The sequence below is a fragment of the Nyctereutes procyonoides genome, unplaced genomic scaffold, assembly GCF_905146905.1.
Source record: "Nyctereutes procyonoides isolate TBG_1078 unplaced genomic scaffold, NYPRO_anot_genome, whole genome shotgun sequence".
NCBI classification, from domain to species: Eukaryota; Metazoa; Chordata; class Mammalia; order Carnivora; family Canidae; genus Nyctereutes; species Nyctereutes procyonoides.
Genome location: NW_026575043.1, coordinates 10,207,394 through 10,279,482, shown reverse-complemented (window position 1 = coordinate 10,279,482; position 72,089 = coordinate 10,207,394). Strand labels below are relative to the sequence as shown.

The following is a 72,089-nucleotide window of genomic DNA, read 5'->3' as shown; positions in this document are numbered from 1 at the left end:
GTTGGCTCTCTGAGGAATAGAATGACTCTGGAGGGAACACTGAAGTGCTGAATTAAAATGAGGACAGGGGTGCGTGGGTGGCTCAGTCAGTTGAGTGTCCAACTCTTGATCTCAGCTCAGGTCTTGATCTCAGGGTTGTGAGTTCAAGCCCTGCATGGGCTTCATGCTGGGCGTGGAGCCTACTTTAGAAAAAAATGGGGACAGAACACAGAGCCCACTTGATGGTAGGACCTGGTTAAACCAATGCAGGCAAGGAATCAGCTCCTGAGGAAAAAAATATGTGTAAAGGATCTAATGGACCCTAGTAACCCAGGTGGATGTGACAGCTGGCCTAAAGCATCCACTCAACTTTGAGGCAGCCTGGCTAGGTCCAGAATTTAAACAGTCACAGAGAAGAATACCAGCTACAAACCTGAGACATGGGAACTGAGTTCTGATCCCAGAATGGATGTTGATTGACTGACTCTCCATCCCCTTCAAATGCAGGTCGAAAGGGTGCATATAGGTGTGTGTGGCAGATCTGGGAGTAAAGGAGCCTGCCAGTACGACTTGCTTCTGTCTATGATGGAGCAGAGGGCTCGGCCTTCAGGGCCAGCCAGCTACCAAGGGCCTTCAAAACCGGAATTTGTTGGGTAGCCCCCTCCTTCCCATAGGGGTCCTGGTCCTTGAGACAAGTATTGAGTAAATAGTCACTTCCCTATTAGTGAGTAGCAGGTGGGAGTCAAAGCCAAGGACAGGGGAAGCTTTGCATTTTTCTGTGTTACACCAGGTTCAGACAATGCTGAGAACATCCACAATCGTGTTCCAGGGATCCCAGCAACAGCAGCAAATTTGGAAAAAGCACGACCAGTATGCCAGAGGTTGTACATGCACAGGTACTAGAATCAAAAAAGAGAGGTACTAGACTCAGGGCTCTGTTGAACTGTGTCGCCCACCAATGAAAGATATGTTGGGGTCCTAACCCCCCAATACCTCATACAAGGTGGCCTTATTTGGACATAAATGTCTTTATAGAGGTATTCAAGTTAAAGTAGGATCACTGGGGTGGGGCCTAATCCAATATGACCGGTGTCCTCATATATAGGGGAAATCTGGGCCCAGTCACATGCACACAGAGAGAACACCAAGTGAAGATGAAGGCAGATTGGGGCTGATGTTTCTACAAGCCAGGGAACACCAAAGATTGCCAGCAAACCACCAGAAGCTAGGAGAGGGGTATGGACAGATTCTCCCTCATGGTCCTCAGGAACCAGCCCTACTGACCCCTCATCATGGAATTCCAGCTTCCAACACAGCAAGACACTACATGTCTGCTGCTCAAGACCCCACTTGGGGCTCTTTGTCATGGCATTTGCAAACCGATATAGTTTGTACAAGAGTGCAAACACCAACTGGTCTGGTGTTCCCATAGGACGGAAGGGGAACTTATCCAGATGCCACTTCTTTACTTCCAGACAAGAACAAGGAGGTGCCTTCTCGGCCCTCTTCTCTTTCTCCTCACGGGTCCCCAGCCACCCCTACCAGCCCCCAAGATTTATACTGGATGGCCCTGAGGGTATGGTGCAGTTGAGCAGTGGTCGAGGGTAATTGAGGGTGGTGGAGGTTTTTGCACTTCCCTTTTGCCTACTACTGCCAGGAATTTGGAACAAAATGAAAGCAGACCAAACGCCATTGATCAAACTACCTCCACGTCAAAATGCCAGCTTCTAAGGCGAGGGGGAGCATCCACACTCAGGAGCTCAGAGTGTTTGTGACAAAGAGTTCTTCCCTCACCCATGGATTCTCATTAGCACCAACGCAGCCCCCTTTGGGTAATCAGAGGAGGCAAAAGCAGATCTGTGGAAGGCAAGGCAAGAAACTCCGTGATCGCTGCCTAAAAATAGATGGGAGGCCTCACCACCTAGGAGAATAAGGTGCCAGCCAGCCCCTGCTGCAAGCGTTTGCAGCATGCATTTGCTGGAGTGGGGATTTGCGGTGTACACCCAAATTGTTGTAGCCTCCAACGCTGCGCCCGGTCTTAAATGGAATTGCTGTCTGTGCTAACTTTTGACAAGAGCTGGCAAGCCGAGCTTTTCTTTGAAATGTAGACGGGGGCGTAGCATTTGCTCTCACAGGAGAGGCAGGGCTTTCCAGCCTGTGTGAGCTTACAGGGTTTGCCCATCCTCCGGAGGGAAGATTTGCCTGGGATAAATTACCCAGTGGGGGAGATGGGAGTCGAAATCTCCATTGCAGAATGCATTGCGAAGCTCCAAGATTTTGAGAGAAGAAACCATTTTGACATGTCATGTTGTGCAAGCTACAACATGTCTGCTAAACAAAAAAAGCTCAGATTTTAAATGATGAGAAAGCCGTGAAACGCAATTTGGAAATGATGTCACGCCCCGCTCTGCCTTCAACCCCAAGGCAAATAAAAGTCTTGAAATTAAAAAAAAAAAAAAAAAGTCTCCGCTTATTTTCAGATCTTTGCACGGGTTGCACCTTTAGTCATACATTGTCTGGAATATTACTCACGAGCCGTTTGCGTGAAAGTTATTAGCATGAATGAACACTCTTTCTTAATGGCTGGGCTCCAGGTGAAGTCGGTGACGAAGCCCCAACAGTCAGATGAAGAAAAGCAATTAATGGGATTCACCTTCATCGAAAAGAGACTCGGATCATCTGCGCCCTTGCATGTGGAGGGAAATGAGCACGGTGGTTGATTGGGGTTGGGGGGCGGGTTGGGCCGGGGGGAACCGAATCCTGCCTAGGGTAAATTCACAAATGCACTTCAAGTAGAAAACGCACAACCTCGAGGAATTGCACAAATGCATCACAAGACGGGCAACATTTGGCGCAGTGCCTAGAAGCTGATGAGGTCACAAAACTCATTACTCAGAAAAGAAGCTGTGAGCCCAGCTCTCCTCTGATTGCATTTCACTGAAGAGCGGAGATCCCTTCGTCGTCGTCGCCTCTCCTGCCCCCACCTCCCATCATTAGAAGTAAAATGTGACTCCCAGGTGCTTCGCTTTGGGGATCTTCCAGAGATTCAACATGTACTTTCATCGCACATCCTGATTTGAGCCGTGGCTCTCCTTGCTCTGTCTGGAGGCATCTCAGCAGTTAATGGGAGTGATTCAAATGATCCTACTCCAATTCCTGCTATTTTAAGATACTTCGCTTTTCTTAGCTATGGATTTCTTCTGTCTAAATCTGCCCGACTGAATTGGAAGCTGCCCAGAATCATCTTCTTTGGAAATTACATTTGTGCATCTCGGGTATATTTGTCTTTCCACCCACGCTCAAGCCACTTTTTGAGAAGTGCAGAGCAAGTCATGTGACAGTCATCAGTGTATTTGCACCCTTTTTTGTTTAAAAACATAATCTGCATTACAAATTGCATCAATTCCTGTATGTAGTAAGTCATCATTCAATAAAAAGCACAAATGTATGCCTGTCACATTCAACATAATAAACTGCAAGTAAATACATCTTTTCTTAGTCCAAATCAGTCAGTAAATGATGTCTTTATTTTCTCTGTTATGCACCAAGTTTGCAATCAGCTTTATTCTTGATTCTCTCAGGCCAAGCCCGCACAGCCTCCGAGCAGGGGAAGAGCGTCCTTTTGTCAGGAGCACTTGGACATCCGAGGACAGGACTGCAGCTGAAGCAATCTGTTGCTCCAGTTCACTCTGCTCTCCGTCACCATCATCGCTCTGGGGCCACCATCATAACGTCCACCTCAAGATGTATCGCCCAGGGCCTGCATCTGTAGGTCATACTCTAATACAGACGAGGTGTGGTTCCCTGCCTGCTTCGGATGAGTTTGCACTTGACAAAGGAGGGTGGAAGAAACACCTTGTGCTTTGAAGTAGGGCAAAACTGGGTTCGACCCACAGCTTGGGGCCATGAGGTCGTTGTCGTTGGTGGTGTCACCCTCTGAGAGCCCTAGTTTCTCATCAGCGAAGTGGGGATGGTAGGGACCTTCCAAGCCAGATGTGAGGACTTTGATTGCATGTGTGCTATGTGTGGTACGCAGTGTCTGCTCAGTGAAATATTAACTAGTGACATGGGCTGTTCTTGTGAGAAAAGGCAACAGAACCAGGCCCTGTTTACTGTGGACATGTTATTATTAGCCACGATTATAATAATGCTACCGTTTTAACTCTCTAACAAGTGGGTAAGGTCAGCTGTGTCATTTCCTTTTTATAGACAAAGAAATTGATACTCATATAGTAAGCCGGATTTTTCTGCTTCAAATTTGGATTCCTTGATCACAACTGTCATGACCACCCCACTGCTCCCTTTCTATCACTCAAACAATTCAAGTCATTTCTGCCTTTGGATCCTTGTCCTAGCTGATTTCTGGGCCTGGAAAATTCTACCTTCAGACTCTACATGTCTGACTACTTCTTATTACTTAGGTTTCTACTGAAGTGCCCTTTTCTCTGAGAAGTCTTCCTTGACTACCCTACTTAACACAGGCTTCTCATTCCAGCCTTAGTCCACCCAACACCTTCAACCCTTCTATGGACCTCTGCTGCTCTTAGCACTGCAGAATTCCATGTGACGAAATGCTTAAGTATGTAGGCTCAGACTTAGGTGATCTGTATTTATTTTTTTAAAGATCTTATTTATTTGTTTGACAGAGGGAGAAAACACAAGCAGGGGGAGCGGCAGGCAGAGGGAGAGGGAAAAGCAGGCTCTCCGCTGAGCAGGGAGCCCAACACTCAGCTCCATCCCAGGACCCTGGGATCATGACCCAAGCTGTAGGCAGATGCTTCACCGACTAAGCCACCCAGATGCCCCTAGATGGTCTGTATTTAAATTTTAGTTTTACCACTTACTGGCACTTGACCCTGGACAGTGACCTAACCTTCCATTCTGTGCCTTGGTCTTCTCATCTGTAAAATGGGGATAATATTGTCACTGGCAGCATAAAAGTGCTGAGGAGATTAAATCAACTAATACGACTGGAGCATGTAAATCAATGTCAGACACAGAGTAAATCCCCAATAAATGTGAATTAAACTTGTTGGTTATATGGCACACCTCACTCACTCTCTGACATTATCTTACATGTTCATGTTTGATAATTGTCATCCCCGCTTCAGTGAAGTCACAGAGCCTGCGTGTTGTGCTCCCCACTCTAACCCTAGCATCTAGAATGGCAAATAGTAGGCACCCATAAATACATGCTGTTGAATGAAAGAGCATTAGGTATGTGTATATTAGACATGTCGGTGGTGGCAGTGATTATAATAATGCTATCATATTAGACCAGTGGGCAAAGATATGATAAGAAAAGGGTGAGGGCATAATTGCTACATACTTAGACAAGATTGTTTCTGCTTCCACTTCACTGTATATGATGCATTTCTTCTCCCGGGGTCTTCCAGGGCCCTCTGTTCCCCTCCGGTTCTGTCTTTGTGAGTCAAGCAGAGAGCTCATCTCACCAGCACCTTCACATGTGTGCTCATGAACCACCGGTGTGACTTTATAAACTGTTATGACGCAGGAAGGAAAATTCACGCTGAATCCCCTAGAAATAATAGCAGATCTTATGCCAACTCAAGAAAGGCAAGCCATGGGTCAACCTCATAAAAAATTGGCATTATCATAAAAATAGAGCAATATCCAGAGAGTGAGCAAAAAAGGAGGGGCCTTGACAAAAGCCATTGCTGCCACAGTCCCTCACAGCCTCACACACTCTCACACCACAAAACAGAGACTCTCACATACCACCCACAGTCACAGCCTTGATGGGCCGGTGCTTTTCCATCAGTAATAGGAATCAAGCTCATCGAGGTTGTTCAGTCCAGTTGCTCATCCAATGCATGAAGCCCTGCCCAGTGATCATTGTACCTTGGCCCCCATGTGTCTGGCCATACGTGCATAGCCCCCTCTCTGCATTCTGGACACACCACCATTTCAATTACCTGTGACCCCCACACACCCTGATTGCTCTCCTCCATACATTTCCAGTTTGGTTATGACAAGGATGGCATATGTCCTTGTTGACCCCCATTTGTATACATTATCCTCAGGTAATTACCAGTGGCACTCATTTTAGAAAGTATCCCAGTTTGGACATTAAATAATATGGCCCCGGGTGGCTCAGTGGTTGAATGTCTGCCTTTAGCTCAGATCGTGATCCCAGGGTCCTGGAATTTAGTCCACCGTTGGGCTCACCACAGGGAGCCTGCTTCTCCCTCTGCCTATGTCTCTGCCTCTCTCTGTGTGTCTCTCATGAATAAAGAAATAAAATCTTTAAATGAATGAATGAATGAGTAAATGAATGAATGAGTGAGTGAGTGAATGATATGGCCCCCTAATTATGCCTGGCTTCAACCAAGAGGCTCAGAAATTGCAGAAATCCCCATGGGACTCATTGCTAGTGCTCCCCAAAAGGGTGCCTGCAAACAATCCACTGACTCTTCTAAATCAATAGTGAGCTAATAATCTTTGGCTGTTCCATTTCTAAAAGAACAGCCAAGAAAGGAATGTTAAGGTATCGGGGTGATGGGGAATAGTCACAAGGCAGATGAACTGTAATAAAATGTAATGAACTATAATGAAATCGAGAAATTGGAGTCTTACTCCAGCTTCTTTATGCTAAATACGTTAGTAGGTGTATTTTGCCATTTAAAAGAGGAGCAACTCTGAAAAGCTGCCTGTAAAATAAATTTCTGTTTCTGATAGCTTATGTTCCTGTTGAATTGTGATTTAAGATACGCAGTTGTTCGGTGCTTTTATATTCTCCTGGAACGAATGGGCTTAAAAGTCTAACAAACTTTCCTTTAAGTGTGGCTGCGGTGAATAACCACATAGTTTGGGATATAACAAATGTGCATCAATTCTCCCCTGAAGTGCTCATCTTTGCCCCATGGCACACTTATCGACATGCTCACCGTGCAAAGCAGAAGGTTCAGAAGATCAGTCTAGCATTCTTCAAGGCCTTTTCATTTGTGTTCTCATCTCCTGAATAAGATTCTAATTTTTTGAAGCAGGAAACAAGCTCTGTAGTTTTCTGACATTAAATTCAACATATCTTTTTACATCAGTAATACATGAATACATTCTCAATGTAAAATATTCAAGTAATACTTTGAACTTCTCTTGTGTACTTCAAAAGATCCTGAATATACTGGGCATAAAATAAGTGTTTAGGAAAATGTTAATTTAATAAATAATACAGTTATTCAGTGTATTTTAAAATGCTCTGGGTAGGGGATCCCTGGGTGGCTCAGCGGTTTAGCGCCTGCCTTTGGCCCAGGGCATGATCCTGGAGTCCCGGGATCGAGTCCTGCGTCGGGCTCCCGGCATGGAGCCTGCTTCTACCTCCTCCTGTGTCTCTGCCCCTCTCCCTCTCTCTCTCTCTCTCTCTCTCTCTCTCTCTCTCTCAAAAATAAATAAGTAAATCTTAAAAAAATAAAATAAAATGCTCTGGGTAATATGTAATTTAAAGGGTTTTTTTTATACCATGACCCAGATCATACATACAAGAGAATATAAAACATGTGTATTGAGTGTAAACTTTACTGATAATACTCATAGAGTTTAAACTATACTAATAGTATGAATGCTTAAATATTTATCATCCAGCTTAAGAAACAGGACATTACCAGTCCTTAGAACTCACTTTCTCAACAAATTTTACATAAAATCATATTGAAATTTTGTTGGCTCAATATCTACATACATTTTTGTTGTTAAACAATAGATATCAAAAACAACATAAGTGTGTAGCCAAGTGAATAATTATAAGGTAAAGGAATAGAATGTGGCCAGTCACCCTAAGATCTCCTCCATATACTGCATCCCAAGTACAACTTCCCTGTCACTCAGAAAGCAAGCACCATCTTATAGTTTATATTAATGATTTTCTTGATGTTCTTTATAATCCAAGTATAGTCTTGTCTATATTTTTAATTTGTATACTGTAAAATTAACTTTCTGAGTGTACAGCTCATTGAGGTTCAAACACATGCATCAGTGGAACTATTACTACCATTAGGGTCCAGAGCAGCTCCATCACTTCCAAAATCCCCTCGTTCAGCAACTTTGTAGTCAAACCCTCCCCCGTTCCTGACCCCTGTCAGCCACTGATCTCTTAGTTTTGCCTTTTCCAGAATGTGATATAAATGGAACAATATGGCGTGTAGCCCTGAGACTGGCTTCTTTTACTCAGCGTGATGCATTTGCGATTCATCCACGTAGTTGGTATCTTTTTATGGTGAATAGTATTCCACTGTATGGATCACATGTTTTGTGAATCCATTCACGCACTGAAGGACATTTAGGTTATTGCCTGGTTTGAGTGATTATGAAGAAAACTTCCATAAACACCCACTTACAGGCTTTGTGAGAACCTATGTTTTCATTTACCTAGGCTAAATACTTAGGAGGGGGATTGCTGGATCAGATTGTAAGGGTAGATTTTGCTTTATAAGGAACTGTCAAACAGTCATTCCCTAGAATGATTGGCCATTTCACATGCCTTAAAGTTCTAGTTGCATTTCTTCCTCACCATCGCTTGGAATTGCAAATTTCATATTTTTATTTTTGTTTTAGTCATTCTTATAGTCAAGCAGTTGTAGTTCATCATGGCTTTATTTTTGCATTTCCCTGATGAGTAATGGTGTTGAGCCTCTTTTCCTGTAATTATTTGACATCACTACACATTAGAGAAGTGTCTAGTCAGATCCCATCTTTACATTGGGTTATTTGTGGGGCGCCTGGATGGTTAAGTGTCTGACTCTTGGTTTCAGCTCAGATTGTGATCTCAGGGTCATGAGGTCAAGTCCCAAGGGGGCTCCGTGTTCAGTGCAAAGTCTGCTAAAGACTCTCCCTTTCCCTCTGCCTTTCTCCTCCAGTCTCTCTCTCTCTCTCTCTCTCAATAAAATAAATAGATATAAATCTTTAAAAAATAAATTGGGCTATTTGTCAAGTTTGGAGAGTTCTTCGTATATCCTAGATCTAAGTCCTTTGATGAATATGAGATTTGAAGATATTTTATCTGGATCGATGGCTTGTTTTTTATTCTCTTGCCATTGTCCTTCAGAGAGGAAAATGTTTTCATTTTGAAATCTTGACAATATCTTATGTTTTTTCTTTTATGGATTATGTTTTCTATTGTCATATCAAAGAACTCTGCCTGACCTAAGATCATGAAGACTTTTCTTCTGTTTTCTTCTAAAAGTTTGTAATTTTTTTAAAAAATTAGTCTAAAATATAAAGTCTAAGTGAAATTTTGTATAAGGTGTGACACATGTGGATGTCCAATTGCTTTAGGACCATATGTTGAGAAGATTATCCTTTCTCTGTTAAATTACCTTTGTACCCTTATTAAAAATAAGTTGACCATATTTGTAAGGGTCTATTTCTGGACTGCATTTTCTATTCCATTGAACATATATATCCTTATGAAAAAAATCACACTACCTTGATAACTCTAAAGCAAAATCTGGTAATGCGAGTTCTTTTTCTTTCACAAAATTGTTTTGGCTATTGTAGTTCCCTTGACATTTCATGCAAATTTGAGAATACATTTGTCTATTTCCACACACACAAAAATATTTGCTGGGACTTTTACTGGAATTACATTGAATCTATATATATCAATTTGAGAAGTATTGGCATCTTAATTATATTGAGTCTTCCAATACATTAACAAAGCAAGGCCATATATTTGGTGATACTTCCCTTCTGGACCTGTGATTGATCCCTGAAGGGAGGGGGTGGGGCAGGGCAGTCTTGTTTGCCGAGCCCTTAACCTGGGGCTCATTTTTTTTTTAAGATTTTATTTATTCATGAGAGATACAGAGAATGAGGTAGAGACACAGGAAAAGAGAGAAGCAGGCTCCATGCAGGAAGCCTGACGTGGGACTCGACCCCGGGTCTTCAGGATCACGCCCTGGGCTGAAGGCAGGCGCCAAACCTCTGAGCCACCCAGGCGTCCCAACCTGCAGCTTATTAATTTGAATTGTAGCCGGTATCCAAGAATTTCTTGGTGGTGTGGGGAACACCCCCAGTTTACCCCTTCCAAACACACACACACACACACACACACACACACACACACACTGGAAACAGTACTACAGTCATTTTAATTAACTATAATCCTTAGAAACTTTGAACAAAATCATCTTCATAGGTAAAACGTATTGCTTCTTTCCTTCAGATGGGACTGGTCCTGTTTGGATATAGTTGGAAACTGGAATCGATTATGTCTATATAAAATGTTGAACATTTTGTCAGCCTCATTCTATCTCTCTCACCAGATTGACTCGGTGTCTGAAATCTCCCTCATGACCTCGCCAAGGACAGCTCAGGTAGCAGGGACATAGTTGGGATTTGAACCCGAATCTTTCTCCCTCTGATGACAAAATCCTCAGCATTCCGCTCTTCTCAGTTGCATTCACAGAGTTGTAGGCACACATCAGCATGGTAGTATCTTGATGGGGCATGTTTTTCCAGCTTGTCTTGGAGAAAAACCATACATTTGTTCCAAGCACTTTGCCTTTGGTGTCCATTGCCAATCTTAACAGGCAGTTCTAGTGGTGCTTGACTTTGCAACAGCATGTACTCTCTTAGATTGAGCTATATTAAACCTGTAGGAATCAATCCCACAGATGCCAGCAAGCTTTTGCCTGCCTTACCACTTTTGCCTTAGTCCTATCCCACTGCTTTGCTCTAACACAAAGAGCTCTCTTGAATGTTTTCCCTGCCAGGTTGGCTGGGCTGCAAAGAATGCGACCCAGCATTCGGTAGTCAGGCAGCATTGTTTGGTGCTACACTCAAGTGTTTACTTAGAACAAAGGTGGGGACATTTCTCTGTAAAAGGTCACTGACCATGGGAAAAAGGTGTTTGAAGGCTATGTAAGTAAAAAACAGATAAATATCAAATACAAGGCTCAGCCACTCTGCATATAAAAAATCGTTAACAGGAAAACAAATTAGAAGAAAACAAATAAAGATGATTAAATCTTGGGGCGCCTGGCTGGCTCAGTTGGTAGAGCACGCAGCTCTTGATCTCAGGGTCATGAGTTCAAGCACCACGTTGGGTGTGGAGTCTACTGAAAAAAAAAGATTAAGTCTCATATTATGGCTCTATTTAAAGGAGAGATTAGGAGACAGGTGGAAGCAAGAAAGAAAATAGTGTTGAAAATTTTTAAAAAAGAGATAATGATGGATGGAGTGAAACCTAAAGATTCAAAGAGAGCAATTGAATATATACAGATATATATACATGCACACATATGTATTCAATTGAATAATGTGATGGTTAATTTTTTTTCTATTATGTGTTTATAAGAAACATTCAAAACATAAGGATCCAGAAATATTGAAAGAACTGAAGGCTTTAATATTGAAAAAAACATATTCTGTAGAATTATTGACTGTATTGGTTTCTATGGGGGGTATAAGAAATTACCACGAACTAAAAGGTTTACAGAATTTCAAGATTTCTTTGGGTCAGGAGTCCAGGGACAGCTTAGCTGGGACCACTAAGGCTGCATTTGAGATACTGGTCAGGGCTGCCATCTGGAGGCTGGACTGGGCAAGGAACCTTCTTCCAAGCTTCCTAGGTGGGTGACAGAATTTATTTCCTTACAACTGTCAGATTCATGGCAGCTTGCTTCTTCAGAAGCCAGGAAGAGAGAGAGAAAGATAGATGAGACAGACTAGAGCGAGTCTGCTAGGAACATGCAATCTTATATAATGTAACAAAACCACAGGAGTAATAGCACATGTGATTGTTAATTCTCTGTGTCAACCTGACCGGGCTAAGGGACACCCAGATAGCTGATAAAACATTATTTCTGGGTGTGTCTGAGAGGGTATCTGTAGGAGATATTAACATTTGAATCAGTAGACTGATTAAAGAAGATCACCCTCATCAATGCAGGTGGGCATCATGCCATCAGTTGAGAATAGAACAGATGGAAGAAGGGAGAATTTGCTCTCTCTGCTTGAGCTGAGACATTCATCTTCTCCTGCCCTGGGACATCTGTGTCCCTGGTTCTTGGGCATTCAGACTCGGACAGGGATTACACCATTGCCCCCAGATTCTCAGGCTTTCAGAGTCAGACTGAATTACACCACTGGCTTTCCTCGTTCTCCAGTTTGCTGATGGCAGATTGTAGGAGTTTGGGCCTGCACAACTGCATGAGCCAATTCCTGTAAAAGATCTATCTATCTATCTATCTATCTATCTATCTATCTATCTAATCTATCTATCTATCTTTCTATCATCTATCTATCTGATTTTGTTGGTTCTGTTTCTCTGGAGAACTCTAATATAAAGGCATATATTCAGTTGTGTATGTTCACTACATATATTCAAATATACCCAATTGACTATAATATTCAATATGTATATACATACTATATAGTTATATATGGGTGTGTGTAATATATGACTATATAGTATGTATATATATATTGAATATTACATATATATATATACACACATATATGGGTATGTGTCATATAGATAGATGGAGGTGGAGGGAGATGTCAAAGTAGCCATGCCCATTCCTCTGGCCCACTTTGCTTTTTCTGTCTTTCCTATCTCCAGGTCCTTCTGCTGTCTATAGACCTACAGATTCCTTTTGCTCCAGTTCCTGAGCTAGTTGTGAAAGGGAAGACAGGACACCCACAACCTCCATGCTACCAGCTGGTGGATCTTGGAATTGAATCTCAGGACCCAGACATGGGTTCCAGTTGCCTTCTCCTCATCTGCTTGGCAACCCCGGTGGCTCGACAAGTCTGTGTGACACCCCAGGAAACCTGGAAGCTTGTGGGAGGGGAGGCACAAGTTCTGGGTTTCTGGGGCATATCTGAGTTGAGGCTTTCTTCTCTACCCAGTTATTATTGACACCATTATTTGGCCATGGCCAGAGCATATTATTCTAGGTCATGTGGGTTTTCTTCTAGGCAGAGTTAATCATGTGGTAGGAAAAGTGGACTCAGAGGCAGGTCTTAAATTGGAGTGAGGGAAAGTGCACTCCTCTGGGAGGTCTGGAGTACGTGGGGCCTGAGCTATAAGATCCAGAGCAGATCAGAGCTCTTTTTGCAGAGACCTGGCAAGGCACCTGGGGGATGGCTCAGGCTGTGTTGGTAAATTTCTGCCTGATGCTTCCCACTCATTATTTCTGAACTTTCCACCAACATTAATTAAGGCAAAGGCTGGTGTCTGCCCTGCGGTGGGGAATTAGGATAAAGGACCTATTCCAAGGTGGTGACAAGACAGACAAGGAAAAACAAGGTGTTCTCCCCAAGTGGCCCGAGATGATCAATAGCAGCAGAGGGGAGCTGGCCCACATGGGAAAAATTCTCCAGGGAAGTGTAGGGAGCAGCAGCAGTTCCGGGTATCAAGAGGAGGATATTGGGGAGTAAGGAATGAGGGGCCTGCACTTATTCCCTGAATTAGCTAGTGACCATCTTGAAAGGAATTATTTAAATAATATAACGTATGATGTCAACTCAGTTGGGTTACCATAATATCATCAACCACTGTTTATTGTGTCCAAAACACATTCCACAAACCATCCCACTTCATCCTCCAATGACCCTAGAAGTTTAGTTATCTTTATTGCTGTTTTGCATTAGCAAATGGCACCAGGAGCTTTGAACCAGGTCTGTGACTCTAGAGCACTTTCCCACCTCGTCCTCTTCCCTTTTCACTTGGCAAGTTAGGAAGTCTTGTGAAGACAGTGACAATATTGCATTAGGTAAGTAAAAAGTTGCAAAGTGTATACCCTAGGCTCAAAAGCCTTTCCCCGTCTTGTGGCTTTTAAAGAAGTTGCTGATAGTCACAATGGTCAATGATGATTAGTGATTTATGATACTTTTGTGCTTGGGGAATTATGGGATAAGTGAAAATATAGTCTTTTGCTGTTTGTCTGGTGCTTAGGACTAAATTTAAGTTGAAGAATGGGTTTGCTCCAAGTCCAAAGTTCCACCTATCAGGTCCAAAATCATTTCTTTTCTTTTCTTTTCTTTTTTAAGATTTTATTTTTTTATTCATGAGAGACACACAGAGAGAGAAAGGCACAGACACAGGCAGAGGGAGAAGCAGGCTCCATGCGGGAACCCCAACGTGGGACTCCATCCGGAGTCTCCAGGATCAGGCCCTGGGCTGAAAGCAGCGCTAAACTGCTGAGCCACCCAGGCTGCCCCATTTCATTTCTTAATTCCATTTATAGACACTTGGCCTCAGCATAACCTGACCAACCACAACTTTGCTCTATTTTATCCCTTTACTTTGCTGTCTTCCAAATAATTATCACCACCCTTCCACCATCTCTGTTCAAAGTAAAGATCAGTTACTAAAAGAAATTAATATGCTGCAGAGGCTTCCTTCAATATATATGGTCATCATTCAGTACCAGGGGGCCTTTAATTCAGATACATGATATTTAAACCATCTTTAAAGTTGGATCTTCAACAGCTTTTTCTTCAAGAAGAAAATATAACACAAAATATAGGTTTTAAAGTATATACATAAGGTTCAAAATATATACCATTCTTTTCCTTTCATTTTACATTTATTTCTGAGCCATTTGTGTCACTTTGATTTGCAATAATTTCATGAGATTCTAGCAGAGGGATATACCACTTTACAGCACTTACATCTATCTGCAGCAAAGGTGAGGGTATTCAACTGCAATAAATTGTGACAATATTTTACACGTTTTAAGCAGCTTTAGAACAAGAAGAAAAGCATGGATTGTAGCCCGAGTCTCTGCACATGAAGTAGGATCTAATCTGGTCATTTGTCCTTGTGCAGCTTCCAGGAGTGCCTGGGTGGCTCAGTCAGCTAAGCATCCAAATCTTGATCTCATGGTTGTAAATTCAAGCTCTGAGTTGGGCTCTATACTGGGCATGGAGCCTACTCAAAAAACAAAAAGTATAGCAGCTTCTACTGATTAACTATGTACTCCATACCAGGCACTGTAATAGGCAGGAACTTTCCATACATTCGTCCTTTGTGGAAAGAAGCTGGGGACGCCATGTAAGGTGGTTCAGCAAAATCAGGCTTCAAAAACAAGTCAGCATGGCTCCAGACCTTTCCTTTTACCACGATAATTCCACCTCCCATCTGATGTCATGATAACTCACAGTTGACATCACAAAGTCCCTGTCTACTTTCCAGATGGCCAAAAGAAGATAGCTTTGTTTCCCTCACACCCACACCATAGCTAATTTAGACCCCTGCTTGGGGATACAACTGGAGTAACTGCAATGCTCTGCTCTCCCCTAGTTTTCATTTGAATTGTCAGAGATTTCAAGCCTCCTTAGATGAAATGACTAGATCACAGACCTAGTGGTCAGGACGTAGTTGGCAAATACTTCCCTTGTAGTTGTCACCCATGAAGGGAATGAGCAGGGTTAAGATGGAAGGCTTGGTGCTTGGAATATTTGTTGGAAAAGAGACGTCAGGAAGAGGACCAGAACAAGAGCAACAAGAGCTTCAGCCTTCCACCACAGTCACCCCTTTGGCTAACTGATATTTTTATATACCCGCAGGACACATTCATCCCATCTCCATGAAGGCGATCTCAAAGTCTTGTCAAATTATGGCAAATAAGCTTGAGGCTCACTTTCTGAAGTAAAAATCAAAACCTTGGTTCTGCTCATTCCAAAACAATAAGAGAGGTGTGTTGGGGCAGCCTTGAAACTAGAGAAGTGTGTTAGTAAATGTATACAATTTTAGCAAAGAGAGAAAGAAAAGAGGAAAGAGAGAGGGGGGAAAGGGGGAAAATGGAACAGATTATGCTGACGAGGATATTCAGGAGCCATGAACCCTCAGGAAGAACACTGCATCAGTCTGTTCATCTGCAGGCAAATTTGGAAGAAAGGAGTATTTTTGTTCCAGAAAATGTTCTTCAGTATATTAACTCAGAAAAAGTAACTTTTATTCTCTATGCTCTTGGGCCCCTTCTTTCTATGCAGTGAGAATCTCCTTTATATTAAATCTCCTTTATATTAAAGGGTAAGTTACTGTAGAAATGTATTGTCTCTTAGTTGAAAGACTTTTGTTTGGGTGTCCATCCCTCCTCTCTGAGACTCAGGAGTAAATCTTCATCAGCCTTAGACAATCCTGGTGGTCCCATTCCCTCTTGTCAATGAGTTTAAGGTGTGCATGTCACTCAGTTCTGGCTAAATGAGGCATGGAAAGAAACCAGTTTGAGGGACTTCCAGGGAAATGTTTTCTTAAATAGGAAAAAGCAGTCCCTCCTCTGCTCCCCTTTGTAGTAGTATTTAGACATAATACCTTGAACAGAAGCAACTATTTTTTGACCTGAGGAGGTTAGCCAAAGATCATGTTGATACTCTGAGGAAGAGAGAACAGAAAGGCAGAAAGAAAGTGGGTCTTAGTAACATAAGTTAGACACTGAGTTAACCAACCCTTCTATATGTTATATCTAGGACCTTCCTGTCAAGTGAAGCAATATGTCTCATTAATGCTGAAGCCATTTGAGTTGGGGTTCAATTGTAATGGTACCCAAGATCTGTCTTAGGCAGGTATGGTAAGACACAGACATGGAAACGATTGTCATGAAGGAAGACATTTTTATTATACTCATAGTCCCACAGTAAATACAGCATGCCAGGCAGGGCCACTAGGGAAGCACCAAGGCCAGACACATGGGCACAGGTTGGCAGGAGCATCACAGGCAGCAGCCTTTATTGAGGTTTTCTAGGAAAGGAGTGTCTAGGCAAGGTAAGCAGACTGAGCAGGTGTAGGTTTGGCTGGTCTGAATAATTTGGGTATGCTCTAGAGCAAAGGGGTTGTCTCTAGTTGTGTGGTTTCTGGCCCTGGGTTGATTAGGGCAGGTGGATAGTGGCCCAGAGTATAAAAGGAGGTGGTGGGTATGGGCTCTGAACTAGTTGGTTTGTGTATCTGAGGCACATTCCACAAAAAGTTTACTGTCCCAAGGAGCTAGCTCGCCTTGGGAGGGCCAGTCTCTCTCCAGTCACCAAGGCCCCAGATGTCAGAATATCAATACAGAAAATAATAAGACAAGGTCCATACATATTCCAATGCATATAGTTATTTCCAGATTTTGATTTTTTTAGATTTATTTATTTATTCATGAGAGACACAGAGAAAGAGGCAGAGACACAGGCAGAGGGAGAAGCAGACTCCCCGCAGGGAGCCTGGGATTAAGTCCCACTTGACCTGATCCAGGATCAGGATCATAACCTGAGCCAAAGGTAGATGCTCAATCACTGAGCTACCCAGGTGCCCCTCCAGATTTTGAGTTTTAAAAAGCACATGAAAACTTTATATATATAAAAAAAACAATGACTGTTTATTGCATTATTTCAAGGTAGTAGAAGAGATTATTTTGTTTTATCTAAAAATTTCAGTTCCTATTTCCTCGCATCATTCCATATAGACAGCCATATATACCGCTTCTGCTTGAACCATTGGCAAGCCAAAAGAAAGGAAAATCAAACACACAGTGGCTTAACCAAATGTCATTTTATGTCCTTTTAGATCAGCTACTGTAGAAGTAGGAGTCCAAAGCCTGAAGGGCAGCTCCACGGCGATACCTTTCTTCAGATGTCCTTAAAATGTGACTTCCAGCCTCATGTTCATTGCTCCATAGTCACGAGAGGCTGGCTCATCTCCTGCATAGAGTTTGCATTCCAGGCCAAAAGAAAGGAAAAGTTATCTGTATTGTGAGTCTTTCTCCTTTTAGATTAACAGATTAACTTTATAAAACCTAGATTTTTATGTATATCATCAGAAAAGTAGCTACTACATAGATAAATAAAATCCTTATGAATTTGAGGGATTTGTCCTTCAAGTATAGCATTTTAAATGTAATTCTAACAGCTGATAAAATATCAGTGATATAGTATAACAATGATTCCCCCTTTTCCCAAGACAAGTTCACCTCCTAATTTCCTAGTGTTGGTCTCGGCTACTTTAAGATGCAGAGTCAAATGATAAAAATAGCAATGATAATCAAAACTATGATAGAAACTAACATATGTCAAACACTTATGTTGGGTCAGGCAATGTTCTAAGCACTTTATGTGCATTAACTAATATAATCCTTACAGCAATCTCAAGGGGAAGGGGTACTATTTTTCTTTTTGTAACGTCATACTCAAGTCTTGGTAAACTGAACTGGGCTCAGAGCTCCTCTTGTCAAAGAATTGCTTTGGGGAAAGAGATAAGATAATGTTAGCTATAGAAAGTGAGGAGGTCTGGAGAGAGGTAGGGAGTGATAAAATAATTATGATTGATGGGGAAGGTCCACACCTGTGCTTCCCTGCTCTCCTCACCCCCCCTCAACCCCATTTGTTACTTCTAATCTACATGCTTAATGGTAAATGTCAATAACATTTGTAAAATCTGAGCTCGATGCTATAAAAAAAATAAAAAATGAATTTGGAAGTCAATTGCTTGCTTCAGTAGCAGAGAGTTGCTGTGAGGTATATGCAAGGTGGCAGAGTTCTGCTGGCCTCTTGCAGGTGATTACTTATGAGAAGTGGATTTAGACTAAGGGAGAGAAATGATTTATTAGAAAATGTTTGGAAACTCGTGGGGGTCACACTCTAGAAAGGAAGATACTTCCTTTCAGAAATCTTGGGGATTCATGTTCACCTCACACCCAGGTACATCTGGGAGTAGATTACGTAGAAGCATTTATGTTTGCATAATAATATTTGTAGGAATGATTCCTACTCTGTTCTGCAGAGGAGATCTAAGTGTCTACAAGAGGGGGAATGTACACACGAAGACAACTGCAAGAGTTCGATTGATCTAAAATGTTCATATACTGGGGTGCCCTGCTGGCTCAGTCCATAAGTGTGTGACTCTTGATCTCGGGGTTGTGAGTTTAAGCCCCACACTGGGTGTAGACACTACTTTAAAATTTTTTTTAATTTAAAATAAAATATTTATATAGTAACCTGTGCATTGTATGGTGCTGACAACAACATAGTAAGAATTGTAATAGTAAGAGCTGTCTGTCCATGAATAAACATATAATCTAAATTTGACTATTAATAAAGGGCTGTCAAATCTGGGGAAAATACCCTGGCAGGGATTTCCAGGTCACGGTCAATCAAGAAGAGATGAAAAAAGAGAGTCTTAAAATAACCACAGATGCACAAAATTTTATCAGCAAGTCTGTCTATGTAATATATACATGATATGATTAAAAAATAGATATCATCAATGACCCTCCTCTAAGGTAGCAGGATAATACATATTTTTTTAAAGTGGAGACAATTCAAACATCCATCAACTGATGAAACAGGTAAATAAATGTGGCACAGTCATGTAATAGAACAGTATTTAATCAGAAAAAGAAATGTAGTTCTAATAAATCCCACAACATGGGTGACTCGAAAATAATTATTCTAAGTGAAAGAAGCCAAACACAAAAGACTACATATTGTATCATTGTATCATATATGAAATATCTAGAAGAAGCAAATCCATGGGAACAACTAGATTGGTAGTTGCCAGGGTTTGGAGCAGGGAGGAATGGGGAGTCACTGATAATGCATATAGGATTTCTTTCGACATGATGAAAATATTCCAGAATTAGGTAGTGATGCCCATGCTAAAAACCATTGAATTGTGCACTTTAGAAAGAAGAGCTTTATGGCATGAGAATTACATCCCAATAGGTAATTACTAATAGAAAAGGATTATGACAGAAAAGTAAGTCTGACTAGATCTTTATAATAAGAGACATGACATGAATAATGAACCCATATTTTTGATCAGTAATCAAAAAAAAATCCAGTAAAAAAAAGCAGGGGGAAATGATTCATAACTACAGAAGAAATAGTCCAATTCTGGAGCCAGCAGGATAATGCCTAATATAGGGATTTTCCCTGCTTCTATTTCAGATTTACCATGGGATGTAATCTCTTCATACTCAATACATTAATAATCCTACCCTTACACTACTTGAATTGCCAGTTGACTGTTGGAAGCTTTAATGTGATTATTCATTTATTCATTAAATATTTGAGGATTAAGATGCTGGGTTCCTAAACTGTTGAAGAACTCTGCTTCCTCTGATAAATTCTGGTGGGCTCCCTGGAGGAATAGTATGGAGATAGTGGTCTCTGCTGCAGCAAAGAGGGAGAATGTCCTGAAAGAGGTGGGGGCAGGGTGTTGATGACTGAACAACCCTAGGAAGCCTTCCACAGATCTGTCTGGAAGGAGAAAGTCTAGAATTGCTTGAGATTGCAGGAGGCATAGACTGGTTACAAAGGGAAGTTGATACAAAGTCAAGGTCAGGAATTATTAACAGCATTAACAATCAAGTTCAGAGCAAGTGGATACAGGGCTTGTTGAGGCAATTATAATTCCTCCCTTTGACATAAATGTGGACTAATGTCATCTATGACACAAACATCACTAACAATCCATGAATCTTGCATTAGCATTACATTTGTTTCAGTAGTAGGCTAAATTGGTGAGATGCTATTAGGCTACTTTGTTAGGAAGAGGGTAAAGGACTTAGCTAAAAAGGGCAGAGCTGCCAAAGGTAGAAGGAAAGGTGCATAATCATAACTGACATTTACTGAACACTTAGTATGTCTCAGGCACGGTGCTAAGGGTTGGAAATGTGTTAATTCTTTCAATCCTCACCGTGACCCTATGAGGGAAATATTATTACCTCTTTACAGGGAGGCAAATGAAGTTTAAAGAAGGAATAAACACTTGCTCACAGGCATATGACAGGGGAGCCACAATCTCAAACCAGTGTCAAACACCCGAAATTTCATTCTTGCCCCTTCCACTCCATGACCTCAGGGCAATGTGAAGGCCAGGGGTTGTTAAAAATAGAGATCATATGTTCTAAAAATGTGACCTTCATATAGGAAGGGAAAGTTGAAGTGAGAGTCAACAAGGCAAAATGAGTTATGAAAAAGGGAAGTTGAACATGAATATGTAATGAGCTTAAGCTCACTATGACCTAGGTGAGGAAGGAAATTTACAAGTAAATTTGACTCACATTGCAAAACAAGCATAAACTGTACAATGAAATAAAAGTGAAGAATCACTGTAATTAGCCAAATAAGCAGAGTACATTCCATAAGAATAAAGACATTTATGAATCATTGGTGGGCATGAGTACGTAAGGGTTCATGTTACTGGTCAAATCAGAAGTTAGGAAAGAAAATATGTTAAGCATTGCTTGCAGGCATGTTGAATTCCAACTACATTGAACGCTCATTAGGTTGATGCAGTAATTTTGGAATATAATGGTGCAAACTTTTTTTAAGACTTAGCTTCACTTTTATTGAGCCCAAGTGAACTAGAGAAATGAAGCAATTTTTTAGCATGGAACACCAAAAATTTCTTGGAATGAAAAAGCAGATTTCCATTGGCCACAGGTCAGCAATAATTACGTGGACCAGGAATAATCAAAGGACAGACTTGCCTGGTCTGGGGTGGGTTGGGCGGGGTCATGTATTTCTTGGTGTGATCACTATTAACTTCCATGCTGAAACTTACCAGGGCCCAGAGAGGTGGAAGCCAAGTACCCTTAGTTGATAGTACATCCGAGGAAAAGCCACCTACCTACCAACACATAGGCACTCCCCTTATCCTGGAGGCTGGCATGGATTCTAGATTTTCTTCTACCCATTACCTTCCAGGTCGCTGATCAACTATTTCTCAGAATGTAACATCAGGTGTTTTATATGAGGAGTGAAAATAAATGTGCAAGATATAGTCCCCAGCCTTAGTAAGTTTTTAGTTATGTTTCAACTGAAACATAACTAATATTTGTGAAACAGGGAAAAACAACAACTGGTATGATTAAGCAATGAGCATGTTATAGACTTTAGGAAAAGGAGAAACTAATGTGGACTATCATCATTCATAGTAGGTTTGACGGGAAAGCTTGCACCTAAAAGGATTTTAGATACATGTAAGCTAAAGTGTACCCATCAGCTCCTATTGTATCTCTTGGTGCTTTAGTTTCTGTTCAAAAAATGGAGGTAACACTTGTCCTGTCTTACAGTGTAAGGGATAATTGCCAAGATCCTTGGGATGAAGGTACCAGGATGCAGAGATACCTGAAAGAAGGATGTCATCATCTTTTTTTAAGAAAAGATTTTATTTGTGTAAAGAGAGAGAAAGATGGGGAGGAGCAGAGAAGGGGATGGGTGAGAATCCTAAACAGACTCTGCACGGAGTGCAGAGCCTGCTGCAGGGCTCGATCCTACTACCCTGAGATCAGGACTGACGTGGAAACCAAGAATCTGACGCTTAACCAACTGAGCCCCCAGGCACCCCAGGATGTCGTCATCTTAACCAAAAAAAGAAAAGGCAAGAAAGTCAGGAATAGGCATCAAAACCTGCACAATTGCATCCTTTAATGTAACCCAGATTTGCCCAATGGCACAATATTGGATGTTTCCTGTGTAATGTTTCTCTAGCATTGTCTTGGGTGGAATTTAGTATGTGTGTCTCTTTTCACACATTTCTTATTATTTGGCAAACTTTGGAATCTTCGACAAGAGCAAATTCTATAGTGCCAGGGACTATTTCAAGAGCTTCAGAGACATATCAATACACTTAATCCTCTTGAAACAATTCTATGTGGTAAGTGCTATTATTATCATCTTGTTTTACTGATAAACTGAAGCACAGAGAAATAGCCTGCCCAAGGTGTCACAGCCAGTGAATGGGAAGTTCTGGATTTGAACAAAGACCGTCTAACTGGAGCCCATGCACTTAATGTCTAAGGGTTACGGGACTCTCCCAGCACACCATTATGAGGCTTTGCAGTTGGTCAATATTGCCAAAGGGCCAGCAGAAATGTCTCCTAGACAGAAGTGGTGCGAGAGATATTGGACCCAGGGTGTCCACAGATTGCAAAGTCGCCGGTGTTCCAGGGAGGGGTAAGAGGCCACCTTTACCAACCATCTACACGCCTACCAACAATTCAAGCAAGACAGAGCCTAATATGGAGGCCATGACTAGAGAGGGTTGGGCACAAGAGAAACAAAAGACAATGATGGGAGGAGGCATGTGGAAGTGGGACAGCACGAATGGATGCAAAGGGAGATAAGAGTCTGGAAAGGGTTGGAATGCTCATTGTGTTTCATTGAAATAAAATTTCCTGGCAACAAATTATCTCAGTATCTCTTTTGCCTGTGCTGAAATATTAATGTAATGAGTACAATTTTCAAATTGGTGAGCCAGCAGCACAAACTGGGAAATCTTTGTTTATTTAAATTTCTATGACAACAAGATTTGACCAGGGTGAGTTTGTGATCCTTGGCATGTCCACAAAGGTATGGTCAGGGTATTTTTCTTCTAGATGCTCTTAATCCAATTAACAAATATTAATATTGTAAACACTTTGGAGGCACTTGGGTGGCTCAGTTGGTTGAGCATCCGACTCTTGGTTTTGACTGGGGTGGTGATCTCTGGGTCCCGGGTCGAGCTCTGTGTCCTGCCCTATGCCAAGTTCAGTATTGAGTCTGCTGGGGAGTCTTGCCCTCCCCCTCTATTCCTCTCCATGCTCGTGCACTCTCTCCCCCACCTCCCTCCCTCTCTCTCTCTCTCTAAAATAAATAACTAAATAACATCTTTTTAAAAATATTATAAACACTCTGGAGTAGACACTCTGGAAGATGTTGGGGAAATAATTGGAGAGGCATGGCTCCTTCCCTCTAGGATCTCACACTCTGAGGAGCAGTCAGACCCATATGTGATCAATGACAATATAGAATTGTGACAAGAGAGGGTATTAGGTGCCAAAGGGCAGGGGGGGAAGAGTCTATTTAAGAAGGCTTCAGGGAAGAAGTGCCATGGCTGACTATTGCAAGAAGAATTGGATTCTGCAGGATGAAGGGGAGAATGAACAAAGAAGGACAATCCTGGCAGAAAGCACAGCTGGGCAGAAGTATGGAGGTATGAGAGAGCATAACGAAGTCATGCACTTATAAGAGGATGGTCTCTCTCTCTCTCCCTGTTTGTGTAATTTCCAGTTTAACCAGCACGTATTTAATCTCGTGGTTTGGGTACTTTGGGTCAGGAGCCTGAGCATCATTTGATTGAGTTCTCTGCTTTGGGACTGCAGGACTGCAGTCAAGGTGGGTCTAATTTTAAGGCTTGACAGTAGAAGGATCCACTTCTAGGCTCATGTGATTGTTGGTAGGATTCAATTCCATGCAGGCTATTGGGCTAAGGGCCTCAGTTCCTTGCTGACTGTTGGCCAAAGGCCATCCTGAGCTCCTTGCCCTGACGGTCTCTCCAACATGTCAGCTGGCTTCATCAAAGCCAGCAATGGACAGAGTCTGCTGGCAACTTGAAGTTGCCATCTTATGTGGTTTAAATACAGGGGTGATATGCAACATCTTGCTGGATTCCATTAATTAGAGACAGATTACTAGGCCAGCCGGAACTCAAGGAGTGATACTATATGAAGGCCTGTATACTAGAAGGTGGGGATTTGGGGGGCAGGGGCATCTTAGAGTCTGCCACAGACACACAGTTCTATTTAGGGATTAAGAGCCTATTCCTTACCCCCATCTTCCTTTTATTCCCAATTAGGAATAGTCAGCAATAGGTCAATGGTAGGTGGTAGGGAAGGCAAGAGATTGGTAACTTTCGGCGCAAATGCCCTGCCTTGTAAGATACCCTCCCAACTGAAAACTCAGGATGGAAAATTTGGGCTGTATCTATAACATTCTCCTAATTTGCTCCTTTCCCCTTTATTTTCTCAGTCACTGCAGGGAATTGGTGCACCTCTCTGGTACCCATAAAACCAAGCTCCTTCCCAGGATGCCAATGGCACCAGATCCCAGTCTCTTATTTCCTGTCAATGGCAAATTGCTCCCTAATCTGATTACTACTATATTATTAGACTTCATTATCATATTATCCCTTTTAGCATATAGATAGAATTTTTAGTTTTCCTAAATACTTAAAATAATTTTACCCCTTTAAATACTATTTAAATGCTTTTCAATGCCTGTTATTCAATATTGGTGAGATTTATTCACCTCTGGCTCATTTCAAAGGGCATAGCATTAAGGAGATAACAGGTTTTGACAAGTTATTAAGGGAAGGGTTAAATCCACAGATTTCATTGTAATTCCTGGCACAGAATTTGAGGTAATATAGTACATTTATTTTGTAACATTTATCATAGAATCCCCCACCACCTACCATCACCCAAGGACCTTACTATCTGAGAGCTTCAGTGACAAAGCTGGCTTGTGAGTTGCCTGAAAGAGATCGGAGGGTATCTTAGAAACAAAGTAGAATTTGTCTCTCTCTGATCACGATAACCAGAAATGGAAAAGAACACCGAACCAAAAATAGTAGCACCATTTACTCTGACAGAATAGGAAACTAGCAGCTTCTGCTTGTAAGTTTTAGGATCTCGAGCAAGCAACACCTCTGTGACTCCTTTTACTCATCTGTCAAACAGCAAGGATGATAGAGATGCAAATGTATTTCCCTAAACAGAGTCCAGAATTAGTACAATTTTGGGCCCAGTTTGTACAGCTCTGAATCCAACCAAAAGAAAGGCCCAAAATAGTCAAGTAGTCCACCAGCCAAATGATAGGCAGAGATTGCCATGGGTTTTAATAAAATTCTGTTGACAGCCAGAATTCTGGTACCACAGTCACAATTGTCTGTTAAATAAAAGAAATACAAGATTATCGTATGCATCATTTAGAATGCAGTTTAACAGAACATTCTAACACAGAAATGAACAATCTTGAAGAACAATCTTTAGATGCTATGTGGGAAGGTAGAAAAATCACATGCTTTTGAGTCCAAAAATATGATTCCTAATCTCCACTTGGCTTCTGTGTGACTCCCATACCCACTACAGCCTAAGTCATTGGTTTTCAGACTTTTCACTCAAGTACCTCTACCTACAAAACGGAGCAAACAAGTCACGCGCCTAGGAATTTGAGGGAGAGCCACCTCTTGTAATCATGACAACCCATTTAAAGTATTCTGATTAGCCATAAAAATCGATTTGAACTTTGTGTTCTAATAATCCGTTTTTATGTGTTCTTGGATTTTAAATAAAAATGTTCTAAATTAATAAGTATCATGTAAAATTTACCTTCCAGAAATTGTGCTATGCTTATCCTTCAGCCTTGAGTAGCCATTGGCACATTGCCATATATCTCATGGTGGGGGCAAGGAGGAACATATTCCCTGATTTTAGTTCTGAGCAAAGTGATTACACAAATGAGAGAACTAATATCACCATAAACTCATGATTCTCACCTTCCAGCACAGCCCAACTATATACAATGACAAATCCATCCTACACACATTCTCAAGCTATGACCCTTCCTCTATAACCATTCTTCTGAGCAAATAATCTTTTCTCACTCAAAAAAGGACAGTGAACCCATCAGATAAAAACAGTCTCATGTTCCTTCTACACAACTCATCCAGCTACCTATATCTATCTCAATCCCTCCTTCCTCTTTCTCGTTATCCACATACGAAGTGTCTGTCCTCCTATCAAAATAGTGTGAACTCAACTTCCTCTTGCCTTCTCTTGGACCATAGTCAGGGTTATTATCTCCTTAATCCTTTGCATCCTTGACCTCCCCATCTTGAATGCTTTCTTTCCATTGATACTGCCCGGAAGGAGAAACTCTTCCCCTACTCTTCAAAGTCTTCCAGTTGGACTAAGAATTTGATTTACCTGAGACAGGTTAACAGCAGAAAAATAAAATTTTCTTTTTTTAAAGATTTTACTTATTTATTCATGAGAGACACAGAGAGGGAGGCAAAGACGTAGGCAGAAGGAGAAGCAGGCTCTCCACAAGGAGCCCAATGTGGGACTCGATCCCAGGACCCCAGGATCATGCCCTGACCTGAAGGCAGACACTCAACCACTGAGCCACCCAGGTATCCCGAAATTCTTACTACATCCATATGGTGGCCCAGTATTGAAATTGAAACCTAAAGAGATGACCAAGGCAGGCAGTTGTTGTTATATCTTTTAGACAAAGAAAATAAATTTGTGAGAAATTGACAGAAAAAAGAAAACAGATGTTTGGAAGCTTTATTTGGTAAGGAATTCTAAGCAGAATTTGAATTGAGGTAGTAGATTAAGAAAAAGTAACAAGGCTTGTTTCTACAGATTTCTCTGCCTTAAAGTTCCTATCCCTGGTGGCAAGGATGTCTTTCTACTTCTTAGTAAAGGGAAGGTGTCATATGGGAGATTTATTTCCTGTTTTCATGGTGACAGAGAAGGGTCTGAGTATCTTTCTTGCATTGTCATGTCTTAAGTAACTTTTATTTGAAATAACAAATATGCCAAAGTGGCACATTTGGGGGAAGCCTGCCTTGGCCCCTACTGTAAATATCAAATATATTTTATCTTAAAAAAAAAAGGCAGTCAAAACAAGCAACCCTCCCTTGATCTTATCTCCTACCTCAACCAACTATTCTCTCCATATTTCCTTTCAGATCCAAAGTTGTTCAGAGCTGTCCCTCATAGAGATTCTATTTCGTTACCTCTCCTTTACTTTTAAGATTACTTTTGGGGCACCTGGGTGGCTTAGTCAGTTTAGCATCTGACGTTGGCTCAGGTCATGATCCCAGGGTCCTGGGATCAAGTCCTCCATCAGGCTCCCTGCTCAGTGAAGAGTCTGCTTGTCCCCTCTGCCTCTGCCCCTCCCCTACTAGTGCTTTCTTTCTCTCTCTCTTTCTTCCAGACAAATAAAATCCTTTTAAAAAGAATTCTTTTACATTTTTAATTAAAATAATACATGCATATAGTTTTAAAAATTCAAATATCACCAAGTATATTAAAAACAATGTTCTGTACTACTCTCTTTTCTCAAATCAGCTGAGAAATGGCAAATGTTTTCCATTCTTTTTGCTTTTTCTTGGAATATTGATATTCATATTTCTAAAGAGTATTCTTGAACTTTATCTAACTGGTCTCAATACATAATCTTCTGCACATTGAATGTTTGGCTCAATGTTACATGTGTGAGAGATATTCATGTAGTTTAACCACTTTCACTACAGCTGTGATGTGTAACATTTTCTGTTCAATAAATATACACAAGCTTATATATCATTGCTTTTGAGATTGGTCATCTAAACTGTTTCTGGGTTTTTGCTTTTATGGACAATGTTACCTTGCACATTCTTACACACATCTCTGGGTGTGTGGGCAAGATTTTCTCCACATTCCTAAATATGCGACAGAGGGATCATGGGATATGCAACTTGGTTTTTTATAATCTTTATGAAGCAGAGTTCTTAATATTCAATTAATATTAAAGTAGTCAAATTTAGAAGATGTACCTTTTATGATTTGTTCTTTTTTTGTGTATCATTTGAGAAGTTGTTTCTTACTCTAAATAATGAAAATGTTCTTCCACATTCTCTTCTCAGAGTTTTTAGTTTCCTCTTTCACATTAAGGTCCCTAAACCATCTATGATTTATTTTGGAGTATTGTGTACTCATTTCTTTTTCAAATAATCTGACCTGGTTTTCATTTCCATCACTTAACTGACAAGTGCCTGAGGGAAGGTAACCAAGGCTTCCATGTTGCATAATCCAATTCTCCTCTAAGGGCCTTATCTTACTTAGTAATCACTCCGTAACATTTGACCGAGTGGCTTAAAAGTCCCTCCTCAAAAGTTCCTCTCATCTTGGCTTCCATGATACCACATCCACCTCATTTTTCTTGAACATATCTGGCAGTTCATGTATAGTCACTTTTGTATGCATCCATTTCCTACCTGACCTCTAAATGTTGGCATCCTCCCAGGACCAGTTCCTGGCCCTTGTTTCTTTCTATTCTGTTTTTCTACGAGGTCTCATCTATTCATGGGACCTTATGCTAATCATCCTTAAAACTGAATCCTTAGCCTACGTCTTCCTCCTGAGCTCCAACCTTTTATCCCCATTTTGATATCTCCTTGACATTCCAAGTTATCATGTCTAAAACTAAACATCTGGTCTTCTGTTCCTCATCCTGTCTTCCCCAATTCAATAAATGTCACCTATCTATCCTGTCATAATCCAACTCTGTTGGGGGGGGGTCATTCTGCATCCCCCCTTCTCCTCTAACCATGACATCCAAAATAGCAACACCTTTTACCCTGTCTCACTCAGAATACATCTGGAATCTATTTATTCCTCTCCAACATCACTATTAAGCATTCATTGTTTGTCACCTGATGACTATAATGGTCCCCTAATAATTATCTATTCTCTAACTCCTATTCATTCTATTCATTTTTTTCTCCAAATGGAAACCAGATTGGTCTTACAAAAATGTAATTGAATCCATGTCAATCCTCCATACAAAACCTTTCAACATTTATTATCATCCTTAGGATGAAATCCCAAACCCTGGACATGGCCTACTGGGTACTTGGCCTGAAATGGCCCTAGCCTGTTTCTATAATCCTATATACCTTAGAGTTGGCCTGAGATACTCTTCTCCAGGGTTTTGTTGTTTCTTCCCTTGAGCTTCAGGTTAAGTGTCAATTTTTGACATCTCCTCCCATTATATAATCTACCACTAACTTAGACTTTCCTTTATATCATCTAATATAGTTTGCGATTAGAGTTTTGTTTGAGCATCAACTCATTATCTATGTTCCCACCAGACCCTGAGTTCCTGGGAGCAGAGATTATGTTTGTATTATTATTGTTGGAGTTATTAGTCCCCCAGTACAGCCCAGGCCAAGCACAGTGCCTTGCCTATATTAGGAACCCAATAAGCCTGTGTTAAATGCTGAGGCATATGGAGGAGATCATCATCCTCCTAGAAACAGGATCAGAGCCCATAGATGTTGAGTCACTTCTCCTGGGAACCTAACTGAGAAGACTGCATAGTCTTATGGGGTTCCTAGTAGATGTGACTCAACATCTATGGGCTCTGATCCTGTTTCTAGGAGAATGATGTTGAGGGATTCACTCTTCATGTCTCTGGGACTCATTTCATTATCTGGAAGCTTGCCTGCACTTGTCCATTGCACCCCCACTCCTTACCTCATGATTTCCATCATAATCCCTGTTAAGGCTAAATTTCCTTCTAAGGGGGAGGGTAGTAGAGGGGAATACCCACAAAGCCTGCCCAACTATACAAGCTGCAAAGGCTGATTTTTATCGTTATTTTAAAGCAGATATGTAATTAGTATATCAGTACTTAATGGTATCGAAGACCTTGAGTAGCACATAATCCATTCACATAAGATTATTTTTATAGATGATTTGAACACAGTAATGGCAAGTTTATTACGATTTCCAGCCAGCATCGCCGTGGTGTTATCGCCCCCTGGTGGTGATATTAATTACATAGCCCTGTATGTTTGAAGACGCTGCTGTTTAAGACAGGTCCACAAATTTTCCTGGAGATTGTGGCATTTACTTTTCTCCAAGTTAAACTAGAGACAAAAGCATCAGAGTATCCTCTTGATAAAATCTTATGTGTTGACTTCACCTGCACCTCTTCTTTAGGGGCAACCAATCTACTCGTTTTGTTCCCCTTCTCCTAGGAGGCATTTTGTCCCCTCACAGGGAAGCAACTACCAGAGCCATGAAGCCATTTGGTCTCAAAGAACAACCCCCATTTTAGAGAACATATGTGCAATGATCAGTCTGATAGGAGCTAGCTTTTCCATTGGACTAAAGAGATTCAGGAATAAAAATTTTTCAAACGTATAAAATAATAGCACTGCCAACAATCAGACTGGAAGTTACATGTATTAGTTGCATATAATAATTACAATGCTAAGGCAGTGTCACCTGCACACATTTTCATAACTACATACATTTTTAAAAAAATATATTTTTATTTGTTTATTCATGTTTATTCATTCAAAGAGAGAGACATAGGCAGAGGGAGAAGCAGACTCCCTGCAGGGAGCCCAATGCAAGACTCAATCCTGGGACCCCAGGATCATACCCTGAGCCTAAGGCAGATGCTCAACCGCTGAGCCACCCAGGTGCCCCTAATGCATTTTCGTTCCAAATCAGAAACTGACTCATGAAACACAATTCAATTGCTCACAACTACACAGTCTTGTTCTAACTTTTAAGATGAAGTAGGAGAGGGGTACATATGGGGAATAATGTTTCTAATTGAAATTAGAAAGTGCTTTGGCAGAGTTTAAATGTGTGTGTGTGTGTGTGTGTACACACACACTAGTCTTTGCTATATGTTCTTTCCAGCAGAGAGAGCATTTCCCAAAAACTGAAGATGGCTGCATTTATCTTTAATGGAAACAATTCAATAAGAAATGACAAGCTGTTCAAAAAGCAAAACTAGTAGGGGAAACACAGATTCTCCTGATATCTGCCTTCCTATTTTTTCTCCATAGTACTGGATTTAGAATCAGACAGCTCTGGGTCTGAATCTCGACTCCTCCCTTACTAGCTGCGTTACTTTTGGCAAGTTACTTAAAACTCCTAAACTTTAGGATCTTTTTTTCAACTACAAGATGAGTGTAATAATACCTACCTCACATGCTTGTTGTGAAGATCTAATGTGATATTATATGTAAGATACTGTGCAAAATGTCAGGCTCATGCATTCAAGAAATGGTGGCTATTATTGTTACTGTAATTATTCTTAAGATTATTCAAAACCCTCTCAATGGTCTTGAGGAAGAAAAATAATATAAAGCCAACCAAAACTAATTGTTTGCATCCAGGAATACTCAGGAACTTACAAGAGATTTTGAATAGCAAATAATACCCTTTCGTATTCTTATTACCTTCTTTCTTGGTGGGGAAGGTGGAACTCTAAAATAATCCTTAAAATCCCAGGACTCTGGCAGAAAACCCCCATATAATCCCTTCTCCTTAATGTGGCTGGCCCTGTGATTATGATGAGGTGTCACAGTCATGATTGGACTACATAGTATGGTAAAGGTGAAGGCATTTACTGATACAGTTAAGGTTACACATTCGTTGATTTTGAGTTAACCAGAAGGGAAATTATCCTGAGTGGGCCTGACCAAATCAGGTGAGCCCTTTAAAGAAAGGTCTACAGGTCAGAGATAAAAGCAGCAGCAGTTTCTCCTGTTAGCCTTGAAGAAGCAGGCTGAAATGAGTTCCATAGCTGCCGGATAATGAATTCTGCCAATAACCACATGAGCTTGGAAGAGGATCTTAGGTCCAAGGTAAGACCCAGCCAACACCTTCCTTGCACTTGTAGGATCCTTAACAGAAGACCTAGCTAAGCCATGCGTGGACTTCTGAACCATGGAGACTGTGAGATAATAAATGTGTGTTGTTTCAAACTTAGTGGTTTGAATTTGAACAAGTTTAGTGATTTGTTACAGAGCTATGGAAACTAATACACTTCCCAATTACTATTACTAGTCATAACTATTGCTCACTCAAAATACTATCATGATACACACTGGTGTTTAAATTTCCCAAAGAACTGGGTAAAACAGATGTCAGACTCATTCTTTCAGTTATTTGGTTGCTTCTTTGACTCAGGGATTATTTAGAAGAATATTATTTGGTTTCCAAATATCTGGGAGCTTACCCAGCAAGCATGTTATTGTTTTTCCCGTATGCTTCCAGTATATTTCCATTCTTCCCCTCCTGGCCTTTGTGCTATAATTGCTGTCATACATGGAACTTTCACACACATTATAAACCCCACACTGGGGATCCCTGGGTGGTGCAGCGGTTTAGCACCTGCCTTTGGCCCAGGGCGCGATCCTGGAGACCTGGGATCAAATCCCACGTCGGGCTCCCAGTGCATGGAGCCTGCTTCTCCCTCTGCCTATGTCTCTGCCTCTCTCTCTCTCTCTCTCTCTCTGTGTGTGTGTGTGTGACTATCATAAATAAATAAAAATTTAAAAAAACCCACACTGCATTGTTATTATTTCTGTTTAAACAATCAATGATCTCTTAAAAAGATTTAAATAGTAATAAAATCTCATCTATCTATGCATATAGTTACCATTTTCAGTGTTTTTCATTGTTTTGTGAGATCCATATGTCCATTGAATATCATTTTCCTTCTTACTGTAGGACTTCCTGTAACATTTCCATATATGGATCTGTCAGTGATGAATTCTCTCACTCTTTGTATATCTGAAAAGTCTTTGTTTTGCCTTTATTTTTTGATAGATATTTTTGCAGGGTATAAAATGATAGGTCACACTTTTGCTTGCAGTATTTTCAGATGCTTTAAAACTACTTCATGTGCTGTAAAAGTTACTCTGCACCTAGTAGATTTTCTTTCTCTATTTGCTATTAAGATTTTTTCTTTGTCACTAGTTTTTTTTTTTGTCACTAGTTTTTTTTTTTAAGATTTTATTTTTTAAGTAATTGCCACACCCAACATGGGGCTCAAACCCACAACCCTGAGATTGAGAGTCAAATGCTCCTCTCACTGAGCCAGCCAGGTGCCCCTTCTTTATCACTGGTTTGGATCAGCTGACTATGACATACTTTAGTGTAATTTTATACCTCTCGTGCCAGTTTCCTTGAGTGTCTTCTATCTGAGAGTTTTCATCCAATTTGGAGCTTTTTCAGTCATTATTTTTTCAAATATTTTTTCTATCCTCCTCCACCCCCCTTCTCTTTCCTCTCCTTGGGAAACTGCAATTACAGGCATTTTAGGTTACGAGAAGTTGTTCCTGATCTCTGTTCATTTTCCAGTCTTTTTTTTTCTCTGTATGTTTCATTTGGGATAGTCTTTATTGCTATGTCTCCAAGTTTTAGTCTTTTCTTCTGGACTGTCTAATTGCTCATTGCAATAGACTGAGTGCTTGTGTCCCATTCCACCCTGCCCCCCAATTCATATATTGAAGTCCTAATCCTCCAATGAGATGGTATTAGGAGGTGGGGCCTGGGAGGTAATTAGGTCATGATCATGGAACCCTGGTGAATGGGATTAGTGCCCTTCTAAAAAGGACCCAGAGAGCCCTCTCTCCCTCTTTCCATCATGAGAGGGCACAGGGAGAAGTCTGCAACCAGCAAGAGGTACTAAGTTTTGATGTCGTTGTCTACAAATTCTAACATCTGTGTTCATTTTAGGTCTGTGTGGGCTGACTGATTTTTCTCCTAATTGTGGATCATATTCTCTTGTTTCTTTGCATGCCTGCTAAGTTTTTATTATTAGACATCTGATATGATCAATTTTGCCTTGTTGGGCCCTGGGTGGTTTTGTGTTCCCATATTCATTTTGACCAGAAGCAGAAGTCTACCAGGACCATGATGCATCAGGGAAAAGGGAAGATGGTGGGAGGCATCATTGTCCAGGATTTTGTGAAGCTGTCTAGGTATGGGATAATCATATCCTTGAGATAGCTTTTCTGTTTCTCACTCTGTTTCTTTTTATAGAACAGACTGAGAGAAGAGGACAGGTGAGATGCTTCTTTTTTTCTTTTGTAGCAACTTTGAAACATTCTTTTCTCTTCCCCTCCCCAACAGAACAGAAAAGAAAAGAATTCTTAAGTTGTTGCTGAATTTAATTCAACCAAAGCCAGAAGGATAAGACAATAACACGCTGAGTATTTCCTTCTAGCGATATTCAATGATATCACATCTGCTCTGAACCATTGAAAGTACAATTTGGCTACATCGTTTAGTGTCCCTTAAAATAAGATTCTCCCTGCTAGGTGAGTCTCACTGCTAATATCACAGCAAATACCTATCTCAAATGAGATATTAGATAGGTATTTGCCGGTTCAGCACTTAGCTGGTGAATACTCAGTCTAATTAATAGCCGGTTGGGATTAAATCTAGAGGGGAATGAGAATAAGCTTATCAGGAAGGTTTTAGATCTGCCCACTATGGAGAGCTGTTCAATTATTCCATTTGAGTCTTCAGACACTACCCTGAATGGAACTCATGGTGCCATTAGCTACAAAACCTGTTAGGGGAGAAGAGTGGTCTCTGCTGTGATGCTTACTGCAGCACATCACTATCTAAGCAACATTCTGTGTCCCCCATTGCTGCTAACACCACCTGTTTGCAAAGAAAATACATTGGCGAGGAGATAGAGGCCTTTTGCCCTGAAACACAGTATTATTCTCTGCTGAGTGCCAGAGAAACTCTACTAAGGGAAGAAGAAATAGCGAGATCCATGCAGGCAAGGTGGACTTAGAAGTATTGGAGGCAGCTACATCCTGGGCCTGTCACTTGATAATTTATCCCCTTTTCTGATCCTCAAGCACCTCATATGATTAGTGGAATCATACATGACTGCCTTGAGGATAAGAACTGGATGGTACTATTTCTTTAGGGGTCCCACCCAGTTTGAAGAACAATGATACAGACATTAGGTACCTCTCTGACCTCATCCCTACCTTCTCCTGTCTACTCTGCAGCCACACCAGTCCCCACACTCTCCTTCACGAGTTTCAAGCATGCTCCAGAACACAGCATTTTTGTCTACTGTTCCCTCTCCACCCACCTACATACCTAAGGGTCATTTCTACTGTACCCTGCCGGTGGCTTTCTATTTATTTCTCAGTGTTTTTTGTTTAATTTTTTCTGCATCATAGTTTCCACTTTCCAGCTCCTTTATGATATATGTCTACTTATATGTTTATTCTGTTGCCCCTCCATAAGCTCCATAAAAGCAGGGGCTTTGTTTTGCTTTCTCCCATATCCCTACACCATGGCACAGCACCTGGTGCCCAACAGATATTTGTCTAATGAATAAATAAGCAATCATTTAGAACAAATGGCAGGCTGACTGGATGTGTGTGGATCATAAGAAAGTTGGCTTGACTAGACCAAAGTAACAAATGATGTTTGGTCACAAATTAAAATGTAATATGTCTAGGGCACTTGGGAAGCGCCATCAGTTAAGCCTCTGACTGTTGGTTTCAGCTCAGGTCAGGATCAGTGGAATTGAGCCCCACATTAGGCTCCATGCTCAGCAAGGAGTCTGCTTGAGGAGTCTCTCTCCTTCCCCCTCTGTCCCTCCCACTCTCTCTCTCTCTCTCAAATAAATAAATATTTTTTAATGTAATACATCAGGCAATTGGAGATACTATAGGAGTATGTAGGTGTGAGAGCAAGGCCCATCTGGGTAGCAATCTTGGAACGTGATGAGGATTCATAAGAATGGGGCAAATGGCCCACAAGAAAATATCCCACAAGAAAGAATTAGAAACAAGAAGGACTAGAAGGACACAGCATAAACCACAGATCCTGTGCAGCCTCCCGCAGCAGGCTGATGTTGACTCCATGGAGAAGGGACCCGCACAACCTTTCTGTGTCCTGCATAGTTAGCCGATAGTACTCAAAAACACAGTGGCAAGTTACCCAACTGTAGTCAAAAACTATGAGCAGCCACCCAGGATGATTTACAGAACTGAGCTGGAGTTTGGCATTCACACATTCCCCTTCCACTCTGGCATTTCTAACACAGACTTTTTAAAGAATGGACATTTTCTCATTTTAAGTCCACAGCATCTGCCTGAATCCTCTCTTCTTCTGACAGTTGTCACCATGACAATTCCACCTGCAATACACAGCCCAAAGCTGTGCCTGATGCAGACTTTACCATGAGCCAATGACAGGCCCTGCAGAGTGCCTGACCCTTCATAGGCCTCTAATCCATGTTTGAGGAATTGATTGGAATTAAGCCATTTCTGCAAGCAAATATGCGGCTGCCCACTGGAGTGTGGATGCAACCCAATCAGGCACAGGGAAGTTGAGGATCAGAGTCCCTCTTTCCCAGTGGATGTTGGTCCAGAGCATACTCAGCACCTCATCTGTCTGGAAAGTAGTCCCCTTAGGAACTTAGGAACAATCTCTCTCTCTCTCTCTATCTCTATCTCTCCCTCCCTCCTCCTCCATCCCTACCCCCAATAGCGTGTATTTCTGCCTGAGTTCCAAGTCTTTGCACAGAAAGAAATCCAGAGTAGCCTCTCTGTGATGACTCCCGGCGAAGCTCAGTAGCCTTCTTGGGAAGAAGAGCTATAATTTCACTCCAAGTATTTCCGAATCTGAGGCCCTCACTGTAGCTTGTTCTACAAGAGAACAGAGAACAGGCAGCTTGCTGTAGCTACTGTAATTGCAGAGCCTGATCAAGGAAGACAGGGGGTGGAAGGTGACACCCAGAATCATGGGGTTCATGTGAACCCTGCCTGTCTGTGCTCAGAAGGGGTTTCTCCATAAAAAAGAACGTTGGTGACATCTACTGTGAAGAGAACCAGGCCATGCTTGAGTCAGGCCTGTGGTAGGTGACACTTGATACTTGTGCTCTTTTCTTAATTTTTCTAGAGCTTTTGGGGAATGACACAACAGGCGAAGAGCAGTTGAACCATCCTCACTGGTGTAAAAGTGAGATATCGTCAAGCTGGTGTTAAAAAAAATCAAAAACATTAAATCTTGTTTTAAAAGCCAGATTACTCAACCAAAAATTGTTTTCTTCACTCACAGTGATGTTAATTTGATAAAGTTGTGAACTTCCAGTCAGAATTTAGAATTTTATCAGGAACTTCATGCCGATGGGGATTCCTTGTATGTACACTTATTAAATTTATTTTATCTCATTAAAAAAAAAGAAAGATAAAATTTAGAATTTTATCTACTTTACAATAATGAATAAGTCAACCCGAAATGTCAAAATGTAGCCTTGGTCATCTTAGCAGCTGTTTCCTACATCATCCCTGTGAGTCAATGAAGTACTTTCTATGCCTTTTTTCCAACTTATTTTTAACTATAACCCTGGGAGGTAGGTATTATCACTATTTCCTATTTTAAAGATGAGTAAATGAGACTCGCTGAAATAATTTCCCAAAGGTCAAAGGTTGGTCTTCTCTCCAAAGCCCAAGTTCTTGCTTCTCTTCCGGCACTGCAGCAAACCCACTGGTGCATTCGAACAACCCAAGAAAACTGGAAAATACAGATCCCACGGCACCCTCTGTGGAGATTCTGATCCAGTAGGTGTGTCCACATCGCTGGGAATCTGTGTTGATGACAAGATTTTACTTGTTTATTCATGAGAGACACAGAGAAAGAGGCAGAAACATAGGCAGAGGGAGAAGCCGGCTTCCTGCAGGGAGCCGGATGAGGGACTCGATCCTGGGACCTCAGGATCATGACCTGAGCAGAATGCAGACCCCCAACCATTTAGCCACCCAGGGGCCCCAGTGAGCTCATTTTGAGAACCAGGTGCTCCAGGTGACATCCAGCATCTCCTAGTCCGGCCTCTTCATTAGAAGAGGGAGAGGCCAGGCCCCAGAAATCAAATACTTCCTGGAGGGTGGCCCACTAGCCCAGAATGGGACTAGGGTCAGAATCGAGCCAGCTGGCCCAGCATTCTTTCCACCACATTCCAGTGGGGGGGAAAAAAATCCAAGTCTTTTAGGGAGCTTTGTCCTCCTCCTAGTCTTTCAGGTCTGCCAGCAGCCCAACTCCCCTGGAGCGTCAAACAATACGTTCAAGGCCGCCCCGACAAAATCACACCAGCAATTCCAGACGTCTCAGTGCTTTGGGCCACGTACTGCCAAAATTGGAAACAGCGAAAATCATTTCAGTATTACTGTTCTTTAATTGTGAAAATATCGGTGTGTGAAAATTGCCATGTGTAAGCTTGGGAGCTGTGACAGCTTTCTCAAAAGCAAGCTTGCCTTTCCAACTGCCGCCCAATGGGTATTGTTTCTCCTTGTACGCATCCCCATTAAGCTCTCCGCCCAGAATTAGACTCCTATGATGCTTAAATGTGGTCCAGAACTGGCTCTTAAGGTAGGTGTAAATGCAAGTCTTCTAATTCCATGACACTGTTACTGCTAAATTTATGGTCAAGCTGCCGTTCTCTGAGCCATTGCCCTGAGACTGGTGTTTTCTCTCTGCATTTACCCAGTTTGTGTTGAATGAGCAAACATCAAGCTTGTTGGCTTAATGCCAAAGTTTGGCAAACAATTCTTCCCCTGTTGGAGGGCTCACTTCACTATTTCTGGATGTTCTCTGCAAGCATCTGTCATATCAAGTCCTTTAAAGAGATGCCTGAGATGTGCCTACCCTCTGCATTTTGAGGCAATGCCATTAATTCATTGCTGAGGTTGCTGCAAGCATCCAGACCGTACCACAAAGATCTTGATGATGCAGATGTGTCGCTGTGTCTTTTTTGCAACAATATTCTGGTAGTTGGTCCTCGTTTACTAGTGGTAGTTCATAGACAGATTCAGGAGGTTTCTAAATGTGCATGGTACTGTCACGGAGGCAACCTGCCAGAGACGCAAACTTCAGAGGCCCCTCACATCTGAATGACACGATGTGAGTATAAGGGAGAGGACTGTTTTCCAGATAAACAATGTTTGGGTTGGAGTGTCTGACAAAGGAACATGGAGAACCAGAACGAGATGGGGGTTTTTAATTAGGTCTTTAAATTCAAGAAGACACTCAAAATGCCACTCGTTTCTGACAATCTGGTGCTCTCTTTTCTTTTTCCAGAAGCTACAATGTTCCCTGCACTATATCTCAGAATACAAAACAGCACTTCCACATAGTGAGGTGGTGTTCCCCACTCCCCAGATGTCCTGCTGAACAGGGCGCTCCAGCGAAGCACGGGGGTGGGAGGCAGGGGCTGGGGGGTTAGCAGCTGAATGAAGCCACTTAACAGAATGGTTTATAGGCCTGGGACTTCAGTTAGTTAATGAGACAAATTCCTCCTCTGTGTCATCTATTTCCCGGGAGACTTTTGCCTTTCTGGAAGCGATACAAACTCTCTTGCAGGCCGTTAGGATTCCACACAGTTATTTAATACCCTTGTGGGAATTGCTTTATCATTTTAAATCATAGATCAGCAAACATTCTCCATAAAAGGCTGGATAATAAACATTCTCAGCTCTGCAGGCCATATGGTCTCTGTCACAGCTACTCAACTCTCCCCCCCCACCCGGCACAAAAGCAGCCCTCGATAATATGTAAACAAATGGGACTGATTGTGTTCCAATAAAACTTTATTTATGGACACTGAGATTTGAGCTTCATGAAATTGTCACAAATGACTAATTAATGTTCTTTTCTCAATTTTTGTTTAAGGATTTTATTTATTTCTTCATAAGAGACACACACAGAGAGAGGCAGAGAAATAGGCAGGGGGAGAAGCAGGCTCCCTGCAGGGAGCCCAATGCGGGACTCTATCCCAGGACCCCAGGATCACAACCTGAGCCAAAGGCAGTCGCTCAACCACTGAGCCACCCAGGTACCTTCAATTTTTTTTTCAACTGTTTAAAACCATAAAAACGTGTCTTAGGCCATGTGTCAGATGAAGATAGACAGTGGACCCGATTTGGCTTGGGGGGGCCAGAGTTTTCCAATCTGTGCTTTAAGTCAATAATTGACTAATAAAATAGAAACAAAATAGAAATACCAAGATAGCTATCAGCCTCCCTCTCTCACTTAAGCCTTAGCAAGCACTCAAAAATGTCAGCCATAAGTGTTGTGATTAGTCATCTGGGACATGTTTGGGAATGAAGGTCAGCATGTAATTGTTCTACTCAGTACAGCCTGAAATCCCTCAGCTGATGGCACCGACCCTGCCCTGATGCACCAATGCTCTCCGCGCTGCAGGAGACATCTCTGTCTGCCCTCTGCTTTACCCGCCATCCCTGGAAAGATCCCTATCTCAGAACAGACAGAGGAGGACAACCTAACTCCAGAGCTTGGGTGACAGCAAGTAAGGATTTTCTTTCCTTCCTCGCTGTGACCTAGTTATTCACAAAGACCCATCCTCTACTAGAGAAGAGGGATAAGAAGCTGGCGTGGCCCTGGGGCTCCTAGTTGTCATTTTATGCTTAAAGGTACTTCCTAGATGGAAGTAAAATGAAGTATGGCCTTTGTGCTCATTCTCACCTATCATTCTCCTCCTCAATTCTTTCTCCTTCTTTCCATTTTTCCTTTTTGTCTTTTGAAGTAATGATTTAATATTCAGGTGCATTCTATAACCTCCCTACTCCAAGTGGGATGGTCCACCAACAGTAGGTACCCTGGAAACTTGTTAGAAACGTGCTCTTGGGGCACCTCAGTGACTCAGTGGTTGACCATCTGCCTTCAGCTCAGGGCGTGATCCCGGGGTCCTGGGATCGAGTCCCGCATCTGGCTCCCTGCAGGGAGCCTGCTTCTCCCTCTGCCTATGTCTCTGCCTCTCTCTGTGTGTCTCTCACGAAGAAATAAATCTTGAAGAATGAAAAGAAAGAAATGTCATCTTGGGGCCTGGGCTCCAAACCTACTCAATGGGAATTTGCATTTTGTCGAGGTCTCTGGGGAGTGCACATCACAGTCTGAGGGGCACCAGTCCTTATAAAATCCTCCTCACTCCCGAGATAGGGAAGAGCTCAGATCAAAACTCAGGTTTAAATCCTGTAGGGAAGTAGAGAGCTCACCTTCTCGAGATTATTCAAAACTGAAGAGCAAAACCAAGGATAGTAGCCAAAATCTAAAATAAGCAAGTGATGGGGCATCTGGCTGGCTCAGTCCTTGGGCATGTGGCTCTTGATCTCAGGGTGGTGAGTTTCAGCCTTGCCTTGGATGTAGAACTTACCTTAAAAAAAAAAAAAAAGAGTAAGTGATGCCCCTGTTTTGGTGAAAATCAGACTTTTTCACACTGGCAACCTTCAAAGTGGAAACAAGTTATCCAAGACCAGAGCATGATCGTTAAGGGCCTTCAGCACAGAGTCTCAGTACAAAGCTCCAGTGTGAAGGGAGAAGGACAAATGATATACATACACGCTCCATGCCTGGGGGTGGGGGTGACCACTTCACTGCAGAAATCAGAGAAGGGTAAGCACACTAGAGTTATTCCTTGATGTTCCGGAATATAAGAGAAAGGGCCTCAGTATGATGGTAAATGTTTAATAACCAGCTCCAGGGATGGGAGTGGGGGGCAGAAAGTCCTGATTGTCACCTTTTATCAGTTTTCATTGGTGTCCATCTTCCTCTTAGACTGATTTCAAACTACTGATGTGATGCACTGGAGGTGGAGTTGGAAAGAGAGCCACAGTAGCACACCATGCACACACAATAAACATGAACAAACTCAAACACATAATAACAGTAAATTGTAATAAAATAATTAGGAATTGATGAGTTGTATTTATCAACTTTATTTTTAATATAACTAGTTTAATTGTAAATTTATACAACTTAATTTTTAATAATGACCGTGTGTAACGAGGTCCAAATCTTCCTGACAATCAGCTCTCAGGAGGCAGTACAAGCAGACTCTAGCACATTTCTAGAAAAACAGCATCTTCACAACTTTGGAAGTTACAGGATGCTTCCAGGGATATCTGCCCAACACATTTGGGTTCCACCCCATTTATTCACACTGATGTCCTAGCAAATCTCTGTTCACAGATTGCCTTAAAAGAAAAGAAAAGAAAAAAAAAAAACCCTCTCACAGTTCATCCTGCAAACTTTCATTAAACTTTCTCAAGAACATTTCATTGGTGTCCTTTGTGTCAGATTATTTTAGTTGAGAATTTTTCAGTTTCCAGTTGGAACATTTCATGTGACTTACTACAACCATGAGTTAATACTCTCAGCTATGTTCCCCAAACACCATCTGAGCCTTGTTTCAACTTCATTCACAAATCCTTAATGCTCCTTGCTCGACAATTATAATGCTTCAATTTGAGTTTTATCCCATCTTTCCTCTCTTCTCAATTTTCGTGAAAGGAAAATTGACAGGTAACAACTATCTAAGCAGGAAGGGAGGCAGTGAAATGAGTTTAAATGCTATAAGAAAATAATCAGCCTCTTCTAACAGAGCTGACCAGTAATTTCCCAGGAAGGATCCAGGATTTTTACATTTCCAAGAATCCTTACTAGAATTTTCCTGGTGTTGTGGCTTCATGGACCCACTGAGTCAGGCCACCAGGTTCCTCATTCCAGATCACTCAGGAGCTAGCCTCCCCACCCCAATCTGAGTCATTCAACCTCTCTGAGCTTGGGTTTACAGCCTGTAAAATAAGGGGTTGATAGATGATGTCAGCTTTTTTTTTTTAAATTCTTGAAAATAAAAATTAATTAAAAATAAGGCAAAAGGGGATCCCTGGGTGGCTCAGGGTTAAGTGTCTGCCTTTGGCTCAGGGCATGATCCCAGAGTCCCAGGGATCGAGTCCCACATCAGGCTCCCTGATGGAGCCTGCTTCTCCCTCTGCCTGTGTCTCTGCCTCTCTGTGTGTCTCTCATGAGTAAATTAAAAAATCTTTTTAAAAGTAATAGGGCAAAAAAAGGAAAAAGAAAAATCTAGGAAAGAACTTGTTGCTTAGGTGAGGGGTCTTCCCGGTCTGTCTCTTTTGGCGGATTACACCATTTTCATTTAATTCTCTGCGACCAATATGCACAGCCCGGCACCTTCCTGACCACTAACAGCTCATCAAATGCAGTTTCCATAAAAATGACTTGCACGGCCCGTTTCGCGCCTGCCGAGCTGTCACGAACCGAAGGCCTGGCTGTCTTCATCCTGTGCTTTCTGGGTGCGTGACGGTCCTCCCCGGGTCGGCCTGTGACTCTGCCGTCGGGGTCCGTCTGTCTGTCTGCACCTCCCGCCCCTCGGAGCCGCTGGCGCCAGTCGGGCCCCCCTCGCCCCCCGCACGGCCCCCAGCGTCCGCGCCCCGGGCGGGTCCCAGGGTGCCTCACCGAAGGGCACGGAAGGGGTCCCCGCAGGGCGCCTCCGGGAGGGCACTTTGGAAAGCGGACTCGGCCGGGCGGCGGCTCCTCCCACCCCTCGCTCCCTGGGGTTCGCATCCGAGTTGTGAGTCCGGCGCCTCGGATCTCCCAGGTTCCAGTTACACAAGTCCCGCCGCCGCGCAGGGCCGGGGCCGCGTCGGGCGGTTTATTGTGGCAACAGTTCCCGGCAACTGCCCGGCTGCCGAGCGCCTCCAGCCCGGGCTCCGGGTGCGGGAGGTGGGAGAGGCGGGGGTGCAGGGGCTCGGCCGCGGGGGCGGGGGCGCAGCAGCTGGGGCAGGGGTGCAGGGGCGCAGCAGCGGGGGTGCAGGGGCGCAGCAGCGGCGGCGGGGGCGCAGCAACTGGGGCAGGGGTGCAGGGGCGCAGCAGCGGGGGCGGGGGTGCAGGGGCTCAGCAGCGGGGGTGCAGGGGAGCAGCGGAGGTGCAGGGGTGCAGCCGCGGGGGCGGGGGCGCAGGGGCGCAGCAGCGGGCGCCCCGGGAGGGCGAGCATGGGCTGCGGACCTTCCCAGGCTGCGGAGGACCAGAGACCCGTGCCCGCGCCCAGGAAGGGCTGGGAAGAGGGATTTAAGGTAAAACGAACACGCACGACATCGAAGCGGGCAGAACGCCTTTTGCCAGGCTCGGGGCGGGGAGGGGGGCTGGAGTGGCCTGCAGCTGGGTGCCCGGCAGTGGGTGGGCGGGCTGGGGGCAACTGCCCCCTTCCCGAGACTCATGCTGCCGGAGGCCTAGCTTTGAGAGCCTTTTGTGTTTCAAGAACCTGAGAAGGTGATCACACCTCAGAGCAGAGGCAGGGGGAGCAGGTGTGTTCTGTACGGAGCTGGGGCTGCTGAGGGGAGCTCCTGGGAGCCGTCACACTCCGTTGGCTTCCAGAAAGGGGGCCCTTTGAGGATTACTTGGCGCCCAAAGAGATTTTAGAGGCCTTCCGTCTGGCTGTGCCCTCTCGCTTCCCCCTGAGGACCCAGAGAGGTGGACGTCTTGCCTGAGGCTGCCCAGCTTATTTGGGGGCAGAGCCGGAAATAGAATCTGATTTTCAAGACTCTCATTCCAATGCTCTCTCTCTCTTCTCTCTTTCTCTCTCCCTCTCGGTTGCAAACCCCATGATTCTTCTGGAGACACAAAGGGGAATTTTTTCCAGAGTGGGGCATGGAGGGATGGGTTGGTCCCGGCAGAAATGAGCTCCAGGATGTCTCCCCATCCTCACCACCATCAGTATTCCACGAATGAAGCTGGGAACCCACAATGGTATACATTGGAGAGGGGTCACCCAAAGGTAATATTACCATATAATCTGCCATCAAAGCAAGATACTTTTAAGAGTGAAAAGGAACACTATTAACAAATTGGCCCAGCCTGATTTAAGCTCATATAGTATGCAGAAAACCAGGGTTTATGGTCACCCTTTCGAAAGGACCTTTTTGGAGTTACTGTCTAAAGAGCACACCTTTCATTCCATAGACAAACAGCAAGATGCCATTTGGTGCCACTTACAGCACCTACTGTGTGTGTGGCACATGTGCTGGGTTCTTGGAGCACATCATAAAACAAACCAGAGACTTGGGCTTAGGCCCTGGTGCCCACCCATGGTGACACTGTTTTCTATTTTCTATCCCAATTGCCTCTTCTGACTTTAGGGTCCTATTACCTCTTACTGGGTCTTCCTGTCTCTCCCATTGGCACCCTTCCCCATCTGCATCCTACACTACCACTTGTCTTTCTAAGAAAAAATTCCCTGGAGTGTGCAAAACCTTTTACACACATGGTCCCCTCCCATTGGCACCCTACCCCATCTGCGTCCTACACTACCACTTGTCTTTCTAAGAAAAAAATTCCCTGAGTGTGCAAAACCTTTTACACACATGGTCCCACTGGTCTTTCCAACATTATCTTGTCCAGTTACAAACACTTGCAGACTCTCGGCTCTGCCTCAGGAACCTGCAGTGCCCCTTCCTCCAGTTATCAACATGGTTTCATGCTGTTCCCCATGCCATTCCCTCTTCCTGGAATGCCCTCCCCAGCCTCCCATTTCCAGTCAGCTCACCTGAAGAATTCCTACTTATCCTTCAGCACTGAGCCCAAACACTACCCCTGTGATGCTCCCTTCTCACGTGGTAAATGTTTGTTTAAAGCTCCTTCTGGGGGCGCCTGGGTGGCTCAGTCCCTTAAGCATCTGCCTTTGGCTCAGGTCATAATCCCGGGGTCCTGGGATGGAGCCCCACATTGGGCTCCCTGCTTAGACAGGAGCCTGCTTCTTCCTCTGCCCTTTCCCTGCTTGTGCTCACACACCCTTTCTCTCTCTCTTACTTGTGCTCTCTGGCTCTCTCTGGCTCTCAAATAATAAATAAATCTTTTTTTTTTTTTTTTAAAAAGCTCCTTCTGCCTCAGAGATTTATGGGCTTCTTAGAAACAATTTGGTCATCTTTATTACTCATTACTGCTTTGGATGAATATATAGGAATACATTTTCTCCCTTTTTCCAAAAACTATATTAACGTGATTTAAAATATTAACTTATTGTGCCTTTGTCTTTTTTGTACGAAAAAATCTTTATTTTTTAATTTACTTTACTGTCATGAATGTGTATAAGACTTCCACAGAAGGAAATTTTCACTATTCGTGTTTCTTATCTGGCCATTATCATTTGTTTCATTTCATGGTTATTAATGAAAATGATGTTGTTGCATAGAGCAGGAGGAAATGCTAAAAAGACAATCCTCTGCATGTCAGATCCACTAGGTCCCTATAAGCCAAGCTTCCTCAGGCTTTGGAAGGTTTCTGTGTTTTTTCCTGAATTCCCTGGGTATGAAAGTCATTACCTCTCTGTTGGATTTTTGTTGAGTCTCCTAACTGGTCTCTCTAGATCCTTCCTCCGCTGCCCACCCCCACCTGTGCTCCAGGCTTCTGCATGACCTTGAGAGCAATCGTTCTAAGGTAAAATCTGATTATGTCATCCTCTGGTGACTAAACTGTTGCCAACCCATTAGGTAGTGATACAAACCAGTGGTCAAGAATATCATTACTTCAGTTTGATTTCTGGGTTCACTGTTAGCTGGGTGACTTTGGTCAAGTTATCTAACCTCTCTGTGCTTATCAGTAAAATGAGGGTAATTCTAATACTAGCTATTTTATAGAGTTGTCAACAGAGATTAAATCCACGGGAAATGATCATACCAATGCCTGGCACAGAATAAGTGTTTAATATGAGTTAGTACAACTGTCGTTATCACAGTGATTTATGTAAGATAAAATCCTAAATCCTTAGCGCATCTTACCAGCCATCCTTGAGCTGCCTCCTGTCACATTCCCCTGCTTCATCTCTTCCCACACTCATTTCTCATTCAAATCTCACTACTCATTGCTCTCCAAACCCATTCGGTCTCTATCTCCATGCTTTTGCACCTGTTGCTTACCCTCCCTTCAGACTCCCCCCTCCTCCCTGAGGGACCGCATGCAAATATATACCCATCTTTCAAGACAACTCAAGACCCCCTTCCTGCCTCTGTCCCCCTCTATTGCCACTATGCTGGCAGAGTTAACCTTACACCTTCTCCTACCATATATCAAAACATCTATTGTTTTTATTCTCTGTTTTCATATCTGCTTCCCATCCTGAGTTACTACCTTTTTGAGGACAGGAAATGGTTTTTTGTCTTTGTGTCTCCCATGCTTACTACAGTGCCTGATGCAGACCAGGCACTAACAAACATTGCTTGACTGACTCCATGTCCCTCCTGGCTCCTGCTTGGTATCTTCTTATCTCCTAGTCACATAACTAAACTAATGACAGTCAGCAAGGAGGAAATTCAATATTAAAATAGCCTGGAAATAGACTCAGAGTCGATTCAGGCATATCCCTCCTTCCCCACCCCAAACACTTTGACTTTGGAAATCTGATCCAGCAAATGTATGATTATTAATTAAACGCTCTCTAGCTATCAGAACACTGCTGCTTTTGCTAACTTCCTAAATGCACAGGCTGAAAGTTCAGTAGTTCACTGGTGTCTTTAAAATGAGATGAACATGGTTACTTGCTTGAAATATTTATGTTTCGTAGTGGTACAACTTTAAAAATTCTGGGTCGAACTTCTTGAGACCTGCCTACTGGCTTTCTCCTCCCTTGTATCTTAGTCTAAAGTGCTAAAAAGACACAGTAATAAAATAATGCATAATTAGAAAAACCCGGGAAACTTTTCTCAGTTGGAGAAATGTTCTTCTGTATGATGAACTCCGAGTTCCGGGCTTATTATGAGAGGGAAGAGACTAGATTGAAATAGATAATCTCTAAGGACCTTTCACAGATCTTACCTAATCTTTGACAAGAAAAGTCTTATTTATCACCAGTAAACAGGACTAAGTGACCTTGACCAGTCCAAAATTTTAAAAGATGATATTCCGGGGTGTTTTTTTGGAGGGTTGCTATTTGTTTTTACCACTCACTAGATGTAAGCTAGAAAAATCAAGTTTTGAAGCATACTTTTTCCCTATATGTCTAAAGACAAATACATTTATAAAATGCACCTGCCAATAATGTGATTTAAGATTCCAGCTCAGAGGACACTTGATAAATGACTCCAAACTGGCAATGTGTTTCCCAAAAGCTTTAGAACACAACCTATAGTACCTCCAGACCCACAACAAACAAAACAACTCTTTCTGTAGTTAAAAGTAATACCTTTTTTGGAATGCTGATGGTTCCCATGTGTAGCTGCTAGCTTAGCATTCACTGCTTTCCAATTCTGTCTAAAATTGATAAGATTTGGGATGCCTGGGTGGTTCAGTGGTTGAGCATCTGTCTTTGGCTCAGAGCATGATCCCAGAGTCCTGGGATCCAGTCCCATATCGGGCTCCCTGCATGGAACCTGCTTCTCCTTCCTCTTCCTATGTCTCTGCCTCTCTCTCTCTGTGTCTCTCATGAATAAGTAAATAAAATATTTTTTAAAATATATAAAACAAAATAAAATTGATAAGATTTTATCCCCAAGACAATGATGTATAAATCATTGATGTATGGATCATTGATGTATGGAATCATTGATATATGGAATCAATACAAAATATGGAAACTTCTTGAATCTGTATTTCTGCCACAACTGTATCTCAAAGAAAAAATAAAACCTCCCACCCACCTCCCCACCCCTTCCGCCAGCACCATGGCTGATAGACTTCTCATTGGTGTGAACATATACACCCTGCATGAATTAAAAAGAACAAGAAAACTGTTTGCCATATCCCTGAGAGGCATAAATAATATAATTAATTTGTAAATATCTCTGGTCTTTGAACTCTGTCTATTCTCAAGCCTAGATTATGAAATTTGGTTAAAATTTCTGGAATGTGTTGCACATAGATAAGATATTTGAAAGGCATTCTTAGTTTTCCAAAGAGAAAAACTTGACATTTCTGCTCATGAGGGCTGAAGGCTGGTATATGTTATTTTATGTCAAAAGATTGTGTTTCATCTGTTACCATTTAAGCTGTGGTCGCTAACAGATCTTGAAGGCAGACTGGATCTAAGGAAGCATACATGGGTGAAGCTTTCATGGCTTTGATGAAGCCATTGGGAGATCATTATGGGTTGTGGCACTTGTGAAAAACTACCATTGAGATTGAGAATATTCAAATTTGCTCTCAGCTCCAATATGGGCATTTTTGTTGTTGTTGTTTAATTTTTCAAGGTCTCCAATGGGAAATGTTAAATGGCAAAATTCATCCCTGTGTTTAACTCTGTGCCTTGCTAGGCTCAAGAAACAAAGGGTGTGCAAAACAAAACAACTTGTGAAATTACCTGTCAGTGCAGATGCTGGTTTTTAGTATTTTATTTGGAAAGAGGGGCAAGAATACCTAACACGATCTTTGCTTTACCTTCAGTATGAACTGTGAGCCCCTGAAAAAGCATCAGTCTCCTTTCCTTTTGTTATATGTAACAATATATATTTTCATATATTTGTGATATGTGTGTGTATAAATGTGTCTGCGCACGTGAAAGAGAAAGACTCTGATAGAATAAGATTTTAGTTATAGGGTAATTATAATAATACATAATATACATTAGGACTTTTCCTGGGTCAGCTTTCTGTACAGGAACTACACGGCAGTAGCTGTGTCTATGAAGAAAGACAAACAGGGAGGGAAAGAAAAGCACATAGTTGCTCTCATGCTTTCTCCTTATGCCATTTGTATTTCAATTCTGTTGACTTTTTGTTTGCTTACTGGTTTGTTTGTTCAGTTGGTCGCTTTTCCATGCCTTCCCGTGTAATCTTGAAGCACAGAACTAATTAATCCTCAGCACAATGAAGTGATGTTGATTTAGCTGGAGCGATTGTGCAATGTAAAGATGGTGATAAGGAGCTATGTGGGTCTCCCTACGAACATAGGAGAATCCCTAATTGAATGACAAGAACCTGAAGGTGTTGGAGCTGCCATGACCTAGCTGCTGTGATCTCTACTTTAGCCTCTGAGGGATTTGAAAGCACTTTGGAGAGCTTCCAGAAAGTGAACAAACGTGCTTATATATATATTTTTAATTTCCATGATTTTTATTGTGGGAGAACCAAGAGTTTCATGCTGATGTCCTATTTCTTTAATTCAGTTTTCCCGAAGGAAATGCTTTCTGTTTAGTCCCTGGAGTCATAACTTTTAACCAGAGAAAACCCTCTCCTTTAAATGGAAGCTCTGAGGAGTGTGCTGTCTTCCTTCCTAATGTTTCTCGGCCCATCTCTATTTCCCAGTGTTACTGCCACTGTCCTGGTTCATATTCTATAGGACCTCACCGGGACAATTGCCATCATTGTTACTGGCTGCCCTCCTCTGTCTCTTCATTGCTTCCTTCAGCTACCCTAGTTTGCACTAACCCCAGTGATTTTTCTAAAAACACATTCCTGATCATTTTATTTTACTTCCTTTGTAGGATTTCTGTTACATTTAAAATAAAATCAAACTCTTTAACTTCTCTTTCCTACCTCAGCACCTACCCTTTCTGCCTTCTTCTGATTCTGCTCCACTGGAATAATTCAAGTTCATATGCTCACAATATTGTTTCATATCCTGGCTTCGTTTGTGCTTAGCCTCTGTCTAGAATGCCCTTTTCATCTTGCCAACTGGAAACTCATTCATCAAGACCCAATTCAAGCATCTTTTCTTCTTCAACACCTTCTGCTGCCCCCAACAAGATACAATGTGGTATTTAGTGTATCAGGGCATTGCTGGAAATAGTGGGGTTCGGAGGTGGGGTCCTGGGCCCTCAAATACTCAGAGGAGAAGAAGAATTGGTTAAACAAATTGTGGTATATTATGTAATAGACTATGCTACAGTCATCAAGTAAATGACTACTCCCCACCATTAAGGAGAATGAGGTAGACCTACATATACTGATATAAGCAAATGTCTCTGATATATTGTTAATGAAAAAAAAACAAGTTACAGAAATATAATACAATACCATTTAATATATACCCTGATTTATTTGATTCATAAATATCTTTATTAAAATATAATCCACATATCATACAATTCACCCAGTTAAAATGCACACTCCATAGTCATCACCACAATCTAATTTTAGAGCAGTTTTATCCTCCCCACAAAAGAAACCACTATCCATTAGTGGCCAACCTCCACTTCCTAAGCAACCACTAAATTTATACTCTGTTTCTATTAATTTGCCTATTCTGAATGTTTGGTAAATGGATCGATCTTTACATCTGGCTATTTTCATTCAGCATAATGTTTTCAAATGTCACCTATGTAGCAGCATACATCAGTACTTTATCTCATTTTACTGCCATATAATATCCCTTGGCCTGGATAGACTACATTTTATTTACCCGTTCATCAGTTGCTTGACATTTGGGGTGTTTCTACTTTTTTAGATACTATGAATATTAATTTTGAACATTTGTGTGCCAGGTTTTGTGTAGACATATGTTTTCATTTTGCTTGGGTCTATATACCTAGAAGTGGAGTTTTGGGATCAAAGGCTAACTCTCTTTTTGACTTTTTGAGAAAACTGTTTTTCAAAGTGGCTGCACCATTTTACATTCCCACAGCACTGTATGAAAGTTCCATTTTCTCCACATGCCTGTTCACACTTATTCTGTGGTTTTATCATTATAGTCATCCTGGTGGAGGTGAGGTAGTCTCCCTTTCTGGTTTTGGTCTTGCAGTCCTTACTGACTAGTGAAATTGAGCATCTTTTCAGGTGCTAATTAGCCAATTCCGATTTGTTTTTAAAGATTATATTTCTTTGAGCAAACACATCTGAGAAGTTACATACTAAGATGTTAATAGTGCATCTGTCTAGGGAATAGTACTTACTTTCTACTGTGTTTCTGATCATTCTATTTCTACCAAAAGAACAGAATCAAAATTATGGCTGGGGGCTGGATAGATAGAGAGAGAGATAGATAGATAGATAGATAGATAGATAGATAGATAGATAGATAAATGCATTACAAGGAATTGGCTTATGCAATTATGAGGGCTGGCTAGGCAAGTCCAAAATCCACACAATAGCATAAGTGGTCAGAAAGGAAAGGCTGGCACTGAAGGTGCAGTCCACAGAATGAACGCCTTCCTCAGGGAAATCTCAATTCTACTCTTAAGACCTTCAACTGATTGGATGAGGCCCACCTGGATTATCAAGGATACTCTCTTTTACTTAAAGTCAACGGATTGAAGACATTAACCACGTTTACCAAATACCTTCACCACAGCACCTAGATTCATGTTTGATTGAATATTAATACTATATGGACTAGCTTAGTCAACACATAGACTGATCATCAATAATTTCCTTCTATATTATTTATGTTTACAAGGAGCCTGTATACTTTTTTAATCAACAAACACAATAAAGATACTTTCACTTAAAAAAACCTTTTTTTTACACAACGATATCTTTACTTTTCACACTTAACGTTTTCATTGTGGCATCATCTGGGGTGCTCAGCATAGTAGCTTGTATCTGATAGATTCCTGTAGACACTATATTCATTTCTATGGCTGCTATGACAAATTATCATACATTTGGTGGCTCACTACCATACAGTTTATTTCTCTTCCACTTCAGGAGATCTGAAGTCCACAATCAGTTCCACTGGGCTCAAGTGAAAGTGTTGGCAGGGCTCTTTCCTTTCAGGGGCTATGAGGAAAGAATCCTCTTCCTTGCATGTCCTGGCTTCTAGAGTTGCACTGCTCTCACTCCTTGGCTGGTGGCCCTTCCTCCCTCCGCTGCCAGTAACATCTTTGATGAGTCTCTGCATTCCTGGCACATCACCTTCTCCACTTCTGTAGTCACGTCTCTGTCTGCCTCCGCCTTGTAAGGACACTGGTGGTTACACCTGGGTAATCCAGGATAATCGTGCTATCTCAAGGCCCTTAAAAAAACTGTTTTCTAAGAAATCCTGACTCTCATGAAGCGGTTCCCTTTTCGCAGGCTGACATCCCCGTGACTCATTCTGGGGAGGGCTGCAGGCCCCAAGATGAAGCTGCATTTCCCAAGGATTCAGGGAGCAGCCTCAACGGCCTGGAAAACCTGGGAAGCTTACCTGGAACCATACCAGAAAGTTCCCCATCACTTAGTGAAAGAAATGGAAGAATAAATTCAGGTAACAGCCCTCATTTTTATATTCATCACTACATTGTATGATGTGTGTTCACAACCCTTTCATCACAGTTTTGTGGGCCAGGCAATGCCCCAGGTGGCAAAGTCCCTATCTCTGAGACATTAAGGTGTGGCTTTAGGCCTTCATTATTTAAATAAATAATGCTAACCATTAATCATCTTGTAGATAAAGCAATTGAAACCATCTTGGGGGATGCTGGGGAGGTGGTTCAGTGGTTGAGCGTCTGCCTTTGGCTCAGGTTGTGATCCCGGGGTCCTGGGATCGAGTCCCTGCAAGCCTGCTTGTCTCTCTGCCTCCTCTCATGAATAAATAAAGTCTTTCAAAACACACACACAAAACCATCTTGGTTTTTTTCTTTTTCTTTTCCTTTTTTTTTTTTTAAGCTGAGAGCCCCTGCTGGCAGTTGGGAATAGGCCTTGGGAATAGGAGTTACACAGGTTGTGGTGAAATTCCTGTAAACTTCTGCTGTATTCACATCTCTCCAAGAGAAAGTTCTACATTTGAAAAAAAAAAAATAAAGGAAACCTACATCAAACTGTTTCCCCTCTGTCTCCCATTCAAAGGATCACCAAGTATACAAAACAATCATCTTTCAGAAACACGGAACAAGTCATTATGACCTGGTGTGCCCCTTAGAAACTATTTTGGTTTTTCCCATGGTGGTTTTGGCTTTACTGAAGTTACCCCCCTGGTGTTGATTGAAGAGCCCTTAGTTATATTTTGTCAGCTTCTGAGACAAACTGAACTAGACAGAACTCAAGGGAATGTGCTCTGTTTTATTTGAGGGGAAGGCTTTCGTGTCACTCCTCACCACTGTCCTGTCTTCCCTAGGAAATAGATGGGTTTGTAAATGAGATTCTTTCCCTTGGACTTTGGTGGCTCACTCTACTTGTGATAGATTTCAGATTAGCCTTGATCTTGTGGTTCTGATGTGAGGCAGACGTGACCTCAGAGGACGGTAGGAAGGGTGGGGGGCGGACAGCAGGGAGGCCCCTCCTCTCTCTGTGTGTCAGGCCAGAATGTATAGTTCCTCTTGCTGATAATTCTGTCGCTGGGAATCCCTCCTGGACAGTGTCTATGGCGCTCACAGACTGAGGACTGTCAGGTGCACAGGGACCTGGGGGTACCATCAGTCACTCTGTCCAGCGGGCTAGTGCTGTCAGACACACCAGCCTGTAGAAGGAGTGGAAATATTCAAGCAGGTGTTTCCAGGGGCACCTGAGTGGCTCAGTGGTGGAGCATCTGCCTTCAGCTCAGGTCCTGGGTTGAGTCCCCCGTTGGGGTCCCCGCAGGGAGCCTGCTTCTCTCCCCTGCCTATGTCTCTGCCTCTCTCTCTTTGTGCCTTTCATGAATAAATAAAGTATTTGAAAAAATAATAAAGCAGGTGTTCCCAAAATGTGTTGTAGATTAGTTTCCAGGAGAGACCTTGCCATGGAATGAAGAAGAACCAGTGCCCTAAGCTTTATATTTGTCCTCTGCCTGATTTCTTCCCTGTCTCTTTTCTGCATCCCTGCTCTGCTCATCTTTAGAGTATTTGTTACAGATTTCAAGTTTCACGGGAACACTTCCCAAGTCTTTCCTTTAAAAAAAAAAAAAAAAAACTTCTTATTATGAATAATGTCAAATGTAAGTAAAGTTGCAAAAAAACAAATACCTGTATTCTTTCCCCCCAGATTCCCTAAATGCTAACATTATGCCACATTTGTATGTGATATAATTGCATGGATCGTGGTCCCTCTCTGTCCCTCTCTCTCTCTCTCTCTCACACACACATAGATTTTTTTTTCTGAGAGCAAATCCTAGACATAATGACACTGTACTCCTAAGTACACCAGTATGTTTCCTAAAACAAGGATAGTCTTTGTATAATCACAGTACAAGGATCACAATCAGCAAATTACCCCTTATGCAGTGCATTATCTCATCTGCATATTCAAATTGTATCAATTGTCTCACAAATGTCCTTTATAAATAAATTTCCAGTTCGAGATCTAATCCAGAATCTCATGTTTAATTTAGGTATCATCTGGTCTTTTTCTTCTTTTATCTGGAGCCAGTCCCTCAGTTTTTCTTTGTCTTTTATCAGATTGATGTGTTTGGAGATATAAGCCATTTTATTTGATAGAAACTACCTCAGTTTGTGTTTGTCTGATATTTCCTCACGATTAGTTTCAGGTTATCCATTTTGAGCAAAAGTATCAAAAATGATACTGTACTCTGTTTAGTATATCAAATCAGGAGGTTCGCAATATCTGCACTTGAACTTTATTGCTTTTTTTCCCTTTTTTGCCTTGCAAACTGTTTTAGTGTAAAATTTATCAATCTTTTCTTTTACTGAATCTGGATTTTGAGTCATAGTTAGAAAGCCTTTTCCTATGCCAGAGTTAAAGATGAATTTACTTTCGTTTTCTTGTATAGCTTCACTCTTGACACTTATGAAGAATTTTTAACCTTGTGAGAAAATGCTAATTTATATGTTAAGTGCATAGGAAACATAATTGTATGTTCAGTATGATGTCAAATTTGCAAAAATAGAATTTGATATATCAATAGTGGTAATCTCTGAATGGTAAGAGGATCGCATTTTTTTTCCTTTTTTAATTCTTTTCTATATTTCCCAAGTTTATTATGATAAGCATGTACTACTTTCATAAGCTGAAAGAAGCTTAATGTCACTTTCAAACACTCCTCCAATCGTCTTCAGTGTCCCAGGAAATCATGAGGATTTAGTTGCAATGACTGCCATAGCAAGGGGTCTCTCTGTAGGTTAGCCACTGTCAATGTCAAGCCAGCATTTGGGTGGACTCAGAAAAATAATTGATTGAGATAGTTAATTATTTTTTTATTTCATAATCATCTTAATAATGTAACAATTGTATAATGTTAGTGATAGTCATCAACGATGACATTCTCTTTAGAAACATCCTGGGAGGGAAATGGACCACACAGTGGAGCTCTTTCCTTGACCTTAGGGAATGCAGTGAGGTGGCTGAGAACATAGGTACTGAAGTCAGACATTCTTGGATTTAAATCCTAGTTGATTCTCTTCCTACTCATGTCACCTTCCGCAAGTTAATTCACCTCTCTCATATAGTTTATTTATATGATAGAGAATCATAGAATTCACAATGTTATAAAATAAATAAAGTATCTAATATGATGCCAGGCACATAAGTGCTCAGTAAATAGTTAACTATTATTTTGACCTTTCCAGATAAGCCCACCTTCTAAAAGTAAAAAAAAAAAAAAAATCCTTCTGGGATGCCTGGGAGGCTCAGTGGTTGAGTGTCTGCTTTTGGCTCAGGTCGTGATCTCGAGGTCCTGGGTTGGAGTCCCGCATCAGGTTCTGCGCAGGGAGCCTGCTTCTCCCTCTGCCTATGTCTGCCTCTCTCTCTGTGTCTCTCATGAATGATTAAATAAATATCTTTTAAAAATCCTTCTAATTCTTTGAAGATAATTTACCTCTTTTTATTGAGTTTTTTTTCTATTGTTTCAAGCTCTAGCTTACTAGTTTACCCACCGGAAAGACATGCTTTACCGTTCTGTACTAAAATCTGTATATAGCTCTTTAAAGTGAACATTGAGTCTATTTCAAACACTAGAAGACACAGCACTGGACGAGAAATGAGATTATAGTTGATTTGTTGAAGTTACTTGCATGGTCAATTAGAGAGGTCTCTTGTAACAACAAGGTGAATATTCTGAAGTGAGAGACATCTGGTTAGTGTGAGTGTGTGTGTGTGTGTGTGTGTGTGTGTGTGTTTTGCAATCTTTTCCCTGCACATTCATGAAAACTGTCTTTGTTAACCAGTGAGATCAGTTTTCATAAAAAGACTCTCTACTAGATGGGATGAATTTGGTTAGTCTCAGGACTTCGCAATGATTACAAAATAGAAGGTACCTCATGTCTGAGGACTCCTCGTTGCACCTTTATTGTATGATGTGAGTCTGTAAAAACAGATGCTTGCTTGCTTGCTTGTAGAATTGGGTGATTTGTAGTTGGGGGGAGGCTTAGTACAGGTTATAAAGGCTTCCCAAGAAAATGTTTCAGTGCCATCTTTAGAATCAATAATAAATTTTTAGCTGATATCATTTGACTTCAATTGTGATTTGGTTCAAAGACCCTTTTCAAAAAAGCATGCTCTTACATAGATTTAGCAGATGGCGTCATTGTAAACTCAAGGTTGCAGAACTAGAAGTCTCTTGGCAACATCACACTGTTTATCCTTTGTATACAAAGCATAGAAACCAAACTGCAACTCAGAGGAGTCACTGGAAGGATATCTTCTGCTTAGCTATGCTTTAGCTTCATAATTAGTGTAAAGAACCCAAGTAGTCATACTCAAGTGTATAAGTGTTGTTATAACAAAAACGTAGTACATAGCAGCACATGAAAAAGACTTTTTGTTATGTTAATATGGGGCCTGCTAAGTAAATAGTATATTATGCTGATGTGTATCCTCTGTAAGAACATTAAGAATTTGAACTTGAAACGATTCAAAGATTTATATTGGAAACATATGTAGGTAAGAGTGTTGAGATTAAGATTTAGTTAAGTAGCATGATTTATAAGGCATCTATTTAGCATCTGATTGATAAAATGTTCATCTTAAATTTTTATTCCTTCTTTTTTCTTTTCCCTTAGACCTAGTGACCAGTGGATTAATCCATAAACCCCAACCCCTAGAAAGCCGAGAGCGACAAAAGTCATCAGACATTCTGGAGGAATTAATTGTTCAAGGAATAATACAAAGCCACAGCAAAGTATATAGAAATGGAGAATCCTATGATGTCATGGCAAGTAATTCCATAATTAGCATTAGCTTATTGTTAATAATAGCAATAAAATATGATCGATCACGAGTTAGAATCTCCAAAATCTTCGAGTCAACATGCAGATTGTGACCTTTAGCTAAGCCAGTTTTTCTCCCATAAATTCTCTCACCTGTCAACACATCACCCTTCTCTACAGATTTAGGAAGTACTCTATTCATTTTTTAAAGCTTATTTATTTAAGCAATCTCTACATCCAAAATGAGGCTTGAATTCATGTTCCCAAGACTAGAGCTGCATGTTCCACTGATTGAGCCACCCAGACAGCCCAAGAATTACCCCAATCTTCAATGATTAATTTAGAGTCCAACAAAACATATCTTGGGTTTTACTGAATTTGAGAGACAGTAAGCCCCATTGAATAACATACCTTCATTCTTTGAACAATTTTTATTAAGCATTGCCTGTATACTAGGTATTATGACTATAAAACTGAACTCTGATTTAAGGAAAATAGGAAATAGGAAAATAGGCATGACTGCCAAAACTATAATAGATATGCTTACACATTTATATATACACAACCTGGGGTCAAACATAAGAAAATGAATACAATGACAAAAATCCTCATATTCTTGGTTTTTTTTTTTGTTGATTCATTGTTGATTCATCCAACTGATCATCATAGTGTGAACAGTATTTTAATTTTGATTTTAACTGGTTGTCGCCCAAGTCTTGAGTCCTTAATTTTTTAATAAGTTCTGTCTAAACCCATGAAGAGGACAGCAGGTTTTGTTGTTGCTGCTGTTTTGTTCTGTTCTCTCCTTTGTTTGCTTGTTAACCAAAGCTCTCAGGCAGCCCTAGTCATCCTCAACAAGATGAAAAGAAGAATTAAGGAGAAAAGAAGCCTAAGGAGAAATGAATGAGAAAGAAAAGAAAGACACAGAAATGATGGAAATAGGGACCAGAGGTTAACATCAAAGGCTCCTCCATGGTTGCCCATCCCAGTCTTGTAGGGAAAACAATCAACTGGGAATACAAAAAAAAATGCATTATATAAATCAAGTTTGCCACCTAGACCAAGTCACTTAAGTATTTGAATAAAGGTAATTTCCTTCTCTGTGTGTAGGAAATGCTGAGAACTCATGAATAAAAGCCAAAGTGGCATTTTTCTTTTGAAAAAAGAAAATAAGTCCTGCAGAAGGTATTTGGGGAAAAGAGAAGAGATTGCTAAGCCTCATGAATGATATCATCAGGCTGCCAATAATAAGCGGATGTAGGGGGCAAGGAAAGGTAAAAAGAGATTATATAATGGAAAAGATAATGCCAGTAGAATGGCAGTTTACGTCTGGGCCACGCTATTGTGATACAAGGCACTTTAGAATGCCTTTTCTTATTTGAAAGTACTAGAAGAAGGGTCTTTAACATGGAAAAGGAGGGGAGAGATTTTTTTTTTCCTAGTTGTGGGTGAGTCTCCAGGGGTCAGAAAAAAAGGAAGTTGTGTCAAAAGGAAAAAGACAGGAGAGTAATCTGGAGGAGGATGGGTTCTGGAAACTTTCAGTAGCTAAGTGATGCCTCCTTTAGGGAAATGCTGTAGAATCCTGATGCTAACAGCAATGGGAATAGAATTAAAACATTTTTCAGTGATTCAAATGCCAGAGAGGAATGAGTTCAGACTGAGACCTTCCTTAAAAGGGCACTGACAAGGTTAATTAACATAAACTACGTTGTGAAAGAAATGTATCTATTGAAAAATGAAAACTATGGGCTTGACTTTCAATGACATCATTAAGTGAGCCCAGGATGGGGACTGTGTTCATATGATATAGAAATGGAATGGTTGTTAGGAGCCTAGTTGGAGTGTTCTCAAAAAGATTTAAATGTGGCAGGACCACAGAGGTAGGCAAGAATAACACATTTCATTTCTTTTGCTTTTTGCTTTGCAATTAGGTCGTGATGTCCCAGCATAATCCAGACCTGCAGCAACACAGCTACACAGCTGTGTTTTGTTGCTGAGGGCCGTGGTCCCTAACCTGGCTGCACATTCGAATCACCTCAGATGCTTTTAAAAACCCCAGTGCCCAGGTCCCACCTGGGAACAGTGGCTGGGGGTGAGCCCTGGCTATAGTGTTTTTGAAAGCTCCCAAGTGACTCCAGTGGACAGTCCAAGTTGAGAACCACCCCTGAGGATTCTACCAATGTGTGCACACAACCCTCTAATTCATCCTAAAGCTGGAAAGAATTACAGCTTTTTTTTAAAAAAATATTTTATTTATTTATTCATGAGAGACACACAGAGAGAGGCAGAGACATAGACAGAGGGAGAACTAGGCTCCCTGCAAGGAGCCTGATGCGGGATTCAATCTGAAGACCCCGGGATCACAACCTGAGCCAAAGGCAAACCTCTGAGCCATCCAGGCACCCCAGAATTAAATCTTCTGAAATTAAATTCCCCCATTCACTGTGAAAATGAACTCTAAAACCTTCCTGAAAATATGTTATTATAATGTTATAAATATGTTATCGTAATGTTATAATAACATATTTTCAGGTAGAGGACTAAGGGTATACCTAGGAATATATGGAAATGAAGGAGAGATAGAATGGCTCAGTGTCAGAGGTAGAGTCTCTCAATTCAGGTGTAGCTGAGAACAAATGTATATCAGACATCTTCATATTTTAGGAAAAGTTAGGAGGCCAATGTAGAAAGATGAGTAAATCCTGAAAGAAGGAACATACTGAGGGCAGAAATATTATTAGGCAGTTCACACTTTTAACTATCCAGTATTTAATAATATTTTTTCAGAAAAAAAAGAACAGATGATAAAATTGGCTAAAAATACAAACCAAAAGGATATTAATGTTAGTTACTACAGTGCGATGAAGCCAACTAGACATGTGACACAATTTCTTCTTTGGTACCAAAAAAAATCTTTTAAATCAAATATTAGGGGAGAAATGGAATGATAAATGTGAGAAAACTTTAAAAACAAGATTTCTTATATAGACCAAGAGTATAAATACAAGTGAGTGTTAGATCCATCCCCTTCTTTAATTTGCTTCTCATGCAGAGTGAAATATAAGAAAAGATGCTATAAACTGAGGGTCCTCCACTCATCCACTGAATAAGGAGACCAGCCTGCGGGCCAGTCTCTCTCCCCGGAGGCCCACATGGGTATCTGTCCACCTCAGGCTCCCCGTTCATCTTTTCTTCTTTTTATCATTTGCTTGTTGGCAAGTATTACAGCAATTCCCTAGTGCTTCCCCCTTCACTGCAGATAACATGCTTTCAAGCAGATTCGTACTAAGAGTTTACTCTCATTCGGAAGGAATTGTAATGATATGTAAAGAATATAATATTAAGCGAAATATCAGACAAAGAGTATCTTTCAGGATTCTTTAAAACATTCTTTTTTTTTATAAATTAATTTTTATTGGTGTTCAATTTACCAAAACATACTGATTAACACCCAGTGATCATCCGTCAAGTGTCCTCCTCCATGTTGCCGTCATCCTTTCACCCCCAACACGCCCTTCTCCCCTTCCACCACCTAGTATCATTTCCCTGAGTTAGAAGTCTTTATGTTCTGTGTCCCTTTCTGTTATCTCCACCTTTTTTCTCCCTTCCCTTTTAATCCCCTTCACTATTATTATATTCCCCAATGAATGAGAACATACAATGGTTTGCCTTCTCGATTGACTTATTATCAGATATACCCTCCAGTCATCCAGTTGAAGCAAATGGTGGTATTTGTCGTTTCTAATGGATGAGTAATTCCCATTGTTACATCACCCATCTTTTTATCCATTCATCTTGCGATGGGCACCGAGGGCTCCTTCCACAGTTTGGCTATTGTGGACATTGCTGCTAGAAACATCGGGTGTGCAGGTGTCCGGGTTTGTGGTGTTCATTGCATCTGCATTTGGGGTAAATCACTTAACAGTGCAATTGCTGGGTACAGGCAGGGTCTATTTTTAATTCTTTGAGGAACCCTCACACAGTTTCCAGGAGTGGTGCATAGTTCACATTCCCACCAACAGTGTAAGAGGGTTTCACTTTTCTCGCATCCTCTCCAACATTTGTTGTTTCTGCCGTATTAAATTTTCCCCATTTCATGGTGTGAGGTGGTATCTCATTGTGGTTTTGATTTGTATTTCCCTGATGGCAAGTGATGCAGAGAATTTTCTCAATGTGCATGTTGGCCATGTCTATGTCTTCCTCTGGGAGATTTTCTTCATGTCTTTGCCCATTTCATGATGGGATTGTTGTTTCTTTGGGAGTGTTGAGTTTAGAAGTTCTTTATAGATTTTTGGAAACTAGCCCTTTTATCTGATATGTTATTTGCAAAAATATCTTCTTTCCCAATCTGTAGGTTGTCTTTGAGTTTTGTTGACTGTATCCTTTGCTGTGCAAAAGCTTCTATCTTGGATGAATGTCCCAATAGTTCATTTTGCTTTTGTTTCTTTTGTTTTCGTTGGATGTATTTGCAAGAAGTTAAGTGGGCCAAGTTCAAAAAAGGGTGTTGCCTGTGTCTCCTCTAGATTTTGATGGAGTCTTGTCTCACATGTAAATCTTTCATCCATTTTGAGTTTATCTTTGTGTATGGTTCAAGAAGAGTGTTAGTTTCATTCTTCTGCATGTGGATGTCCATTTTCCCAGCACCATTTATTGAAGAGACTGTCTTTCTTCAGTGGATCGTCTTTCCTCCTATGTCGATTATGAGTTGACCATAAGTTCGGGTCCTTTTTGGGTTCTCTATTTCTGTTCCAATGGTCTATGTGTCTGTTTTTGTGCCAGTACCACACGTCTTGATGACCACAGTTTGTAGTACAACCTGAAATCTGGCATGTGATGCCCCAGCTATGCGTATTCTTTTTTAAATTCCCTGCTATGCGGTGGTCTCTACTGTTTTAAAAAAAATTCTAAGAGACCTAAGTGGTTGTATGATAAATATGTACAGACTTTACATACACATGTAGCTATGTGTTTGGATTGGTATAGATCTCTATAAGAGATGTAATTGGCTCTCATTAATCCACGTTGGTATCATCCATTTGAGGCATCTTTTATCCCAAACTCAATTCTCCCTGCCTCTTAGCACGCCCAGGGTCTCCAAACATAAGACTCTAATTTCTCTATTGACTCCTTCTGTCTCTGGTCAAAGTTGATTCCCTTCTCTGGGCAACTGCTGTGCTTGGTAACCTTCAGTGCAGTCAGGAAATTGATTCCTCTTGCATCAGAGTCTCTAACAGTATTTGTTGAACCTCATGGGGAGTTTTTGAAGGAGGAAAACGTGCACCTGGTAGGATTAATGTCAACTAATGTGGTGGCTTGGCCTGGGAGGTCTCACAGGGACAGGGCAGGAATGGCAGGTCTCCTAGAAGCTCTGACCCATTTGGCGAGGGAACATGGCCAAGGTGGGTTCATCTGCAGGTCAACCGTTAATTAGGGCAGCTCCAAGGAATCCAGAGTGGCTGCCAGCAAGGTTGGCTGGAAACAAGTTCCAAACCCTATCACAGCATCTTTGGGGTGGCAATACTTCTGCTGGTGTTCTTAAAGACAATAATTGAACTAGTAACTTCAGTAGGTTTTGTAGGCTGGTTTTTTAGAGTTTCTAGTAGTAGCACTTCTCTATGTGTAATGTGACCATTGTTATTTTTAAGTGCCAACAGTTGGTAAATCCTGACTTCATAAAATCCAGTGGAAAGGAATGCAGATATTTTCCTTGGGTCTTGCAAGGCTTTTACCTAAAATGTCAAACTCAGGAAAGAATGAAGGCTGCACAGGTAGGATTAACTTCCAGAAGTGAGAGGAAGTACTTGATTTTGTAGGTATAGCTAGGAGAAAGCCACAGGAAGAGTCCACCCAGACCAGAAATCCCAAGTCTCTCGGAACTTCCTATCTACTCCTTTAGTCAAGATTCAGACTTCTGTGTAAAGCCTTACAGTCTTTCTTCACTGAATCTGGGATTAGCATTTCATGTTCTTTTAGCCCTCGATGAGTGAACTTCCCTAAAAAACTGTTTTCATACTAATTTCACAGTATCTTTAGTTGAACCACTACAGCAAGAACATCCCTCTTTGCAGCAAATGGCTTTTGCCAGCAGGGAGCCTGAGAGCCAATTGTCATAAAAATAATACAGTGATGGGGGAGGGGGAGCTTGCTTTGACAAACAGCCCGCAGTTTTCATGTAGTGAAAAACTTCTCACCACATAAAACTGTCTGATGGCTGTAACTGAGCCAAAACTTCAACAAATGCTTCCCTCTGAAAGGCTTTCCGGGAATCATGGTTCTTAAAGCTGAAAGGAACCCCGTGGTTCTCACCCTCTTCATTATTTCTACATGTGAGGAAATAAGAATCCAAAGAAAAGAAGTACCTTGTCTCAGGTGACACCGTGGGAATTAGTGGTCAACTCAGGTTAAAGCTCAGGCCTCCTGCTGGCCCCTGTGATCTGGGTTTCCATTCCTACCATTCAAGACAAATACTGTAGCTTGGTGACGATTCTGTGTGCTGTCATTGAAAAAAGTCAGTGCTTGAAGACATGAACAGACATCTCTCCAAAGAAGACGTCCAGATGGCCAACAGACCCAGGGAAAGTTGCTCAACATCACTCATCATCAGGGAAATGCAAATCAAAACCAAAATGAGATGGGGCGCCAGGGTAGCTCAGGAGTTGAGTGTCCTCTTTGGCTCAGAGTGTGATCCCAGGATCCAGGATCAAGTCCCACATCGGGCTCCCTGCATGGATCCTGCTTCTCCCTCTGCCTGTGTCTCTGCACCCCCCCCCCCGCCTCTGTGTGTGTGTGTGGGGGGGGGAGGTCTCATGAATAAATAAAGAAATCTTTTTTAAAAAACCACAATGAGAGATCACCTCACACCTGTCAAGATGGCTAAAATCAAAAACAGAGGAAACAACAGGTGTTGGTGAGGATGTGGAGAAAGGGGAACCCTCGTGCACTGTTTGTGGGAATGCAAACTGATGTAGCCACTGTGGAAAAGAGTATGGAGGTTCCTCAAAAAATTAAAAATAGACCCCCCCCCACCATGATCCAGTAATTGTACTACTGGGATTTACTCAAAAAATACAAAAACAGGAATCCCTGGGTGGCGCAGCGGTTTGGCACCTGCCTTTGGCCCGGGGCGTGATCCTGGAGACCCGGGATCGAATCCCACGTCGGGCTCCCGGTGCATGGAGCCTGCTTCTCCCTCTGCCTATGTCTCTGCCTCTCTGTCTCTCTCTGTGTGACTATCATGAATAAATAAAATCTTAAAAAAATACAAAAATACTAATTCAAAGGGATACACGCATCCTAATGTTTTTACAAGCATCATCTATAATAGCCAAATTATGGAAATGGCCCAAGTGTCCATCAACTGATGAATGGATGAATGAGAGGTAGTATATATACACAATGGAATATTAACCATAAAAAAGAATGAAATCTTGCCATTTGCGACGACATAGATGGAGCTAGAGAGCATTATACTAAGAAATCAGCCAATCTGAGAAAGACAAATACCATATGATTTCACTCATATGTGGAATTTAAGAAACAAAACATATGAGCAAAGGGAAAAAAAAAGAGAGCACAAGCCAAGAAACACTCTTAACTATAAGAACAAACTGATAGTTACCAGAGAGGAGGTGGGTGGTGGATGGGAGATGGGGGAAACACATGATGGGTTCAGGAAGGCTCAGTAATGAGCCCTGGGTGGTGTATTTAAGTGTTGAATCACTAGATTGTACACCTGAAATAATATTACACTGCATGTTAACTATACTGGAATTAAAATTTAAAACTTTATTTAAAAAGTCACTGCTTGGGGGCTCGGGTGGTTAAGCATCTGCCTTCGGCTCAGGTTGTGATCCCAGGGTCCTGGGATGGAGCCCCATGTTGGGCTCCCTGCTCAGCAGGGAGCCTGCTTCCCCTCTCCTCCCACCCTTTGCCCCCACCCACCACTTGTGTTTTCTCACTCTCTCTCTCTCAAGGAAATAAATAAAATCTTTTAATAATTTTTTTTAAGATTTAAAAGTTACTGCTTTCCCTGAATGAAATGTAATTACCATTTCCTGAGTGATTACTGTATAACTCCTTAAAATAGAAAATCCCGTGAAATAAATGTTAACCCCATTTTTAGAATGATGAAAGCAAGGCCTACGGAACTTGAGAACTGCCACAAAAACACCCTGTGGCCAAGCCAGGGCTCAAACCTAGGTCTGTCTGAGTCTTGTTCTGGTATCTTTTTCTACTATGTTAGGCTACTACCTCTCTGTTGGATGTATTTTCTCAGTACTGGCAGTTTTACAGCATAAAGAGACGGTCTCTTAGACATTACATCGGATATCAATAGGTTCTTGATCTTTATGAGTCTTTAGAGAAATTGCCTAGAATAATCAGTTTATTTATAATGAAGCCCTGGAGTTCGTTGAGACCTTCCCCAGTTGTCATAAATCTATATAGTCTGACCTCGAAGGATGTCCGTAAGAAACCAAGTGAAGAAGGCAAATTGCAGAGCCTGGTGGGGGTATAATCCCATTTCTGTTTGGTTTAACGTTACAGATGTCCTGCACATACAAAGGTACATGAGTGTGGAGAAGACACACACCAGACTCTTTCAAATAGTTCATGCTGATGAATACAACTAGGGGCCAGGTGGTTAAACAGAAGACTATTTATATATCACTTTACTTTTTCATGAGCGACATAGGTTATGAAAAATTAATCTTTAAAAAGAAAAAACACGTATTTAGAACTTTCTTTACAAACCCTCTACAACAATTTAATTCTTTCATAACTGGAAATTGTAATCAGAACGTCACTATCGCTGCCTTGAACTACAGAGAGGGTAGTCAGTCATGTGAAATAGTTGGGGATTTGTCCTGCTGTCATGAGAACCTTCTCCAAGTACTGACAGCAAACGCTAGCCCAGTGTCCCTGCTCACTAATTGTGAATTCTCTCCCGCACGAGACCCAGAAAAACCCATCTCGATCCCAAATGAAAGGCATTTGGAGCCTGTGGAATATTACAATACTATCAGATGTAACTATTTTTTTAAAGATTTTATTTATTTATTTATTTATTTATTTATTTATTTGAGAGAGAGAAAGTACACAAGCAGGAGGAGGGGCAGAGGGAGAGGGAGAGGGGGCCTCCATCCCAGGCCCCTGCGATCATGGATCGAACCAAAGGCACACACTTAATGAGCTGAACCACCCAGGCGCCCCCAGATTTCAGTTTTTACCATGAACTACATGTTCATCGCTCATCTGCCTTGTGCTTCTTCTCCCAAATGTTTTCTTCTTTGAGTCTTCATGGGGTTCCAGAACACCTCTGCATTTTTTCATGGATTTCAGGAAGGGCCTGTTTTTTTTTCCCCTTCTAGGCTTCTAATAGATTTTTTTTTAAAGGAATTAGTTCTATTGTTACCAGCGTCCACACTGTGGTTTGTAGCTCTGCCAACATATCTGTTTAGATTCTTAGGATCGACGTTTGCACCGTGTGTTCTGCCCCCCTCCTGGCTCTCTCCTCCGCCAGTGAATACAGTCCATTTCTCCCTTTCGAAAACGGTCTTCCTCCAGGTAAGCACGACGACGCCGCTGAGAAAGCCACCAGCCAGGCTGAAAAAGCTTAAGATCAAAAAGGAAGCAAAGGCTTTCACGATGAATGATCTGGAAGAGAAGATGCGGGCGGTGGAGAGCCGCAGGAAGGTACCCGAGCTCCCCGGGAGCCTGCCTCCCCCTGACCTGCGCTCCGCGGGCCTTTCCCACCTGCTGCTCTAAGATTCGCATTAAGTACTTGTGGGCTTCCTGTGCTGTTTAATTTTACCTTAATTCTTTGTGTGGTGGAGGAGTCGAGTCGAGCAACAGCTTGAAGCTGGCCAGATTCTGGTTCCATCGATGTAGCCTCGGGAAGCAATGCTCACTTCTGAGGATGGGGTTTTCTTCATGTGGAAAGCAAAGGGCTCCAGTTGGGGCGGAAGTGGGAGGAGGTGTGGGGTGGAGGCTGGAAGCAGAGGAGAGGCCGTGTAGACCATCAGAGGACACCGGTCCCCACCACCCTCTGTCCCCCATCCTGCGGGGAAGCCACCTTCACAGCTGTGGGCCACCAGCCCCTGTCTCCACCCCTTACCTGGCCGCTCAGAGAGACCAAGGCCTACCTACCTTGGCCTGTGTCTACCTTCCACCGCCATGCCTCAACCTAATGTTTGTTGAGTGACCCAGTGATGAAATGGAAAAGCCACCCAGGCTCTTTTCAGGCATATTCAGGAGGAAGTTATTTGGGCTCATTTTTATTCTTTCATACTGTTTTTCAGACTAAAGAAGAAGACATACGAAAAAGGCTAAGGAGCGACCGACTTTTGTCCCCAGCCAATCATTCGGATGCAGCCCAGCAGGGTAGGGCTGATGTTCCCTTTGGCCAAGGACTGGATGCTGTGGGTTCGGTGGTGGTTGAGCCTCCCCAACCGCAGGGGGGAAGGCCCTTGAAGAGGAAGAAGAGCAATACATCCTCAAGTGAAAGAAACTTTGGTTATGAAGGGTTTGGGGTGGTGGAGTCAGACTTGTCCTACAACCAAGTGGATGATGTGTTTGAATAGGCCACCTTGCTGGAATCTCATGAAGCAGCACCCATTGTCCCTACTTGTGACACTCTCGTCTGTCTTGTGCTTTTCTGGAGGCCTGATCTCACCCCACTGGGATGCCCCGGGGGTAGGGGGTGAGGAAGGATTGTATGAGCTGCCCGAGCTGAACTCAGCTGAGGGAATTCGATGCCGATGCTGGCAAAAGGGGGGGAAAAAAAACAAGATTTGACTCACTTCCATATTATAAAGTTGGCTTTCTCCTCCAGTGAAGCTTTAGACATCGTGAAGATGTCTTTATGAATACTTTCCAGCTTATATCAATGTGCTTGTGCCAGATGAAACCCTTCTTTTTGGCTCTGGCCCCTGGGCTGTGCCCATCCTCTGAGGGTCCCTTCCGACAAACTACAGGGATGTGCTTTATGCATTTTAATGACCTGTATGCTTCTGATCTGTGTGTTCAGTTATTTCTTTTAACACTTTTCATGTTGGGAAGGGTTAAAGCAGTATCTTGAAGCTGGTGGAGTTATAGCTTCATCCATATAGTATAAGCAAACAATATCCAATTCTGAGAATTAAGTAAGAAGAAAGAAAAACTTTTGTTAGGTCTACGGAATGAGAGAGTCCAGGAGAGGGTGAGCTGGGAGGAGACCCTAGGCCAGTGTCTTGCTTCCCTGTGGGCACTCTGAGCTGAATTCCTGTCCCTTAGCTTCTTGGGATTAGGTTGGGTCCTTCCCTCTGCTTTACCATCCACATCCAACCACTGACGAGGTCTGATGCATCTCCATTGGGAAGATCCCCCCCACACCTTGTCACATGTATCCCCTCTCACCACCCAACCATCCTTCAACTGGATCACAATTCTTGTTGATCTTTATATCACAGTCCTCTGGTTAAAACCCTCTCTTGGGGGCACCTGGGTGGCTCAGTGATTGGGCGTCTGCCTTTGGCTCAGGTCATGATCCCGGGGTCCTGGGATCGAGTCCTGCATCAGGCTCCTCGCAGGGAACCTGCTTCTTCTCTGCCTGTGTCTCTGATTCTGTGTGTGTTTCTCATGAATAAATGAATAAAATCTTTTAAAAAAAAAAAAACACCTCTCTTGGCTTCCTTTCATTATCAAGATCAAGTCCAGACTCCTTTCTGCACCTGGTAAGGATCTCTGCTCTCACAACTCACCTGCACTGAACTTTTTATTGTCAAACTCAGCATGCTGTCCCTAGCCTTGGGGTCTTTGCGCAGGCTGTTCCCTTCTTCCCCCTCTTACTCCCACTACTTGAGCTGAACAGGCTAATGCCCTCTTGTTCATGTGCCCCCTCAGACCATTTCCTCCAGAGCTCCTGGTCAGGGTTGGTGCCCTTTCCTCATAGTCACCTTCTGGCACACTGGCCTGCTCATCTTTGCACTTGCCACCATGGGCTGTAATTGCCTGACACATTCGCAGCTTCCCCAACTAGATATTTCAATATTAATGGGACAGAAGAGGAGTCTGTTTTGTTCACGGTTGCATTTTCTTTTATCCCTCAGAAAGTGAATGGCATGTAAGTGCTGTGTGAGTATTTTGTTAGCAAGTGAGTCAGTGTACCCATACATCTTCCAGAAGCAGGACAGCTCTAGAAGACAGGAATCCCTGGCTGAGGGCAGTGCCAATTTGACTTGAGGACCGTGAGCACCTTCTGTTTATTCCCTTTGGAATTCCCTTTGGGATATTATGTTCCTATAGCCTGTAGGATTGACGACTCTTGCAGCCAGTGAGGTATGATGGTGGTGGTGGAGGGATTTCTTTCAAAACTCACTCCAGAACAAAACTTTTAAGACACTTCAGAGCATCCATCATACAAGTGCGATGTGGGGAGTCCTGGTCCAGGACTGTGTCTCCATCACCTCATATGTTAATTTGGGATAACCTCCTTTATGATGTACCAAATAAAATAATAGGTTTAAAAGTCCTGCTTCTAATCCTCCATGAGACAAAGAGAATTTTTTAAAAAGCTAACCAAACACATAGATAAGCATACAGATCATTAAAATGGCATTTAGAATATGCCATAATATTATAGAATATTATTTATACAAAATCCCATGTGAGCAACACGATGGTTTCCATGTGTCCTGAGATTTTTGTCTGGAGATTATCTTGTGGTGATATGTGCTAATCTTATAAAATTTCAGAGTAGCTAAAATAATTGCACTAGGCCACTTAGGGAAAGATTTGGGGGTCATTCCCATCTCTGTAAATAATAAAGTTTAAGTGACCAAAACATACATCCAATGCAAATGTAGAGTAACTATTGTAAATTAAATTCCCCAATTTGATAAATACCTCAATAATACTTTCTCTTGAACTTTTATGCTCTTTCTTATGCTAGCAATAGTGACTTGGGTGACCTGTCTGTTGAGTTAAAACACATGAACTCTAGGTGTGAATATCATCACTGATACCCTGGCTTGGAAACCTCTCTCCATATAGAGTCAAATACGCCAGAGTCACACATCCCAAATCACTAGCTGCATATCTACTCAGCAAGAAACACTTGGTCAAGGTGGGAAGTGAGGCCATGGAAACAGACACCTGGACACAGGGAAAGGCTCTACAGCTCTAAGCATATTAACTATTCACCAAAACAAGCGGAGATTTTTGGGATGAAGAAACAGGCTCAGAGGCTCTAAGCACCTCCCACCGTCACAGAGGGCCAGCATCCATTGGGGTGCCCCTTGCGTTTGAACTCGTGTGTGCTGCCCCCAGAGCTATCAACCCATCCCTACAACTTATTTCTTAACTTCAAATGTCAGTGTGACTTTCTTCCATGATCCTTTTTTTTTTTTTAACGGTGATTTATACTGAAGAGTGATAGAAAGGAAAGAGATTTCTAAAATATAGCCTCTGGGATCACATTAATTTTATGTGTTGAAATAACATCATTGGCTTTCTCATTCTTAAAACACAAAGTTTGGAACAACCAACAGGGTATTTTGACTCAAAGCCAACAACAACCTTCAGGAAGTCATGAGTCAGGAAGACAAGATTAAATCATTTTAACTGGAGGGGAACAGAAAAAAATGCCTATACAGATTTCCTTGTAAGAGATGATCTGGTCCCATCTAACGAAGGTAATCTTGATATTTAGCAAATCCTCTAGGTTTTTTAGGGGGAAGGGGGAGAGGAAACGCTTGTGGATAACTTATAACTAAAATAATATTTAAAGGGTATATTTAAAATATTGCACATATATTTAAAATAATACACTTTGTAAGATTCTTATGTTAGATCAAAAGTAACTTTGCAATCACAGGAACAAAAATAGAATTTATCCTAGAGTGTTTCTATAGTGACTACCAGTAATTTATGACTGGGCCTATTTCCGTGTTTTTTTATTCCTACTCAGTAAACAGCTAGTATTTGAAGTAGTAATTATGTGGTAAATACTGCATTTTAAAGATGTGTGATGCTATGGGGTGTCAGTGGATAGATCACTTTGCACTCAT

General features: G+C 41.8%; 1 protein-coding gene across 1 annotated transcript; it reads left to right on the top strand.

Annotated features, from left to right (window-relative positions):
• Positions 1-44,119: 44,119 nt before the first annotated feature.
• STMND1 (stathmin domain containing 1) lies at positions 44,120-68,624 on the top strand. The gene is made up of 5 exons (XM_055322620.1): positions 44,120-44,200; positions 53,063-53,234; positions 57,898-58,043; positions 67,609-67,737; positions 68,343-68,624. Exons 1-5 carry the CDS (start codon positions 44,120-44,122, stop codon positions 68,622-68,624), a joined length of 810 nt encoding a protein of 269 aa, XP_055178595.1.
• Positions 68,625-72,089: the final 3,465 nt, after the last annotated feature.

Excerpts from the sequence above, each read along its gene's own strand:
- STMND1 (XM_055322620.1), top strand. The coding sequence starts at position 44,120 with ATGGGCTGCGGACCTTCCCAGGCTGCGGAGGACCAGAGACCCGTGCCC. Across the intron at positions 44,201-53,062 it reads GCTGGGAAGAGGGATTTAAG|GCTGACATCCCCGTGACTCA; the intron begins GTAAAACGAACA and ends CCCTTTTCGCAG. Across the intron at positions 67,738-68,342 it reads CGGTGGAGAGCCGCAGGAAG|ACTAAAGAAGAAGACATACG; the intron begins GTACCCGAGCTC and ends ACTGTTTTTCAG.